The sequence below is a fragment of the Vigna umbellata genome, chromosome 9 (genome assembly GCF_029865625.1).
Source record: "Vigna umbellata cultivar VRB3 chromosome 9, Vumbellata_1.0, whole genome shotgun sequence".
Lineage (NCBI taxonomy): Eukaryota > Viridiplantae > Streptophyta > Magnoliopsida > Fabales > Fabaceae > Vigna > Vigna umbellata.
In genome coordinates, this window is record NC_142173.1 from 50,391,293 (window position 1) to 50,453,389 (window position 62,097).

General features: G+C 31.7%; 9 protein-coding genes across 14 annotated transcripts; 4 read left to right on the plus strand and 5 right to left on the minus strand.

Moving 5' to 3' along the window:
• Positions 1-3,823: 3,823 nt before the first annotated feature.
• LOC148193797 (uncharacterized) lies at positions 3,824-4,947 on the minus strand. The gene is made up of 4 exons (XM_088099706.1): positions 4,804-4,947; positions 4,609-4,727; positions 4,412-4,488; positions 3,824-4,164 (listed from the first exon to the last, which is right to left on the minus strand). Exons 1-4 carry the CDS (start codon positions 4,853-4,855, stop codon positions 4,029-4,031), a joined length of 384 nt encoding a protein of 127 aa, XP_087955832.1. The 5' UTR covers positions 4,856-4,947; the 3' UTR covers positions 3,824-4,028.
• Positions 4,948-9,192: 4,245 nt separating this feature from the next.
• Positions 9,193-9,948, minus strand: LOC124840868 (uncharacterized). Its single transcript, XM_047316999.2, has 4 exons — positions 9,897-9,948; positions 9,672-9,769; positions 9,419-9,546; positions 9,193-9,315 (listed from the first exon to the last, which is right to left on the minus strand). Exons 1-4 carry the CDS (start codon positions 9,946-9,948, stop codon positions 9,216-9,218), a joined length of 378 nt encoding a protein of 125 aa, XP_047172955.1. The 3' UTR covers positions 9,193-9,215.
• Positions 9,949-11,536: 1,588 nt separating this feature from the next.
• LOC148193798 (CBS domain-containing protein CBSX3, mitochondrial-like) lies at positions 11,537-13,576 on the plus strand. Its single transcript, XM_088099031.1, has 6 exons — positions 11,537-11,744; positions 12,402-12,676; positions 12,750-12,828; positions 12,946-13,019; positions 13,108-13,168; positions 13,240-13,576. Exons 1-6 carry the CDS (start codon positions 11,663-11,665, stop codon positions 13,380-13,382), a joined length of 714 nt encoding a protein of 237 aa, XP_087955157.1. The 5' UTR covers positions 11,537-11,662; the 3' UTR covers positions 13,383-13,576.
• A 5,975-nt stretch (positions 13,577-19,551) lies between these two features.
• On the plus strand, positions 19,552-21,344 carry LOC148193799 (protein RADIALIS-like 1). 2 transcript variants are annotated; one of them, XM_088098363.1, is made up of 3 exons: positions 19,552-19,678; positions 20,243-20,491; positions 21,125-21,344. In XM_088098363.1, exons 2-3 carry the CDS (start codon positions 20,253-20,255, stop codon positions 21,150-21,152), a joined length of 267 nt encoding a protein of 88 aa, XP_087954489.1. In that variant the 5' UTR covers positions 19,552-19,678; positions 20,243-20,252; the 3' UTR covers positions 21,153-21,344. The 2 variants fall into 2 exon arrangements, with proteins under 2 accessions (XP_087954489.1, XP_087954488.1); XM_088098362.1 differs by lacking the exon at positions 19,552-19,678 and having other exon boundaries at positions 20,162-20,491.
• A 1,466-nt stretch (positions 21,345-22,810) lies between these two features.
• LOC148193800 (uncharacterized) lies at positions 22,811-24,419 on the plus strand. Its single transcript, XM_088099598.1, has 2 exons — positions 22,811-23,568; positions 23,754-24,419. Exons 1-2 carry the CDS (start codon positions 23,276-23,278, stop codon positions 24,175-24,177), a joined length of 717 nt encoding a protein of 238 aa, XP_087955724.1. The 5' UTR covers positions 22,811-23,275; the 3' UTR covers positions 24,178-24,419.
• Positions 24,420-31,061: 6,642 nt separating this feature from the next.
• LOC124840860 (DNA-3-methyladenine glycosylase 1-like) lies at positions 31,062-35,553 on the minus strand. The gene is made up of 2 exons (XM_047316991.2): positions 34,280-35,553; positions 31,062-31,669 (listed from the first exon to the last, which is right to left on the minus strand). Exons 1-2 carry the CDS (start codon positions 35,359-35,361, stop codon positions 31,645-31,647), a joined length of 1,107 nt encoding a protein of 368 aa, XP_047172947.1. The 5' UTR covers positions 35,362-35,553; the 3' UTR covers positions 31,062-31,644.
• Positions 35,554-38,218: 2,665 nt separating this feature from the next.
• On the minus strand, positions 38,219-38,967 carry LOC124840864 (protein RADIALIS-like 3). Its single transcript, XM_047316997.2, has 2 exons — positions 38,626-38,967; positions 38,219-38,454 (listed from the first exon to the last, which is right to left on the minus strand). Exons 1-2 carry the CDS (start codon positions 38,892-38,894, stop codon positions 38,430-38,432), a joined length of 294 nt encoding a protein of 97 aa, XP_047172953.1. The 5' UTR covers positions 38,895-38,967; the 3' UTR covers positions 38,219-38,429.
• A 5,827-nt stretch (positions 38,968-44,794) lies between these two features.
• LOC124840862 (uncharacterized) lies at positions 44,795-51,563 on the minus strand. Of its 2 annotated transcripts, XM_047316995.2 has the most exons (18): positions 50,770-50,814; positions 50,286-50,381; positions 49,734-50,047; positions 49,428-49,505; positions 49,100-49,320; positions 48,358-48,450; positions 48,082-48,165; positions 47,635-47,745; positions 47,121-47,226; positions 46,984-47,046; positions 46,771-46,824; positions 46,533-46,590; positions 46,197-46,273; positions 45,915-45,985; positions 45,775-45,835; positions 45,635-45,694; positions 45,441-45,503; positions 44,795-45,337 (listed from the first exon to the last, which is right to left on the minus strand). In XM_047316995.2, the coding sequence occupies exons 3-18, from the start codon at positions 50,016-50,018 to the stop codon at positions 45,200-45,202; spliced, it is 1,623 nt and encodes a 540-aa protein (XP_047172951.1). In that variant the 5' UTR covers positions 50,019-50,047; positions 50,286-50,381; positions 50,770-50,814; the 3' UTR covers positions 44,795-45,199. The 2 variants fall into 2 exon arrangements, with proteins under 2 accessions (XP_047172951.1, XP_047172950.2); XM_047316994.2 differs by lacking the exon at positions 50,286-50,381 and having other exon boundaries at positions 50,770-51,563.
• Positions 51,564-54,269: 2,706 nt separating this feature from the next.
• LOC148193801 (uncharacterized) lies at positions 54,270-58,825 on the plus strand. Of its 4 annotated transcripts, XM_088098757.1 has the most exons (8): positions 54,273-54,535; positions 54,630-54,737; positions 54,811-54,941; positions 56,045-56,145; positions 56,649-56,708; positions 57,489-57,644; positions 57,918-58,036; positions 58,520-58,825. In XM_088098757.1, the coding sequence occupies exons 1-6, from the start codon at positions 54,346-54,348 to the stop codon at positions 57,571-57,573; spliced, it is 675 nt and encodes a 224-aa protein (XP_087954883.1). In that variant the 5' UTR covers positions 54,273-54,345; the 3' UTR covers positions 57,574-57,644; positions 57,918-58,036; positions 58,520-58,825. The 4 variants fall into 4 exon arrangements, with proteins under 4 accessions (XP_087954886.1, XP_087954884.1, XP_087954883.1 ...); XM_088098758.1 differs by lacking the exon at positions 57,918-58,036 and having other exon boundaries at positions 54,272-54,535; XM_088098756.1 differs by lacking the exon at positions 58,520-58,825 and having other exon boundaries at positions 57,918-58,113.
• The last annotated feature ends 3,272 nt before the right edge of the window (positions 58,826-62,097 follow it).

Genomic DNA, 62,097 nt, shown 5'->3' on the forward strand with positions numbered 1-62,097 from the left:
TACTCTAAACCACTTATTAACTATCTAAATTGGTTTATGGTCGGACAACCTATTTAGTGACTATTCAAACTTGTTGATTGTCTATGATATGGTTGACCAAAAATATCCTACGATACAAATTTGATTTTGAAATTTATTTAATTCAATATAATTTAAACTTATATATATATATATATATATATATATATATATATATATATATTTTCTTTTTTTTATTATTCATAAATTTATAACTAGACACTATTGTATTTTACTTATTTTTGCATTTTTGTGAATTTATCATACAACTGTTAAAAGAAAAAAGTTTGATTAAACAAATTTGTTACTAAATATTTCAATGAAGATGCATTAGTGAAAACACGTGCTTATGTAATGTCATACTTTTGTGATAATAAAAAAGAATAAAATCATTTATTATTATTATTATATTTATAAAATTAAAATAAATTTTGTAGTTTTACTGTAAATAATTTTTATTTAGTTTGTAGGTAATTTTATAATTAAAAAATGATTAAATTTAAAAAATAATTAAATAAAAAATGATTAAATTTTAGAAAAATAGTCATTAAAAAAATAAATTTAATATAATAATTATTTTGATTTATAAAAAAAATATTTAAAGGATAAAATTAAAAAATAACTGTGAATGTCAAAAAGAAAATTCTTTTATATAAAAGTGTAGATAAATAACTATAATTATAACTTTTTATTATATATATATATATATATATATATATATATATATATTTGATCTTGCATTATTATTAGTTATATAATAATACATAATTTAAATATGTTATTTTATATTTATTATGTACTTTATCATTTATTTATTATTTACTCAAAAACTAAAATTGTGACAAAAATTTAAAGAAAAAACATATCATCTTAAAACAGACACATCAAAATTTGGCAAAACCAATTAAATGATAAATTAAAAAATTAGATTAGATACAAATTTTCTTTTAAATGCATCTAATCCAAACACCATATTAACAACTTACTGTAATATAGTCAACCAGATCTAAGTGACTTCTTCCTGCACCTCTATGCACCCTCATAAATTTTTTATTCCACTATCTATCCCTCTACTGTATGCATTTCTACTTCTTCTCCCAGTCCTCGGAATATGATTTTTTCTCTTCCTTTAAGCGAAATTATATGATATAAGATTCAAGTCACTTCTAACTTTGAAACATTGAATTAATATTCTTTATATAATATTTAATCTTATTATTTATATTAATATGAAATTTAAATTCATATTAAAATTATTTTTAACAGGAAAAAAGAAAGAAAAAGAAATAAAAAAGAAAAGAAAAAAGTAGAAGCGAGGAAGGAAAAAAAGCTTCTCAAACACTTATTCTGAATGGTATTTTTAAATACATTCTAAAAAATGTAATTCAAAACACATTTTCAACTTAGAAAATACTTTTTCTAATTACAAAATCTGAAATGCAATTAAAAAAAATTATATCTTAGAGTGTATAATCGAAAAAAACATTTTTAAATAGAAAAATACATTCCAACTTACACTGTCTGAAATGCACCTGTATATAAAATCACCAAGTTATCGACCAGTTTGCCCTGTGCTTTCTAACAAGGACTCCACTACCTCTATCACTTCACCTACTATCACAAATTTTGACCTCAAGAACTTCATCAAATCAGAAAATGCCTCCACAAAATTTGGACCCTCTAATGAGAAAAAGAGAGACCCTACTTCGACTAACGGGTAGGTCCATTAATATATTTTATTCTCGCTAAATATTCACATCATTGTGTTCACATAATATAAGTTTTATCTCTGTTACGTACAAGAACTCGTTATTCAAACTATAATCACATTACCGTCAATGAAAATAGTATATAAGAGACCATTAAGTTTACTATTGTTTGTAATTTCTCACAGTAACAAAACTCAACGTAACTTTAGCTAAAGTCTAGAACATGAAAATTGTAATTGTGGAAATTATTGCACGTGTCCATGTATGGTTTAATAGATTTTTATTTATTTTGTATTTAGAAAAACAATATTTGACACCCTTTTACAACTAGTTGACATTCATTTTAATAATAATATATAATTATGTATATCAAAATTTAAAATTAAAAAATATATTGTTATAAATTTTGGACTATAATGTATCTATTTTGTTTTTTATGGTGTTAACATAATATCACTCTTTAGTATTGTTTTGTTCTCAAGTTCATTAAGATTATAGGGTGTGGTAAGAACATAAGCTTCCCAGTTAAAGTCTAAGAGGAATGATTGGGCATCTTTCCCAAATCTACTGAGTGACATCGTTAGGGTCAATCACTATACATTTGAGGTATTGTCTCTTTAGAGCCTTGTTTGTCATGTTTTTGTCTTTGAAAGATGTCTCGAAAGGTAGAATGAAGAAGGAATATTTAAATTGTTTTAGGCTCGACTCCCGAACGATGTGAGACTATTGGATATGATATGAACAAGTATCCTTCCACGTGGACCAATGAAAATTTGACATAGGTAATAATTTTAATTAAATGCTAATTAAATAGACCATACTATATCATGATATATTGGAGATGAAATTTCACGAGGATCACTTGGCCGCTATATATAGAAATTCTCGAACAATAGTTAGATTTGACACCATCAAATAGCAAAGGACAGTCGACATTTCGTATTCGGCATCAATTTAATAACATGTTTAACGAGGCAACACAATTCTTCCTTACTAACAGTCATATCTCTTACCCGACAATCATATTTTTGAATATGAGCTGAATCTTCATCACTAACGCATATCTCTTACCTGATAGTCATATTTTCTAAGATGAGCCAAATGCATATAACAATTAATGAGACATCAATGTGATTCATGAAGCAACACAATCTTTCATCGTCAACAATCGTATTAAAAAATTCTTTTCACATGTTAACTTAGTCGAAGCTCAAGACTTTAGGGGCCTATGTATTGTATATGTACTACATACCAATCAAACTACGTCAAATCGATCGTCTGAGCTGAAAGGAAATCGATCTGTATTAATCAGAATTAACTAATCATCTACCTATTTTAAACATGTCAATAATAGAATTAGATTGTGATTAGGACAACCTTGATAAAAAACTACAAGAAAAACTTATATATATATATATATATATATATATATATATATATATATATATATATATATATATATATATGATTGTTGAATTTTATGACGTATTTATTACATTATTAATTGTTTAATTGATTGAATATGAAGTAACTTGCATTGTAATATCTTTAACAACACACCTGATGGATTGGAGTATAAGAAAAAAAATTACTTCAAGTATACACTTAACCACATACATTTAAAATAATAGTTTTAGAATAATAATACTGTAAATACTTGCTTTAGTATCATAATTACTATAATTAATATATTATTAAATGTTTATTAATTTTGGTTATTATTTAGATATATATATATATATATATATATATATATATATATATATATGCAATAAAATATTAGTCACAATAATAATAAAATTAATATAACAATATTATAATTATTATGGTAGTATCTTATTATAAAAATACATTTGTTACTAATATAATAATATATTATTATTATTTATTATAAAAATAATCAATATCATCATTAGTAATAATTTATTATAGTACAAATAATAACATTATTAATATTATTTTATTATAATTATTATAGTGAGTCTATAATGATTTTTTAAATAATATATATTTGAAAAAAAGTAATATTTTAAATTAGAAAAATACTAAAAAATAAGTAAGTTAATAAAATGACAAAAAAAAAAAGAGTTCAGCAGATATTATAATAGCTCCTTGAGGTTTATATCCGATAAATCAGTATATATTATTCCTTATCCGGCACCAAAGAAACAAGCCAGCTTTTCCTTAACCAGAAAGTAAAACAATATTATATACAAACAAACCGTACATATACAGTTCTTACGACAAAACAGACGGCACTACTCATATACAGTACATAGGTAACATCGGCAAATATTCATGTCACGCCCTAATTCCATTTCTGCTATTAGTTTTCGATGATCCCAACTTAGCCACGTCAAACTGTGAAACATACTTGTTGGAAGAAGCTTCCATCAATGGTGGTTCATTCAGAAATGCCCACCTGCTCTTAGTCCACCTGCACTCACACAAATCACTTACTAACATTAATTTACTCACATAATCTAAATTAATGGGATCCATAATAGTAATTAATTAGGTTCTTATTATATATATATATATATTATCAAGATACTTTTTAATTTTATTAAACTTGCTAATGTAATTCTGTTTGCAAATTGAGAGTGTCGATACCATAGTGTAAGATGTATAATTTTCTGTTTATAAGAAGAAAAAAAGTCTACAAAAACCGGCATTTAATTTACCAGCAATTTTTGTTCATAAGCTGCTCCAAACTGTTTTCGTCAACATTGATGATGCCTAAAGACTTGTGAGAATGAGGCTGTCCATTATCCATCATAAACTTAAAATTAAACTAGGCTTTTAATATTTAAATCTCTGACAGTTATAAAGAAGGGGTAAATTTGAGAGGTGAAAATGAACGTTAATGTAGAAGTGAAACCTGAATAGTCTGAGATAATTTGGAAATAGCTCTGAGGTGTTCTAACTCTGTCTCTTTCTTTGCTGTCCAGAAAGCATTAATTTCTTCTTTGGTGAGCGATCGATTCCTCTCTATTGTAGCTGAAACAGTTAAAAATAAGAAGCCTAGTTAGAAATCACGTCACGTGCATAAGACAGTACTTTTTATTATGGGTACCTGATTCAGGATCTAAGGTTGGAGAGTCCCATCCTGCCATAAGAGAACCCATTGCTGTTGCTGAATTTCTTTCTTTATTTGAAACTCCAATGTATTTCCAAATGGATAACCTAGTTTTTTTATATGAAGAAAGTTGTATAAGGTATGTTATTTATATAAGTGGTGGTTTAGTGCAGTGACAAAGCTCCTAGTTGTTTATCTTATCTATTGGCAGCTTTTTTATTTGTGATGACTATTGCCAATATGTCATCCAAAAGTGTTGGTTAAGTGATAACGATTATGAAAAAACTACAAAAATCACACACGCTTATAAATAAAAAAACTGACAGTGGTTTCGGACAGCACACAGACTACAGAAAACACAGCGGCCATGAACATCGCCGCAGTTTTTTGTTTTTTGTTTTTAAATATTAGTTGCTTCTATTTCTTTAGTTTTAGTTCTACTCATATTTTTTTTCTAGTGTTAATAATTTTTTTTAAATAAGTTTTTGATAATAGAATATGTGTCAAGGTCAATTTATCTCAAACAGAACACTATCCATCTATCACGTTATAAAAAAGTTGTAAAAAGAAATTATTAAAAAAATGTTTACCTTTTTTTCTCTACCCGAACACGTGAAATCTTGCTTAAAAGAATATTAAGAAAATAAAAAAACAAAAAAATATTTATAAAAAAAACTTCTTTTTTATCTGAAAATAAAAACATATTATTTAATTCTAGCAATTCATATAGAAGACATTGGAATGATTTCTATTTTTAGCATGGAAGGGTACGAAAAGAAATTGAAAAAATGAAATTCCCACTTCTCATAAAATCCGTAAGTTTATATATATATATATATATATATATATATATATATAGGGGTTTGCTAACGCGCGTATGCCTGTTTTTCAGTTGGTACATTTTAGCAATGTGTACCGGGTTTTAGTAGACAAAAATATCCTTATATATTATGAATTCTAAGTTTTAAGGTTAAGGGTATTTTAATAATTTTTATTCTCAAAACTAAAAAAGAAAAAAAGAAACCTCCAAACCCTTACTCACCTCTGTCATTCCTCTCAACCCTTTCTCTTTTCTCTTTCTCACCCCAATCTTTTCTCTGTCATCCCTATAGCCCCAATTGAAAAAATCAGAAACACTTGCTGTTAAACAATCTTACAAAAAAATGATTTTATATTGAGTTTTCATCTTATAATTTTTGTCTTATATAATTTTATCCAATTTTCACAACCATAAAGGAATTGGTAATTGACCTGGAAAAAATAAAAAATACTCGCTGTTAAACAATTTCTTACCAAAAATGATTTTATAATGAGTTTTTATTTTATAATTTTTTGTCTTATCTAATTTTATCTAATTTTTACAAGCATAATGACATCAAAGGAATTGGTAATTGGCCTGGAAAAAAATCAGAAACACTCAGTTGTTAAACAATTTCTTACAAAAAATGACTTTATAATGAGTTTTCATTTTATAATTTTTGTCGTATATAATTTTATCTAATTTTCACAAGCATAATGACATCCGAAAGAATTGGTAATTGGCTTGGAGGGTTTTTTAGAGATGATGATTCAACAAATACAGATGATGAAATTAGAGAGGTTAGTGAAGATGGTGAAATTGAAGAGATCTTGAATGAACCTTTGCCTTAAAGGTGAATATGTCAATGACTCAACTCTAAGGAAAATTTTTTATGTGTTTCTGATTTTTTTCAATTGGGGCTACAGTATGAATGACAAAGAAAAGGTTGAAGTGAGAGAGATGGTTGGAGTGAGAGAGATGAAAGAGAAAGGATTGAGAAGAATGAGAGAGGTGAGTAAGAGTTTGGGGGTTTCTTTTTTTTTTTTTGAAATTTTGAGAATGAAAATTATTAAAATACCCTTAACCTTAAAACTTGGAATCCATAATATATAAGAGTATTTTTGTCTACTAAAATCCGGTACACATTGCTAAAATGTACCAATTGAAAAATAGGCGTAGGCGCGTTAGCAAACCCCATATATATATATATATATATATATATATATATATATATATATATATATATATATATATATATTGATATCTAATCTTTATATAAAATTATTAAAGTCTATTTTTATTGATATAGTGTAGATAAACTTCTCTTAATATACCACCTTTATCATACAGAACAAAAAAAAATAGTATTTCTAGAAACAATAGAATATGGAGTACTCTATCTTTTGTAACCCAACAAATATATTCTCATACATATATATACAATGAAAAACAAAAGTGTTTATCACAACATAATCTTTGTAAAAAAGAAAAAACATCAATTATCTTAAAAAAGATAGAGAACCCGAAAAATATGACAGTAATGATAGATTTGAGTCTCAGTGATCAAAATAAGATATAACTGTAGTTAGTATTATAACATATACAAAATGTCTAAACATAAACATAAATAATATATTTAACAATAATTTTTTTTAATTCAAATAATACAAAAACATTTAATAAGTTATATAACAATTATATAATGTTTTTCATAAAATGTATTTACATTTAACTTTATTATGTGTTAATCATATATATTAAGTGCAAGTGTATCTTTTTTTTATTATAAATAATTGATTTAATTAAAAAACTGAATTTAAGTGAATAATAACCTCTCAAAAATAAAATGATACATTTTTTTTAATTTATAAAATAGTTAAATTTAAACTAATTGTTACTTAGAAGATAAATTTGAAAAAAAGTAAAAAAAAATCCTCTAAAAAATAAAATAATAAAATATTTTTTAATTAAAAAAATTATTAAATTTAAATCAATAGTTACTTAAAGGATAAAATTGATATAAAAAATGTAAAGAATATCCTCTTTATATATAATTTATAATAGGTATGAATACGAGGATTATTCAGTTGAAGCTACCAATTAAACTTAAAACTGAAAAAAAATACACATATTATTATATTAATTTTATTTAATGAACTTTTGTTATTCTAAATTATTATTACTTTTTTTTGCCATAACTAATAACAAATGTTAAATAATTTATAACATTTTTCTTGCTCTGAGATAGGTGCATATTTCACTTCTCCTATGTTAAAAAAAAAACTGTAACAATATTGTTAAATATGTGGTGAAAGAATGTTATGTTACTGAAAATAGTTAATATTATTCAGAATAATTTTAACTAAAACGTTTTAAATAACAATATTTTAAAACAGGGGTTTGCTAAGTAACTTGGTTTTTCAATTGTTACATTTTAGGATGTGTATCAGGGTTTAGTAGACAAAAATACCAAAATATATCATGGATTATAAGTTATAAGGTTAAGGGTATTTTAATAATTTTCATTTTTAAAACTAAAAAAAGAAAAGAAACTTTCAAAGCCTTGCTCACCTTCCTCATTCCTCTCAACCCTTTCTCTTTCATCTCTCACTCCAACATTTCTATGTCATCCCTGTGCTAGTCTCTATTGAAAAAAAATCAGAAACATTCGTCTAACCCTAATCTAACTTCCTTACTTATCCAATTTGTTTATGTGATTTGTGAAGTTAAATGTTTTATTTACCATTACATTCTTCTGACTTAATTTTTAATTGGCTAAACTTGGTTTGATTTTGATCTTGGTTTATTGATAATGGTTGTAACACAACAAAATTCTAAAATTTAAAAAACGAAATTTAATAATAATCAGATGGGGAAATATATAACACAACTCTCCAATCAAAAATCAACATCAATATCATCAATTATTTTGTTATTAAATTGGAAAACAAATGAACGAAATCAATTGGGACTAGTGTAGAGATGACAGAGAAAATGTTGGAGTGGGAGAGATGAAAGAGAAATGGTTGAGAGGAACAAGAGAGGTGAGCAAGAGTTTGGGAGATTTCTTCTCTTTTTTTTTAGTTTTAGAAATGAAAATTATTAAAATACCCTTAACCTTATAACTTAAAATCGATGATATATTAGGGTATTTTTTCTACTAAAACCCGGTACACATTGCTAAAATGTAATTTTCTTTATATTTTAAATAAAGTGGCATTCAATCCCTTACTTTGTTTGACATGCTAACTAAAATTCAAACAAAATAAAAATAAATCTGCAAGGATTAAAACTAAAGTTTGATAAAAAAAATTGAGCACATTTTATAAGCAATAACATTAAAGAATTAATTGTTATATTTTAACAAATATAAAAGAGTATACTTTTATAAGTTATCATATAAAAATATAAATAATTTATGTTTTGTGTGAATATTATTTAATAAAAAATATGAAATATATTCATACATTTATCGATATGGTTATATTTATACATTTTAATATAAATGTAAATTTAAATAAAACAATAACTATAAGTGTTATTTTAATAAAAACATCCCTTTTAAGCAAGATCATCAAGCACTAATTTCATTTCCGGTTTTAAATTTTGTTTATCTCATGTTGGCTACGTGAAACTGTGAAGCATAGTTGTTGGAAGAAGCTTCAATCAGTGGTCTTTCATTCAGAAATGCCGAGCTGCTCATGGTCCACCTGCATGCACACCAGCCATTTGCAAAATATATTACTTTCCACACAATTAATCTAACTTATAATTCACCAATTGGGCAAAATTACCACATGTAACATAATGTACCAGTAACTTTTCTTCACAAACTTCTTCAAACTTTTCTCATCAACATCCCTTTCCAAGGGCTTCTCTATGCGGTTCTTGACCACTGTACAGGACATACCAGAATTCTCTGAATCCTCAAATTTTCGGGTCTGTTCAGGATCCATTAGTAGACAAAGAAATATATTGGTATGGTAGGCTTTTTTATATTCAAATTTCTGTCTGACACATAATTTGTACTAGTGAGACTTGTAGAGATGTTAATTTAAAGTCAAACCTGAATAGTTTCAGATAATTTACAATCAGTCTTCTCTTTTGTTCTCCAGTAAGCATCAATTTGTTGTTTTGTGAGTGATCGATTCCTCTTAATTGAAGCTGCAATGGTACAAAATACAAGCCTCTTTAAAAATCACAAGGGTTTTATTATTTCGACACAAAAAGGTAAAGGTAAAGCTAACGTAAGTGCATAACTTGGTATTCGTATAGTACTGATTATTGGTACCTGATTCAGGATCCAAGGTTGGAGAGTCCCATCCTGGCATAAGAGAACCCATTGTTGGTCAATTTCTTTCTTTATTGTAATAAACACGAAGCTATATATATATATATATATATATATATATATATATATATATATATAGGTGCGATAATGAGGAAGCTCCAGCTTGTTTCTCTGTTTTGTAGTTATCTCTTGTCAAGTTTTTCATTAGTGATAATGGTTACAAATGAGACCGCGTGAGTAATAATGATGAGAATGATCTTACTAACTAAGAACAAACATTACCGCTTGTAGTTTGGACATAAAAAATAAAAAATGAATATACTAGCTCTTAGTTTCGTGCAGCACATAGACTTTTGAAAGGCGGCGAGTGTTTTTTTCACTCCTAGATTCATCATCAATTTCTTTGGACATTTTTACTCTTTTTAATTTCCAGTGATTAAAAGTACACTTTCTGCATTTGGGAGGATAATCTATTGCCAATTTGAAAGATTTTTCAGTCAAAGATAGTCAAAATAGTCATATTCCTTGTGTTTTCTTATTGGAAAGCATTTCACATCAACCCACTGAATATTTTTTATTCCTTCGCTAAAACACTGCTTTGACAATTAACACAAAAACAGCTTGTTAACGGCTCTATAAATGGTCATTGCGAGTTACCCCAATAAAGGAATATACAATTAAAAATCACAACACAGATAATGCATGCTATATATAGCACGAAATTCCGACACAAAAATCCTGGAATGGTACCACGTCTCATGTAAACAAGACTCTGTTTTTGCTTATCCCATTGCAGTGTCCTTATCATTTGAATTGTCCCCACATCTAAACTTACAACCATGACGACGAGGTTTGTCAGGGTTATCAGGTTCAGAGTCACTCGGTTCAAGAAAAAGTCCCCTCAGACATCTTCTTCGAACCACGGGCCTGTAAGGGACCCTCTCTACCCGGTTTATGCTGACTTCAGCCTTTGGTTTCTCCAAGCACGGTTCTTTCACATCAGGGAGAATAACACGAACACCAGGATCTCTTCCATTGATGGTGCCATGGGACATGATCGAATTGTTGATGCTCTGAATGTTACTGTTGACGTATGTCTTACCCGCTTCGTCTTTCTCCGTGGATGTGCTCTTCTTCCCTTCGGAATTCGGCCTAGTTGAATGAGAACCCGCCACGTGCATTGTCACTCCTCTGTTATCGCCGGCCAGAGTTACCACACTCACTGTTTTGTCGTCCACGTTCAGTGTTGGGTTGAGAGCTGAAATGTCATCGTCGTCACCCTTAGTGGGATTTTGCTCGTCGGATAATGATATGGTTGAAACGTTCCTGTTCGTTGGATGTGCTGATGTTGAAGCTGATGGCATGACCTTTGTGTCTTTCGCGCTAGGAGTCGATGTGGAAAACATCATCTTTCTCTCTATGGGGTTGGCGTTGGATTTAGGCTGGTGGGGTTGGATTGGTATTTCCAAAGGGGCGTGGAAATTCTGAGTAGGAGTAGTATCCAACTCCAATTCCTTCGCATTTGGCTTCGAAGGTGTTGGAGTTGATGGTGTTGAAGAGGATTCTGAGATAGAAGACACTGGCGAATCAATGGTGACCGAAGGAGCTGGTGAGTGTGATGATGGAAGAGAATCTGAGACTTGTTGAGGTTTAGTTTTTGGGGTTACCTGAGGAGGGGGAGGCTGTGATTGGGTAGAGGCTATTCCAGGAGGACGAAACGGTGGTCGACGAGTGGAAAGAGATTTTGATTTTTGTTTTGGAGGAGAATGAGATTCGGTGGAAGGACCTGTGATCCAAGGGATCCTAAAACCACACTGCTGGTTTTTGCGTGGCATGGATGTTGGTATGGTTAGTATCTGAAGGAATAACAGAATGAGTTTTTTCGTTTCTTTTCACCGGAAATACACACAACTTGTTCTATTTTGGCTGATCTTAAAATCCCAAGATTGCGCTAGCTGTGTATATATACTGAACAAAGAACAAAGAATTTATACCTTGGATGTATTGGAGGACTTTTGTTAGAATTTTGGTTTGACTAACCACTTTTCATTCCCAAACTTTTTCATACTGATTTCCTTGGAAACTTCTTGGTTTGTGCTTTGCTTATACTTAGAGATTTACGTTTTAATCAAACGTATGCAAACCATTCTTATCTTGATCTGTGCTTTACGTATGCCTCTCACGAAAGAAATCCCAAGCATATTCTTGGCCTCTCAAGCTTCCTGAAATAATGGTTTTAGTCATTCATCACCGTGTTAATAAATTGATTTCATTGAGTTTGCTCTGGAATATATAGAACTAAGCTTAAAATAATCATCCGTGAGTCAGTAAAGTTGGACAAAAGAATGAGAAAAACGTGATCCAATGGGGTTGGCAATTCCATGTTTAAGCAACTACAAAGTTCCTTTCTTCATATTCTCCTTTAAGAAAAGAATGCAAAATGCAAGATACAAGCTACTGTTGTGGTTATATGAAAAAAATTTATGTTTTATTTTGATTGAACAGAAGCAGAACAACAAATGCTAGGATTGTGCGGGATACTACGACTTCGCCAAAACCCTCTGAGGGGCGCAATATTTCAACAATTCCAAGGAAATGCGATATCTAACCTCAACAAAATAAGTTCAAATTTTGGATGTGTCACGTCCTCTCCACGCAAAGAGCAGAAAGGATTGGAGAATGTAACAGTGTCAGAGGTACTAATGACAAAAGGTGAAGAAAACATCGGCTCCTGGCTTTGGTGTCGAACTGATGATGCTGTCATTAATGCAATGAAAAACGTAAGACGGTTCAATTTGCTCAAAAAAACAATCATTAAGAATGCTTCTTAACTAACATTGTATAAGGTTTCAGATGGCTGATAATAACATTGGATCATTGGTGGTACTAAAGCCAGAAGGGCAGCACATAGCAGGGATTGTCACAGAAAGAGGTACATGCGGTTCTTTCTAATAACACCCTTTTGTTCGGATAGAAAATTCATTACCATCTTTCTAATAACTACGAGCTAAACTGAACCCCTTTGTTGAATGCATGCATGAACTACAAGACTGCTTAAAAAAAATAGTTGCACAAGGAAGATCTCCCTTATACACACAAGTTGGTCAAATAATGACTGACGAGGTTATTTTATGCTCTTTCATTTCCTATATATTTGATATCCTATTCTTGCATATTTCTTGTGAATGATGATGAGGGTACTCGTGAACAGAACAACCTGATAACGGTGACCTCTGACACCAACATTCTTCAAGCAATGAAAATTATGACAGGTAAGGGTAATTCTCCTTCTTCTGATATTTTGCCACAGAGATTAAGGCTCAAAGGTAACTGTTTCTTGCAGAGAATCGCATTCGGCATGTTCCAGTTATAGATGGGAAAATAGTTGGTATGATTTCCATTGTAGATGTGGTGCGAGCAGTGATGGAGCAGCAAAGTGGAGAATTGAAGCGACTCAATGACTACATCAGAGGAGAATACTATTAGCAGAAGAATTCAACCATGTATACCGATTTGGTGCTAGCGAATTCATGCATCAAATTATAATACACCTTTATATTTCATAATAAATGGGATTTCATTTTTTTTACCACTTTGTAGAACATCGCTGTACCAAATCCAGATTAACGCCTGTTTGTACAAAATAGTTGTTTTTTTCTAATAAAGAAGGAAAAAGTAGTTTCAAGCAAGAAAAAGAAAAGAAATCGCTGACAATATGTTTTAGCGAGGAAATATATATAGATAATGATACTTTGACAACATTTTTGGACAACATTTTAACACCATCTTTGTGTCATTCTGTGATTAGTCCATGTTGGTGTTTATGTCTTGGTAGGTCTCTATTTTTGTCCAGAATATCAAATAGGTCATCTTTTTTTTTTTACGTCTGAATTGAGTTTTTATTTTGTGAAAATTGCAACGATTAGACTCCCATAGTTGAATTAGGCCCAATGGTGTTAGTGTATGGTTGACGTTGCATGCTAATCTTCATTTTAAATGACGTGGAGTAGCTTATTTGATGTATGAAATTCTGATGTGTCTTTTGATTTTTTTTTTTAAATAAAAAAAATTGTAAAAATAAATTAAACATTAAACTACATAATTTGTTCCAATTAGGGATTATGGATTGGGAAAAAGGAAGTTTGATTTTAGGATTCATCCAAATTAGAAATTAATTTCATAAATTGTTCTCGCGTCGTCACCGTCTTCGCCCATCATCTTTCTCGTTTTTCCAAACCCTCAGGTCGCATCTTCTTCGCACATATAACCACCACACAAGCCTCCATTAGCGCAACCTAAATCATGAGCACCATCACGACGCGTCAACCTCCATGAAACATTACCCGACCTAATTATAGAAAACTCAAATCAATTTCATCACCTGCAAATCAAATGCAGAGGAGCTCTAATCCAGAAAAATTCGCAATTCGAAAAACCCTAAATCGTGTTCGAGCTCTCCATGGCCACAAATCGCATTTGAATCGTGATGTCGTTCTGCAAGTGAAAACCATGACTATTAAAACATCATGGAGCAGTAGAACACTGAAGAAGATTCAGAAAGAATGCAGCTGCAGAATGTTGAAAAACATTTTGAAACCAGGGAGCATAAGAATGTTGAGGAACATTTGAAAACCATGGCTGCACAATGATATCATGCAAGAGGAGAATATACAAGAAGATTTTGTTATGATGGAAGTGCATAATATGCTCATAGAAGTGTTGTATGCCCAAGAACATTTTGTTAGCATGAAACTGCATAATATTGCCACAAAATTGGAGAACAGTATGATTGAAGGGCAGAGCGAATGTTGGTGCTGGAGAATATTATCCTGGAAAAGCAGAATGTTCGTGAAAAATTTGATAGCCATTGAACTAGTGAAAAGAATAATGGAGAAACATTATGGCCAAAGATATGATAGTCATTAAATCTCCAATTTTTTGATTGATTCCTAATTTTTTTTTGGATGAACCCTTAATAGGAACTAAATTCCTAATTCTTATATACAAATTTGTTTAACTATCTTTTTCCCTTTTCTTTAATTTTAAAAACACAAAAATCCACTTTTTCACGAAATAAATACTTAATTGAGACGTCGAAAAAGAAAAGAATGATTCTGGACGAAAATAGAAACTTACAAAAACATTAAACCTATTATTATTGATTGTAAAATAATTTTGGACCCAGAATGACACGTAAATGATCTTAAAATAAAGATATTAGATTTAAGAAAATTATAGAAAATGAATGAAAAAAAAGAAGAATAGAAATTAACAATGAATTTCACAGTTTTTTTATCTCTTTGTTCTTTCATTTCTCTTTCCGGGTTCTACCACAAAACAGTTCAGAATTAAATTATAATAACAGGAGGCGAAAGAAATAAAATCTCCTAAAAAAAAGCATATTTTACAGTGGTCTGAAGAAAGAATAGAAAGATAGATAAAGATTCTAAAACTAGAAGAGTCTAAAAGATGGCATCCCTCCCTTTGGGCATGGGGCAGTAACCCCAAACTGAAGGGCACATTCCCAAAAGGAATCACTTGGCATCCTACAGATTCTCTCACCCACTATTCATGTTTACGACCCAATTAACCTTCTTTTATATACTTTTTTTTTAAATAATTATTACTATTTTCAAATCAGCAATGCCTTGATTTAATTTCAGAATGATAACGAGGGTATGAAATGTGATTAGAATAACTTAATGGAAAATCGAATCATCAAGAAAAAGAAAGTGAGAGATAAAGACATTAAAAAAATGTTGTCAGTAATTTCATTTATTTGATAAAATAAAAAATGTAGGTTAAATTATAAAAATAAAAAGATATTTTGTAATAAAATAAAATGTCATATTTTTTCAATATAATTTGCTAAGATCGTGTTTGGATTTGAAGAAGAATTTATGAAAATAAATAAATATGAAACTGTTTAAATTAAGAAGAAAAGATGAAAATGAGAAGATTTGAAATTTTTTTATAAAAATTAGTAAATAATATGACAAAATTGTTAGATTAAAAAATTATTTTAATTAAAAAATAGAAAATTCTTATTATTTATATTTATTATTGTAATAATTATTTAAATAAAAATTGACTTTGTTTAAAAATAAAATTATTTAACTTTCGTCACAACTATATTCTGTGTTGAAGAGAAAATTAAAACAAAAAGAAAGTTTTGATTTCGTGAGCTTTAGTCTTCCATGGATTACTTTCTACATGAATAATAAATTTGTACATTTTCGTCTGTTAAATAAACTATTAAATAAATGTGTGCCGTTATAAGAAAACAGACTTAAAATTTCTTACCCGTTGTAAATTGATAGGATGACGGATTGGTTGCTAATTTTTTTTAATTATATATAAATATATATTAAAATTGCATTATAAATATTTTTTTAATTTTAATTGGTTAATTAATGTTTTTAATGAATAAATTATTAAATTATTGTTTTATAATTAAGATTAAAACTTAATTTCTAAGTCTTAAAAATTTAAATAATAATATCATTGTATATTAATCAATTTTTAAAAATATTTTTTTATTTCTATTTTAAAAAATGAATTTGTTGATTAATCAATCCTATTTTATCTTCCACATGCTAATTTGTTATGATAGAAATAAGTTGATTAATTGAAATTTTTAACCCAATCCATCAAATTATGATAGATTGGGAATCAATTTGTCTGACTAAACTCATTTTGTCATCTTTAATTTTTTTCATAAATTATTTATCAAATAATTTAAATTATGTAGGCTTCCATATATTTTTATTTTTTAAAATTCTAGACTGTAATCCAAATCTCAACAATTCACACAAATTCATTATCTCTATTTCCTTTTGTATAAGTGAGTGAAAAAAAATAGTTAAAAAGAAACAATAAAATCAACTGTAATATTATTTCTTTTACTTTTGAAAGACTTAATTTTCATGCTAGGTTTTTTTTACAATGTTAAATGGGAGACAACAGTTTAAATTATTATCTGATCAATTAATTAATTAATTAATATGAAAATTGTAAAGTTTATTAGTATTGAGATGACAAAAAAATTCGCGAGTTTGGATAATAATATGTAGCGGGTATTTTAATACTCGCTTTTAAACAGGTCTAGTATGAGTAATATACTACTTGACCCACGAATATCCATTACTCGAAAAAATAATAAAAAAATTAATTTATATATATTTTTAATTAAAAATAAAATAAAATCATATTTTATTATATTAAATTTAATTAAAATTAAATTTTAATTTATATTATATATATATATATATTTTATAATTTTATTTTAAAATGTATAAATTTTTTTATTTATCTTTTGTGAATATCTTCGGATACCCACAAATTTTAAAATAATCACAAATATTTTATAAATAAGTATCTTCACTAGCAATAGATAGAGTAGTAAGAATAATTTTATTCGAGGAATAAAATATGTTGTATTTGAATTCAATTAAAGCGAGGACATGTTTGTTTGAATAAATATTTTTTTATTTTAGTAATGTGAAATTGTAAATAACTCATTTTACTAAAAATGTTATTTAAAAAATTTAAAATTCGAATATCTTCTTACAACTAGCCTCATTGACTTGACGTTTATGGGCCTTCCATTACTCATGGCTCCAGCATCTGACAAACATGCAGCCGAACACTCATTTTCCAACAGCAGTAGTTTTTTTTTAAATAAAACTTTAAATAGTTTATTAAAAACAACAAATTGTAAGAGAAGAATTTCATCAGGTTTTAAATATTTTTCTCAAAAATCATTCTAAAGTTTTATTCTAAATTTAATTCGATTAATTGATCTATCATCTTTTTTCATCAAACTCTTAATTATTTTTCATCTATATATGACAAATAATATAACAACATAGGTTGAGCCACGTGATATTGACTGTAACAAAAAATCCATGTTAAAATAAAAAAATTAAATATGTTTTTTATTTATAAACAATAATATAAATTCAAATTTATTTATATTTAAAATTTTAATATATTTTAGTTTACAATTTTAAAATAATTTAATATGAATTTTAATCTAACAATGTGTTATTTTTTATGCGTGTTAAACGAAATTTTAAATTAATATTTGAATTATAATATGTTAAAGAGTATAAATAATTCCAATATTAATTCAAATCGTTTATTTACACATCAAAACAATTTAACATTAGATTAAAAAAATTATATGTATTTATTTTAAAAATTTGAAAATTAAGTTATATGATAATCTAAAATATAAATAAATTTTAGTTTTATATTAAAATATATAAATTAAAAACGTATTTAACTTTTAAAATACTAATTATTTTATTTTAGAATACTATTTTTATTTTTTTTATTGATTCAAGATCTATATTTTTTCCATAAATACACATATATACAAACACGTGAAACCCAGTTCAAATGAAAAAAAAAGTCAACGAAAATCACATAAAAACTGAATTTGATGGGGGAAAAACTAATGTTCAAACCTTAAGCATATTACAAGAATTTGTATAAACTACAGTCAGTAGTGTTAATTGCCAAATGATGTGTTTACGAACCCAAACACTCTTAAATTGCACAAATACAGTGTTAAGATTATGATTAGTATATGTTGAAAAAAATACTAATTTTTAGATTGATTTTCTTAATATTTTGTGCGTATACTTCTTCGTTCGCTTTGCAAAGAAAACCCACATCACTTACATATTTACGTAAAAATACTATTTGCATAATTACAAAGGAAAATGTGATATAATCAATTATATTATTAAATAAATAAATATCTTAAATTTAGCATTATAGTCTCTTAAAATATTCAATCTCTTTTATTATATTAATAAATAATTAAAATAACAATATAGAAGAAATAAAAAGGTTTTCAACTATGCTCAGGTAGTGTGATATATGTGTAACTTAAGTGGATAAGAGACTTTTCGAATTTATGATAATAGAATAATGAGTACAAAATATGATATTAGAATGATGGAGTATTCTCTAGGAAATATTAATGGTATTTATAAAATTAACATAGACACTAAAATTATATTATGGTATCAAATAATATCTTTATCTTAAGTAGATAATAATAACAAAATCATATCATAAATAACAAGTATAACATTAAATTTGAGAGATTAATTATGATTGCAGTTAATATTTGAATATTTTTTCAATAAATCAATTCTTTATTTTAAGATGAAAAACGTTTAATAAATCTCTCTACTCTTTAGTATATTTATTAGATTGTACAATTAGTAATTTAGACTAATAATAAATATGGACTTTGTACGATAAAAAAAATACAATTTTAGTAAAAAGTTAAATTTTGTTAATTTTACTTAAACTCTCATAATTAAATTTAGTCAAACTCAGCTAATAGTTAAAATAAATGAATATATACTTAATATTTAAAAGTAAAATGTATTAATATACTTTATATTGAACTAATTATTTATTTGATAAAAAATAAAAAGTAAAAGATAAAAACATTAATAATCAAACTATATTGAATCTTTTTGTTTTGTAGTCATTGTTAGAATTTGCATCGTGAAATTCTGGAACGAATGACTCCATACAACACAAGTAACAAGTAAGGGTGAGAACAGAAAGGAGCACGTGTTCTGGAACCTGAAAACAGAGCAATATAAATAAATCCGAGTTATGGCATTGACAGAGCCAAATGCAAAGCACTGTCCAAAACAGAGCAGTCTTTCACCTCTCAGGCACGCAAAGTTCATCGAACAAGTTATCACCGATTGCAGAAAAAGTAACCCTAGTTGAACCCACAGAACCAACAAGTAAGTTTCCACTCCGATTCTTTTATTTAACGCAAGTTATGTGAAGTAGTTGATGAGGGTTTGAAGCAATGCAAATGGAAAATATATTAATGGGGTGATGGAGAAAGTATATTACCCGTCACAAGTTGCAAAATAAGTGACAGGATTATTATTCTGTAACCATCTTAGAAAGGAGCAGAATATCTTAGCCTTACATATTGTAAGCGAATATATATCTGTATTGCAGTGGGAATTGGTATCTAATCCCCACCGCCACCACCACCAGCCTGTAAAAATCTGAACAAATGATATTACAATACTGAGTCCAACATCAAATGAAAAGGTCAGATGCATACATAGACTCCTATCATAGGTTTATAACCCTCAAGGGATCAAATCCAAATGACCCCGCTACACATACCAGCCTCAAGGGAATCATATCTTGTTGAATCCCTAAAAGGTATTCGCCAACTTGCACATCACTTCACTCTCCCTTATTTAACCACCCACCCAGACACTCACCTACACACACTCTTTTCCTGTTCTCTTCTTACTTCACTCTTCCTAACACATTCACATACACAGTACTCCATTGATGGGGTGGACACGAGAAGAGAATAGACGTTTTGAGGATGCTCTTGCGGTTCATGGCCCTGACGACCCAAATCGGTGGCAACATGTGGCCAACGCCGTGGGGGGAAAATCTGTAGAAGAGGTGAAAATGCACTATGAGATTCTCCAGGAAGATGTCATTCGAATTGAGCATGACCAAATTCCACTACCCAGGTACAGAGGTGCCGGCATCAATGGAAGACAAATTGACAATGAACAAAGGTAATAACAATCAACTTATTAGAATGTGCGTTATGTTATTTCTTTTTCATTTTGTGTGGTATTCTCTGTTATTCCCCCACTTGTATTAGAGGAGGAAATCACTATTGTTGCAAACACCAAAACTCGTGAAGAGTTTTGTGGAAGTTTCATTGGATCAGGGATAACCCTTTGCATCTGCATTGCCAATTTCGTTAGTCTTTCTGTTTCAAAATAGTTCTCACATCTCATGTTTTGGAGCTTTTGATTACAATGATCAGAATGTCTTGAGAAATTGCAACAGCAACCCAATAAACGGTGATTTTTTATATTATTATTGTAAGCAGAGAGCACGTGAAATTTGATCCATCAAGTTTCATGTCACATGCACCTGAGATCTATTGGTTTGGATAATGTCCTAGGTGATGCTAGTAATATTAATAATTATCAACATGTCGATAAGGTATTGGGTAATAATCATTGATTCATGCGTCGACGTTTATCTTCATTCTCGGGAATATTAGTCCCCTGCTTAAACCACCTGTAATCATTGGGTGTAGTTTTTTTGGCACATGCAGTTGTCTACTTATTTATGCACATCTTAAAAGGCTGAATTTGTTCTTACTCTGAATATAAGCTGATTGTTTTCTTCACCAGGCGAATGAGGAATCTGACTCTCCGATGAAGCAACCACTTTAGCACTGTGGAGTTGTAAGTTTCCACGAAGGCATGTGCAATTTATGTTGGTGTGCTCACTTGCTTTGTGTTTCTTTTCCTGTCATATTCACCCAATTGTAATTTGTAAGAAATATCATGTGATATGTAACTTTGCCGGATATTAACAAATTGTATGTAGTGACAAGTTTTAATGGTTAAACACCTGTTAATCATTTAATTTTATTCTTTTAGCTACAAGTCAAAAACTCAAACATAAACACAAAACTAACTGGATACGTCTAGATGACTAATTTTCTATCTAGGTTGGAATTTAATATGGTGGAAGGTAAGAAGACTGATTAGACAGATAGTTTTAGAAACAGCAAAATTGCACAGGAACATCTTATTTAAAACCAGAGACACTGTAATATTGAGAATATTTTGGTGTTATATACCCCCATTTTGTTGGATTGTTTTCAGGTAAGATGAATGATAATTGTATAGAAAGATAGATTAGGGACATTAAAATTTTAATGATTTTGATAGAAATGCATAACATGCTGTCTAGCTTCTGCCTTAATTTTCACTTTTGCCCATACATGTATCTTGATTTAACATCAACACTAATGGTAAAAAGAAACATTTTATACCTTGAATAGAAGGGAGTTGAGCAGAGACGTCATATATCAAGGTGAATGAGAACACAAAATAATAATAAGGTGACTTATATTTATATTTATTTGATATATATTACAAAAATAAAATAATTATAAAAAATGCATTTTTATATTAATTTAAAAAATAAGAAAAATACTGTCAAATGCGCAATAAAATGATTTTCAGAAAGAGTTATATCCTTCGGATCTTCCGTGAAGCATATTTCGTGTTCGAAATTAACTATACCAGTCAGGCTTATATTAACTATATATTATTCTTTTAAGGACATATTCACAAGAATTTCCCACTCTCAACCCCAACCTGTATATTTCATTCAACCTATGCACGACTATTCAGTACAATATTCCTTGATAGAATAAAATTTTCATAAATGCTAAAGAAAACCCCAAATATATTTAATTTCGAGAATAATGAAAACAGTGGTGGAGCTTCAACCTCTTGGAGAGCCCAAATAAAATTTAATATTTGAGAATTAAGGTGGAAAAGTAAATCATATACACAAACACTCAATGTGCATAGTTTTTCCACAACAATAAGGTTACCGTAGATAGCAAAAGCAATAATAACGTATAAAAAAACGGCGATAATGGATCAATAGAACAAAACAATACATTTATATATATATATATAAACTCTTCCAATGATTTTAAGTGAGAAAAAATTTATGAACAATGACACTTTGAAACATATTTTATTTATTTGAATAAAATAAAATAATCACACAAAAAAAAATTTGTATTTGTAAGAGAAAACAAAGTAAAAAATAATATAAATGAGTGTAAAAAAAACATTTGTGTCATAATATCACCATTTTACATTATGCATTGCATAGCAACACATTTAAAATTTATATAGGTAATATATATCTTATTAAACAAATGTTTAAATATGATTAGAGAGCCATACGTATAATGTAACTTTCTTTTTCTAAATAGAATCCACGTACATAAGAGCTAGCAACAATATAATTAAATATTAATTTAGTTTATTCATAACAATGTGGTCAAATTGAAGCAGTCACAAGTGAATTGGGAGAATAGTTTTGGCTAGAAATAAATCTGTCTTTCCATAATAGAACAGCTTCTAAGAAAAGACTTGTAACTCAGAATGATAGGTAAAACATATTTGACAAATTATGAATTCAAAATTACTATTAAGGATGTGGCTATTCTTAAAAAAAAAAAATGGAGTACGAGGAAAAAGCAGCAGCAAGGGTTGTGGCAACAGCAGCGTAGAGAAGCTAAAAAGAAAACGGAAAAGAAAATTTTCTAAAGATAAGAAATGAGAACGGGAGAATCGGGCATAAGAAAAAGACCGGGAGAAAGCCGTTATGTGTGGCTAAAATGGGTTGTGGCAGTGTATATAAAAGAACGGATTGTAATGAACAAAGTTGCATATCATTGCCACCCTTGGTTCACTAATTTTCAAGGCGTTTCTGCAATCCTTGATTCCAGGGTAAAGGAATAAGGGGAAATGGCGAAGATATCATTACTTTTGGTGTTTTCGGTGGTGTTGGCTCTGCCATTCCGTGCGGTTTTGGGCCAGGACGATTGGAAGGATCTCTTGGGTCAGGGAGGGCTCTCCCAAGACGCATTGGACCAGGCCCAGAGAGCTATAGGTGGGGCCGCGACCCAAGATGCTGTCAGTGATTACTTCGGTTCGGCCCTAAGTGGCGCCTCCTCCGACGACTCTTCTTCTCCTTCTTCCTACGAAGATACCGATGAAGGCCAAGGGTCATCCTTGGCCGACTTTTTAGACACTGAAGCGTAAGCAACCATAATCCTTTTCCTCTCTCTCTCACTTCAACTTTTTTAATTCTCCAAAATTTCTACTTAATTTCTTTAGCATTATAAAAAAAAATAATCAGCGAATATATTTTGGAAATCGTGGATAATTAGGTTTAATTTGAAACTAATTTCGTGCGGTTAACTACTGTTTTGGGGACCGGTAGTGCAAGCCACGACACAGAAATTCCACCCACGGAATCAATGGCAGATTCACCGGTTGGAGCACCAGATGCTTTACCTGAATATGAAGATGATGACGAGGAGGAGGATGAAGACGAGGACGATGATTCTTCTCCCGCAGGTGCACCAGAGGGCTCTTTCTCACCTGCAGAGGCACCAGTAGACTCAGACGACGAAACATCTACCGAAGCACCAAGCAATGCGCCAGTGGAAGCACCTGAATCTGCACCCGCAAATTCACCAACAAGAACACCAGAGTCGGATGATGATTTTGAGGAAGGTGAAGGGGCACCAGCAAGTGCACCTACCGGGGAACCAGACAGTGATGATGATGAAGAGTTTGATGATTCCCACTCTTCTTCTTCACCCAGCAATGCTCCCGCGCAGGCACCTGAAGGGGACCATTAGACGAGTGATCCTTTTTTATTGACATTAACAATTACATACATTTTCTTGCCAACTTAACTGTGTATAGTGTAAGGGTGATATCTATGTTGAAAATAGGGTTGGAGTGTAAAGTAACACCTCCCACTTCATCCTCATTTAACATGACTTTTCTTGTTGAACAGATATACCTAATTTCTATCAGGTGGAGAACAATACATACTGATGAAGTGAATCAAAGTTATTAAATAAATAAATTTGCTATATTCTATTTCTTAAATTATAAATTTTATTATTTTATTTTAAACTGTAATAATATCATACAAAAATTACACTTTCTTATTCATTCCTTAATATCCTTAGAACACTAGTAATTCATTCGGTAAGCAACCTCCTTTGTTTTACTTTTTAATATTTGTGTGTATCTCATACAATTATTTCAACTTACTCATCTTCAATTTAAATTGAAATTTCAATGCATCATATGCTAAATTACGATCTATTGTGTTATCGTGTTATCATTTTTTTTTTCTCATGCATATGTCCATTTAATTTATAATATATCATTGTCAAATTTAGTAGAAAAATTAATTATTTTACCAACAAATTTACGAATTTTAAAAAATTCCAATGAATACTTTGTACATTTACTTTACAAAGAGAAGACACACCTTGTATTTCTTCATCCTTACTAGAGGTGTCATTTGAGCCCTGGTCTATGGATTGACCCTGACCCTTCTAAAATCAAGCCGCAATTTTCTAACCCACTTAATAGGGGGCTTTTTAAAAGTCTCAACCCCTAAAGCCCCACATAAAGTGGGTTGGGTAGGGTTAGGATGAGGCTAGCTCCCAAACTAAATTAATTGATTTTTAATGTTTTTTTAGTTATTTCTTTTATTTACTTTACAAGTTTAATAATTTCTAAAATTTAAATGATATTTAATATCTTTTTAATTAAATATAAATGTATAAATATTGATTTTATAAAAAATTATTAAAAATAATTTTTTAATTATAAGTATATTTTAAATATATAATTTTATTATTTTGGAAAGTTAAAAAAGAAAAATATTATTATTATTTTTATTTAAAAGAAAATGAAAAAAATTTCAAAAAATAAATTATAAAAGTAACACAGTTGAAAATTCCATTTTTCAATCGAATTCTGATATCTATATAAATATTTGAAATATTAATTATGGATATTAAATTTAAATCTACTGATTGGATGAATTTTTAATATCGGTGTAAAATTTTTATTTTTTATAGTTTGAGTTTGTCATATAAAATTCTTTTGTTGAATGTTTTGTATAGATATATATACATAAAAAAATTAAACCACAAACTTTACAAAGTTTAAAATTAATTTCACGTAATAAAATAACTAACTTTTTAGTGAAAATCCTTATTAGGCAAAATTGTTATAAATATCATATATGTTAGATCTAGATGTAGTCCTAGTGGTTATAAAATCATATTTTTTTTTCTAACCTTTTAAATTAAATTAATATTTTAAAATCAGACTTATCTTTATCCAACAAAGATCGATTTTATTGAATTATTTATCATGAGCCAATTGTAATAAAAAATAATTAAATAATAGATACAATATTTTTAAATAAATATAATGTTATAATTTATAATACTAAAATTAAAATTATTATTGTATTTAATTATTATCATATAAAATAAATAAAAATTATAATAATTATAATAATAAATAAATTACATCAATGTCTCTTAATAAGAAACTAATAAAAAAGACAAATGAATATAATATAAAATATATGAAAAAGACATAAAAATATATAAATTGATGTAAATGACTAAATTATAAGTTTGATAAATTTTTTTTAAAAGTTATATAACTTTATAAATAATAAATATTAATTTTATTAAATTTGGAAAATTAAAAAAGTTAAAAAGTCAAAATTTTAACATGTTCACACCAATTAAAAATAATGTAATTTTGATCACAAATCTTAATCGAATGATATTGATTTAAACCAGTGACAAAATAGATTACCATCTATAAATAAATTCGTTAGTCCATCAAAATTTTACAAATTAAATTAAATTTTTTAACTTTTAAACCTATTTTATGTGGATATCTCTAAACCGTCAAATTTACAAACCAAAATTAAGAAACCAAAATTAAGATGAAAAAAATTATCAAAACAAAATTTGGAAATTAAGGAATAATTGTATAAAAGCATTATTATTAAACTAATTAATATAGAAACAGCTATGAAGTAGAAAATTAATTTTATTGGTAAAAAAATATAATTACGCATGAATCAATTATGGTTATAAGTTATTACTAACAAAAATAAAATGAAAGCTAGATAAAAAATACAAATGATTTGTGATTACTTGTATGATGATATTATGTTTCTGGACGTTAAATTTTATAAAAAGGAAAGCCCATGGACTGGCCCTGGCCTATAAGGCTTTAGGAGTTTTTAGTCCTATGTTTTAATAAAGAGTTTTTTTGACCCTGTGGGCTTGTTTGGCCCCAATCCACATGGGTTAGGGTCAAATCTTATTAAAAGAACTCATTTCACAGCTCTAATCCTTACCGAGAAAAGTTGCTAAATGTATTCCTCTTTTTCATCCTTACAAAGAGAACACATACCTTGTACATCTTTATCAATTGAAGCCTACTGAGAAGAAATTTTATTAAAACAAGCATTTTTGTAGAGAGTAATAGAAACATATATTTTATCAATAATTTCCAACGACATAGACAAAAATTCTATTTATTTGAAAATCGTCAAAAATTCAATTAGAAATATCTTTAAAGGGAGTCATTTGAAGATTGTGTGTATGGATTGCAACTCATAAATTTCATTTAAAAAAAAAGATAAAATTTAAACAGAATTAGCCTAAGAAAAACAAAGACACAAAAATACATTATTATCAACACTCCAATAAGTATTTGGAAAGTGATATCATAAAAATCTCTTATTCAATAGAACAATCCTGAAAAATAAGATAGCTTATGTAAAAAGTTTAATTTTTCTAATTATGATAGCTTATGTACTGTTTTTAAAACCATGTTTTTAAGCGGTTATTTGAATGTAGAAAACAATAACTTTCCATTTATTTTTATAAGTGTATAAGTCTGGAAGAATATTTTTATTCTTATATTTATTTATTTACCGATATACAGAAATGAAAATATGCTGATAGAGAATCAGCAGTTTTCATATCACAGAAGAGATATTAGAGAGGCAGGAGTGTCCATACATGAAAGGGATCTGTTCACGTGACCCTTCTCTTCCGAAGCTTCTTCTCTTACGTTCTGTGCTCTCGTAAAACCAGTAACATCTTTTTCAAACCGAGTTTCCATCAGAATCACCATTTCCCCTGCGAGAAGCTTCTCCTTACACCTCCCTCTTTGCAATTTTCCAGAAGTGGTTTTGGGAACACACTCACTCTTAACCAAAACCACCCATCCAATCTCTACCTTCTCCTTCTTCCAGACACCTGCCTTAATTTTCTCACACACCCACTTCAACACAACCACATCCACATCCTTTTCGAACCTCTGCATCTCTGCCACAACCACCACCATTGCTGAAACTTTAAACGCTGCAACGCAGCCTCCTCTGAGTAACTTGGAGCAAATATTATACGCCGCAGTCTCTATATAATGTGGATGAACCTTTTCACCGTTTTCGAGTTCCATCACATCTTGACAGCGACCAGTAACAAAGAGGTATCTCTTTTCTCCTTTCACGATGCCTTTGTCCCCGGTTCGAAGAAAGCACTTACTAACCATGTTTCTCAGTCTTCCATGAAACACCTCTCTTGTTAAGCTAGGGTGGCCAAGGTACCCAGAAGCATTGCTTGGTGAAGCAACCCAAATTTCTCCTTCGACACCATCCTCACTCGGCTCCAAGGTTTCTTCGTTTACGACCATAATCTCCACGTCTTCCTGCTCCATGTTTCCGAGCCTTGCAACCGGTAACAGTTTGTTGTGAGTTGGGAAATCTGGGAAGCTGGAACCATAAGCACCAATATTGTCACTGTGGCAGTTCCTCCACGCAGTGGACACAAAGGTACAGTTCTCTGCTAACCCGTAGGAAGGAGAGATAGAAGAAGGGCTTAACCCGAATGGTGAAAAAGTATGAACGAATTCTTCCACAGAGTCTCTATAGATAGGTTCATTGATGATTATAAGGTTCTTCAAGGTTGACAGGTTGATGGGTAAAGCGCTTTGGTCAATCCCTCCACGCTTGATGACTAGTGGCAATGTGAACGAGGGAACGGGAGTGCAAGTGGCCTTGAATTCGGACAAGAGTTCAAGCCAGAGTCTGGGGCGTTTGATGAACGCGTTTGGGGACGTGAGAACACACGTGGCACCGGAGACAACGGTCAGCAACAGAAACATGAGGCCACAATCATGATACTGTGGCAGCCACGAAACGATGGTGCTGTTTGGATGAAGATCGTAAGATTTTCTGGCAGTTCTAACGTTGTGAGCAGCTGAGCCAGCAGTGACAAGCACGGGTTTTGGGACACCAGTGGCTCCAGAAGTGTACTGAACCAAATAAACTTCATCTGCTGCACAACCACTGTATGTTAGGGAATCACGGTTGTTTACAGTAACGACGGCTTTGCCGTGTTTGACATGGTCAATGGAAATCCAGTGGATGGTTTGCAGCATGTGAGCTAGCTTGGTGTTGTTGTGGGGAGAAGAGAGGTAGCGTCGAATGCTTGAAATGTAGTGAGAGTGAGCTATGGCAGCTTTGGGTTTGGTCTGAGAAATGGCTCTTACGAGGTGGTGGTAGTTTTGATTGGAGAAAGAAGGGTGAGGAGGGACTATAGGTACGCTCAAGAGACCAGCTCTTTGGCAGCCGAAAATGAGCTCAACTAGGTCAAGTCCTGGAGAGCAGAGAAGAAGTACAGTGTCTCCTCTTTGCAATGAACCCTGCAGCTGTGATGAGATGAGATGAACAGTGTCGTTGAGTTGTTGGTAGGTGAGGGTAGTGGTGGTGTGAAAGTCTTGAGCCCAAATGAAAGCTGGTTTCGAGTGGAAAGCTGGTAACCTTGCCCAAACAGGAAGGTATAAGTCAACCACAGGTTGGTCGGGGAAGGAGGGGTCATAATTCTCGTATTCGTATGACATTTTTAGTTTGTCTGTTGTGCTGCTTGCCAAAACTAGTGGCATGATCGCTTGCATATTTATAGTTATAGTAATAGTGTTAATCTAGATACGTGTTGAAGCTCATGATCCAGTCTCTGATATTCCAATGGGATGATTACGATAACGAGAGGGAATAAGGGGATATGCGGTTAGAATATCTCACTGTCCCCTCAGCTGTAATAGCAAAAATCGTCGCCATGTAGTTGTTGGGTATGTGTATTCCGAATTGCAACGCCGTCCTGTAAAAAAAACGTTTATATATTGTAGGCGATTGTCTCTGCAGCTGTCTGATAGTACATGTTCATGTCTTGTCCTACGTGTTCTCTCCTTACCTTCGTAAATAATTAAAAGTTATTAACGCGGACTTTTTTTCAATGTTTCAATACAGAAAAGGTTAATTTGATTAACTCTTAAATTTGGACTACGCTATCCTGACAGTACCTACCTAGAAAAAACTAAACGATGTTTTGAAAACTTAACAATATTGTTTTTACGCTTGTTTCAACTTTTTTTCTGTAGGTTTAAATTTATAAAAAAAAATTGCCAATTTTGATAATTCTCATTTTTAATTTAATATTTTTTTCTCTTAATTTAAAGTGCAATCTAATGAAAGTTATAATTTAAAATTAATTTTAACTAATAATAAAAAAATGTCAATAAAGTCCCTGTTTAACAAATGATGTTATAATAAATAAACGAGAGCGACTCAATATTATTTAGGTTTAATAGTCAATTTTGTTCTAATTTCGTTGACAAATCTCAATTTAGTCTCTCGTTTTAAAAGTATTTGAAATATATTCTCATTTTTAAAATTGGTTTAATAGCCAATTTAGTCCCCACTTTGGTTGAAAAATATCAATTTAGTCCCTCGTTATAAAAGTGTTTTAAATTAGTCCTAACTTTTAAAATAGTGGGTCAGATTGGTCCCTTTCGTTAAATATAAGTTAACGAAATTAATGGATGATGATGTGACACAGCTTAAAGCTGATGTGTTAGATTGGTCCCTCGTTAGCTTTAAGTTGTGTCACATCATCATCCATTAATTTTGTTAACTTATATTTAACAGAAAGGACCAATCTGACCCACTATTTTAAAAGTTAGGACTAATTCAAAACACTTTTATAACGAGAGACTAAATTGAGATTTTTCAACCAAAGTGAGGACTAAATTGGCTATTAAACCTTTAAAATTTTGAATCAAATTAGTCCCTTCCATTAAATATAACCAAACGACATTAATGCTGTCAGATCATCATCCATTAACACTGTTTGATTTGATTATATTTATCGGAAGTTGAAATTTATCAACATGGATAAAAATGACTATTAAACCTATTATTTATTATCCCACTGCGAGACGTGGAGAACGTCTTTTATTTAGGTGCATAAAAGATTTAGTATACTGCCATTAACCACCAATACCAGTATATTAATAAAAATTTCTGTTTTCAAATTTTAAAAAAATCCGGTGATAAAAAAATTAATGCTCAGGACTATCTTTTATCCTATATATAAGATGTAAATAAAATAAAATGTGTTCTAACTATAAAAATCATTAGATCAAATTCAAATGCATCAAAAGTTAACCTCTTTACATACTCTTAATTTATTGTAAAACTCATTTTCTGAGAAAGTAAGAACATTTATTGAATTATACAACTAAAACTTATTCTAGAATTATAAATGCCATCTTTAAATATAACCAAACCGATTAAACCAATAAGTTTCAAAGATATTTTTCAAATACAAATTAAATATAGGAAATTAAATAAGCTAGTTTCTTTTATTAATCTTAGGGTTACTGATCACCACATGACTTAGCAATAAAAACATAGGATGTAAACTGCACTACTACTACTGACATCTATTACATTCAAAACCTATTACCAGATAATTAGTCCCCCACTTTTCTTTGCATTAGAAGAACGACACATAAAGCATAGGGCTCATCCAGTAGCAGCAGGATGCAAGATAATGACTCCATGCACACATTAATTACATCACATGGTCTGACACTCCAAAAAAACACACTACCATGCAGCAAAGGCAATGAAACACAGCCCTCTAATCAGTCTAGTCCTACTAACTGACGCCTTAACAACATGACATAGCCCTCCAACAACTACAATTACTTAAATAAAAACAAAAGTAAGGAGTGGCCTTTATTAATCTTGCACTGGCTTTTATTGAACACAAGGCAAATCATACATTGATGCTTCAATGCTCCCAATGTCCAAGTCTCAGTACTAAGATCTATCATTAAATACACTTCACGTCGTGTCTTTGCAACTTCCCGTGTGAGCGACTGCTAACGAAGCCTGATACAAATTCCGTTGGGGATCATTGTCCCCAAGCACAGGCGGCCCTGTAGCACATTTGACAGAACATAGAGATGACAAACGTGTTAAAATTACATCAATAGTAGATTAGACAACATAAACAATTACATATTTGAAGTTGGAGAGAACAGAAACAAATGAAGCTAAATGACAGACGCGTACTGTACCTTGAAATTTTCACTCCTCTCCTTCACAGTAACTGAATTTTGTATATTGTTATAAACTCTATATCAATCAGATTTTAGGGAAATACTTGACAGTTGACACCCCGAAGCACAAGCAAGTACATGACAACACGATCACAACATACCATAACAAACTGATAAAACATAGCATTATTAAGTTTACACCTAAAATTATTATAAATAAAATACACGCCTTCGTAGGAGATATATCAAAAATAACCAACGGAAGAAATAACTTGACACCATTTTTTTGTCTTCATTACGTTATGGAAATGATTCCAACGTCAACTTTTACAAAAAAAAAAAATCTAGTAACCGAAGTATAAGTTGAGCTTCAGAAGACGGATCACATAAGGAAACCACTAAATAGACACGTGAATAATAATATAATTACCAGGCTACCAAACTAAACACTAGCTATTAACAGGCAGAGAAGCAATTTTCCAAAATATGATGAGAAAAGACGAAATTCCAAAAATATAACCACCTTGAAGGTCCAATGATCACATCAGATCAATGAATGAAAAGTGAGATCCATACACTGCTACTACATCAAGCCCATCGACGACTAAAAGGCCACACTGACCTAACAAAGCAAAGTTCTCCTGCCGCTCACTAATCACCCGAGGCGTCTTAAGGGGGGATTTGGATAAATCAAAAATAGTTTCCAATTCAAGTCACCATCTAGCAACTCGCAATAAATAAACAACACAACAATAGACCTTGAGCATCTCTTATGCATCAACTCCTCACATGTTGTAACCACAAGTTATTTTCACTACCTTATCTATTTTAAAAGAAAAAATCAATTTAATGAACATAGGAACCAGTCCTGCCTTCAAATGAACTCGTAGCCTAAGTATAAAATAATATACATAAAAAAATTTAAGTTTCAATGATAAATCAAGATCCTCGCATCTCTTCTTCCAATGCAAACCATGCAATGGTAGTATATAGTTCATCCTAGAAGCTTCCAAGCATTGACTTATTAAACTGTACATACCCACTGTCTATTATGTTTAATGGGGAGTGTTGGCTTATTCCCTTCAAGATAAACAAGGCAACAATGATCTCCTCTCAACACTTCTTTTGGGGGGAAGATAGCTTAATTGACGCAGCAATTCTTTCAATCCCAGCAGCACAAATCATATAGTGACCATTCCATGTTTAGGTAATCAGTTTTACTTAATAGCATCACCACTTGAAGTTTCGGTGATACTAGTTCAATTCTTAAATATCATTCCATACTTTTCTATATAATTATTGGTTTCATCCTTTTTCACACCCACGTACTAGTAATGCAAGAAAATGCCAGCAAGTGTTTCTTCCCTCGTACAACCTATATATACTATATACAATTTGAGAGACGTCAAATTTTCCCCTCAATTCATACACTGCATAACAAGAGAACCAAAAAGAGTGCATCAGTTAATCACATGCAACATATCTTGTCACCATAGATGACCAAGACACAAAAGGCACTGGTTTTCTTCCTCATTAGACAGAGAAAGCTAGGTTTCACATGACATCTTAGCCATCAGGAATTCTACATCGCATTATTTTAAGTATCATCTGCCAAAAACACTGACACAAAAAAGTTTTAACTTAATTGTCCTTTTTGTCCCCTTTGTATAACAATCATGTGATTTTAACCCCTCAAGTTTTAATTGTGCCAAGCGGATCCTTCTGAAATTACAATTGTTTAATTTTAGTTCCCTGTGTTCTAATTGTGCATATTGTGTGGTTTTAGTTGTCATAAGTCAATGTTTCATCAACTAATTCCAATTAATGAGAGGATTAAAACCACACAATTACAATATCCAGAGGATTCAATTGACACAAATGAAGCCTACGAGACTAAAGTCGCACATTTACCATGCTTGAAAACCCAATTACCACAGTTGGAACTCGAGGGAGTAAAATCATACAATTCTGATATTGGAAGACCAAAAGTGTCTTACGTTATTCCTTTTCTTTTTCAAATTAGCTTGCAGAAAAAGAGAAAGGAGCAGCAAAAAAAATGTCTCAAAGAGTTATAAGTTCAACGACCAGTCAACTTAATGGAAATTGAACAAAGATTAAAAGAAAGTGCATATCTCTCCCCGAGGTACGAAGGCTTTCCTAATCTGGGAAAAAGAAAGAATACAGCACCACGTCTTCACGAGACGAAAGTGCATATCTCTCCCCGAATAATCACCAAGCGACGGTATACAATTGCTCATCAGCAGCATTTTCCATATTCAAAAAGTAAACCTTTGATTATACATTTTCGTATACAAAATTCATTTAATTTTAAATAAAACAATGAAAGTAAAAGACGAAATTAATCATCACATACATATTCTAAATGTGAAGAATTTCATTTAATACTACCACTTTACAAGGGATCAAATCACCACATAAACCATTAAATCAAGCATATGAAAAGCTTCGGAGCCAGTAATGTCTTACCCGAGATTAAACATACTATTTATGGGGTCCAGAAGCTGCGGCTGTGGAGGATGTTGCTGTTGCTGCTGTTGCTCATGTTGTTGGTGCTGGTGGTGATGCTGCTGCTGCTGCAAGCCGGCACCAGTGGCTACTGCCACAGCACTAGAAGGAGTTCCTTTGGCTTCAACAAATCTCCACATATACCACGACGCAACAGAACGATAAGGCCTCCACTTCTCACACAATTGGTCCATCTGCGACGGCCGCGGCAAGTCCTCGAGGTTATAAAGAAGCTGAACCCCTTTCCTCACACCCAAATCATTGATGGGGAGAACATCGGGTCTGTGGAGGGAAAAAATCATGAACATGTGAACAGACCAAGAGCCAATTCCATTGACCATGGTTAGCATAGTGAAGAGTGACTTATCATCCATGTTCACAATGGCCGAATCGGACAGTATCCCGTTCTGGTACTTCCTCGCCAAATCGTGAAGGTAACTCGCCTTCCGCCCCGAAACCCCAATTTGGCGAAGCTGTTGGGGAGTCAAAGCGAGAACGGTTTCGGGAACGACGCCGTTTTCGCCACCGCAGAGCGCGATGAAGCGCGTGTAGATGGAGGTGCCTGCTTTGTACGCGAGTTGCTGGTACAAGATGCTACGCGTTAGGGCGAGGAAGGGAGTGTGGAAATTGTCGAAGGTTGGGGGTTGGTGAATGTCGATAAGAGGAGAGAGAAGAGGGTCCGCGTTCCTGAGAAATCGGAGCGCGATCTCCACCTCGCCTTCACACGAGAGTGAACGCGCCACTAAGCGCGGCACCACCGCCATGGCTCGCGAAGGCGGAACATGCTTGGTGCTCCGACCGCCGCTCTTGCCCGGTTTAGAGGGTTCGGTTAGGGATTCGGATGTGGAAGGGTCCGGTGAGACCTTCCGGATCTTACGGGGACGGAGGGGGATTTTGGAGGCAGGGGAGTTTACGTGCGGAAGGACATTGTTTAGTTCTGAGTCCGCCTGAGCGCCGTCGGGGCCAGCGGCGGAGGAGGAGGGAGCTGGGTGGGGTTGAGGTTCGATTAGGGATTGTGCTTGACCTAGCGTGTGTTCGCCCATAAGTGTGAGGTTGAATTGGAGATTGAGGAAAGTGAACGAGTTGAAGTGAAATGAATGTAATGTGATGATGTTGACGATGACAATGGTTGAAACTCACTCTCCTTTAATCCAACTGCTTCTAATCATTTATTTCTTCATTCTCTCTTCAGTTTCGCTGCTTTTCTTCTTCCTCTTGTTGGTCTTCGTCTTGGATCCTACTTTGGTGTGGGTTTTCTTATTTCTTTCTCACACGCCATCTCGCAATGCGTGCTGCACGTGAACCTTTACATTCCTGTTGGCCCAAACGATAAGCCCAACATCTCTCTGTTTTTTCTAAACGCGCCTCTATTATTTTGAAAAGTGTTCTTTTTACAAAATTAACCTTGGCGTCACTTGTATATTCCCTACAAGTTACTTTCTTTTTAAAAAAAAAATTAATTGAAATTTAATTAATTAATAATTAAGTTTTCTTTCCACAGTAATTGAATTAACATGATACAAATTATAAAAAATTACTATACTTACCCTATCTTATATCTCAGTTATTATCTTATATACAGTAGAGATTATTATCTTCTATAATTAAAAATTAATTACTTTGCCGTAGTAGATAACAGAAACAACTCAGTCAAACATCTTTAATATTTTTATTAATTATTAGCTACTATTTGTCTATTCTCCGTAACTTCATATGATAAAAATAATAAGAATTACTGATATGAAATAAAAACATATAAAAATTAGACTACAAAAACATTCACAAGATGTGAACAAATTCTTGAACATGTCCAACAATGTGCTTTCAGAAAGATGGAAAGAAGCTGGGCAATTGTTTCTTGCACTGTATCACTGTAGTTTCTGAAATACCAATTATATTCATAATAAAAGAAATAAAATTTTTGTTTTTTATTTTTCAATTTAAGTTTTGAATTATGTAATTTATCCATCTTCTAAATTATATAATTAAAAAAATGTTATAATTTTATATTTTAAATTAGGATTTTAGGTTATTTTCTAATAAGGAGTAATTAAATCACGAAGACTACGGGGTGCAAGAAGAAAACATGGGATACAAGAAAAAGAAAAAGAAATAAGGGATGAGCATGTTGTGAAAGCGACTTAAAGAATCAAAACAACAGCTCCCTAGAAATGAAACAATATGAATGGCCTTATTTTAGAATGTAAATTTTATAAAATGCAATTAGCTAAGTCATTTTCTATAAAGGTTGTTCTGTTTTGCAGCTTTTAGGAGATATTTTTGGAGCTGAGAACTTTTTCTTTTGGGTTCAGTCATTAACTTTGGGCAATGATATTTTTCCTAATGATGGGCCATTATCAATTGTCATAGCTATTTAACCAAAAATTAAAATATTTCATTCCAGGCATAAAAATTATTTCGACTAATTTACAGTCTTTCAAAAAGAAGTTAAAAAGAAAAAATAAACCATCACTATAATCAAATATAGTTATATATATTATACTTAATAAGTATTATGTTTCTTTTGTACTCTATATTTTTTCAGCTTTTTGATAAATTGCCGTCGTATATAGTTTTTTTGGAGTTCATTATTTATTGATAATATTGTAATTTATTCATTATTGTTGAATTTTACTTAGTTATTTTCCCTCTTAATAATTTTGTTCTAATAGTAATTTCCCAAATAAATACTTTTGTATTTTCCCCGTATAGTATTTCATATTAAATATTGCTTGCTCGCAAAAAGACCAATATCTTCAACGGGAAACCAAACACTGTATCATGTCAGATTGATCCTTACTTCAAGGCTTAGTTACATATTAAAACGTTATTGAATGTTTTCAAGTGTATGTGTTATGCATGAATTGAATTAGGTAATTCTCTATTTAATCACAAAGGTTTACTAATTTCTTTCTTTGTATTTAACTAATTATTGAAAGATTGGTATAAATTAATTTTAAATTTTCATCCAAGTAAACGTGGTATATATGGATTTGACATAAGTGTGTTGACTTTTTATAATAATACTTTAAAAGCTACAGTACTATAATGATTTCTACTCAGTTGATTTCCTAACAAATTTAAATTTAAAACAAAAGCCCATAAAAATTGTTTTATGTTCAAGCATAAATAGAGCATTTAATCACAGCACTTTTTTTTTTTACATATACATGATGTATAAACTATTCAATAACAAATAAATAAATTATGGTTGTTTGATGTAGCTTTTGCGGAATATTTTTTTAAAATTGTCAGAATAGATTTTTAAAATATAATGTCAAACTCTTTATCTTAAGCCAAACTTATATATGTGAATAAACACATATAAAATAAAATGATATTATACTAACCTTAAGGCCATATTTAAAGAAAAATATTTACATTTTATGAAATAAGAGTTTCCTAAATTGTATATGAACTAAAATGACTAACCTTAGTTAATTGAATCTTGATGATGTCACTTTGAATATGAATAAGTTATATTTAAAGAAAATATTCATATTGTATGCCTTAAAATTTTCCTATATATATATATATACACGAAATATAACTATATTAAAATTTAGTATTTATGGGCTATTTCATTTTAAAATTATTTTAAATTTAAGAAATTGTATATCAAACTAAGCCCAAGTGTAAGAAGTTTATGAATTCAAAATCTGTGGTCCAAGTTTTAGCATTCTTAATGTTATTTTCGTTGATTTCATTGTATAAGACTTCATATTTGTTTATTAATCATCCTTTTATTTTCCGTTAGTAAAATTCTCTGTTATTCAAAATATATATGAAAAAGACAAGATAAAATTAGTAAATACAAATTTTAATATATATAAATTTGTTTTGTGAGCTTCTGAAGTAATATTAAAGCTTAAAAAACTGTATGGAGAGAGAAAACAAAAGTTGATATTGAAAGGCTTTATATATGTTTTACTATTGAGCGGTTGGCCCCTCTTTGGACACTTTGATCTTTACATTTATGGAAACAGAAACAGAAACAGAAACAGAAACACAAAGCACTGATGCTTCGCATATATATGGAAAGAAATAAAAAGCAAATAAAATATTTCATAGTACCAATCCAAGCATCCACCATATTACTGCTAAATCAACCTCACTGCAGACTCAGACCCTTCATCCTGCATTATCATAAACACAATCACACTCAACCAAGAAAAACAACAATCAAACACCACAATAATCTTCATATACATAGCTACTTCTTCTGTTTGTATAAAACCAATTTTGATTTTCAATCTTATCTTTTAAGGTTATTTAAGAAGAAGAACGAGTTAGCAAATAATAATAACCTGTTTTCTTCGTTGATGTAACCGTAACCTCTGATGCTGCTTGCCATGGTTGAAACAGTTCGGTAATTGGGAAGGGGCACGTGGCCTTCCTCGATCTGCTTGACATCTTCGACGAGCTTCTGATAATGTCTTTTGACGTCTTCGACAGTTTTTCCTCCGACGGCTCTGGCCAGGTTGTGCCACCTATCTGGGGTGTCCTCGTCGAAGATGGCAAGGGCATTCTCAAATCTTTTGTTCTGCTTCGGTGTCCAACCCTGGCTTGAGGCCATTGTTAGTGTACCTACCAAGCAACACTTATGAGAATAAAGCGTTGTTACAATAGAGCTTTGATGAGGGAAGTAACATCGGTGCCCTTTATATACTAGTGGGGTAGTTGAGGCTGTGTTGTGTTATATACTTGATGCTCATGCTAGCCGTTGCTTTCCGGACAAAACAGTGGGACACATTCTGAAATTCCTAGATACGGACGTGGTTTTCTTTAACTTTTAATTGTGCATGTCTTTTTTTAAATTGACTTAAAGTTTAATCAACCTCCATGAAATATGTAAGCAAATCTAACGCGGATATATTGCCTTAATCAAGGAAGGTGTGGTGAATTTCACTAATTCTTGTGAATTCCTTGTCACATCACACGCATGCCTCCAGTTACTGAATTTTAGTGCCATTGTTTTGGACAGAATTTAGCACATAACAACGTTTTTATCTGTTGATGTGATGATCCTCGTGGAGTTTCTTGTTCACGCTATCAGTTCCCACACCCCACCCCTGTACCGCCATCAATATAACGCCTTGAACTACGGATCTAAACTGAACTAAACTATTGGTTGAGATAGACGCAAACTGGCACCATCTCACATTGTGCAAAACAATTATGCAAAGAAAAACTATGTCTAGCACGTTTGGAAACGGATAAGGTCACCAGGAACATGATTTTTCACATCCAATTAAACGCTTACTTCTTATAACTTTTTATAACTTTTTACGTTTTTTTTTTATTTGTTGTTTGTGGAACGTTTGATGTCTTCACCCCACGAAAGAAATGTCTGTAGATGATTAAACGAGTTTCTTCAACCCAAAATCCGGGAACTCATGACAGCCAAGATTTTGACGGCCGTTAAAAATGCTTCAATACGGTGGAAAGATCTTTGGAAGGAACGTGGAAGAGACAACCTTAATAAGTTGTTTGACAGTGAGGTGGATAGGAAATAGGAAAAGTTCAAAAACACTATATTTTGGTTGGATAGGTGATTTGGGAAAAAACTTTGGTAAAGGAGTTCAAAAGATTGTATCTTTTCTCAGAACAAAAACAAGATAAGTGGAGAACAAAGGAGGGTGGGTAGGAGAGATGAAAATGGAGGCATTCTGATGATATTCTGCAACATATCAAATGCTGTTGGTGGTCATCCAATCATAGGATTAATCCGCTGTGTTACCACTCTTGTTATACAATGGGGTTTTCATCAGGGTCGTGTCTATGTCAATGGTGTTAGAAGATTTTACACAAAAGTTTGATTCAAGGTTAAGTATACATTTGTGTATTTAGTTATTTTTATGACATTTTTAAGCACTGTTATATATATAATTAATGTCAACAAACAGAGGCACAAATTCTTAAATTTTTGGTAGGCTATCAAATTCTTAAATAGAGGCACAAATAGGATAATGGCGCATCATACATAAAATTATATAAAAACTCATAACGCATAACAAATATCAAATTGATTCCTGTAAATTCAGATTAAAATTGTGCTTCTTGAACATATTACATAAGCAAAACAAAAATTATAGAGCATTGCATTACAAATCACTCTACATTATCAGCAACTAGAACTGATATCAGTTTTGTTTACTCCTACCATTCAAAAAGAGAAGAGTTTCTATCTTTGTACGTTTCTGTAACGGATTATATTAGATTTTGGTAACTTTTTAGAGGCTTTAGATGAAGCAAGAGAAAAAAATCTGTGCGAACTGCATTTGATCTGTGATTTTGGAGATCTAAGAGAACAGGTGGGGCCACCGAATCACTCCATAATCAGCAGCTGTTTCCTCACTCTATTGACTTCATTTTCATCTTGCACATCACTGAATTGTGTTCATGTTAAGTGTATATTCAAGCTAACAATAACATCATAAAACAAACAATCTTAACAGTCAAGTTGCCAGAGAAATCCACCTTCTGTGAAAAGTTTCTGCTCTTCTTAATATATCTAGTGGTCAAAGCACCAAAGTAGCTAAATTGCTTTTCCCCTTCAAATTGTGTAGCTGTATATAAAAGGTAATGTCACACTACTTACATTTGTTGCTCCTCATCAAATGTTAGGTTCATGCAATTCCAACTATATCAGCATAATGCACTTACAGTATTAACACATCACTTACATGCTGTCAATGATTTTCTTCAGTTATTTTGTGGTTTATCAATTGAAGAAGCGAAAAAAAAAAAGAAAGATGTTCATGTTGGCGTTATCTTAAAGTTAATCTTATTGCAGGGAAAAAGGGTAAATAAATGTTAGAAATCAGAAGGGTAGGGAAAGTGAACCTCAGAGATTAGACATAGGACACTTTCCATCTGTTTTACATTAACAAATATAATGTAAACTCAAATCTAATCTTACAAGGTGAACAACCGAAAGTTGCTCCGTAATAAATGGTTTGTTTTACACTGAATGAAAGCGACATGACAGAAAACAAAAGGAGGATGGATATGCTTTTTGCAGATCTCTTGGAACAAAATATAGTGTGGCTGAATTTCAACCCAATGTTCGTCATTGAAGATTAATGTAAAGATATATGATTAGTTGTTTATTGAAATAGTATATATGATGATTGACATAGGTTGTTCAAAAGAAGGAAAAATAGAAGAGAGCTCCACCAAGAAACATTTATACTTTATTTGATCCATAGCAAAGGGCGAGGTGATGCTGATACATTCAGAATCCTTATCATCCACGCATATCCCTCACCCGAATTTATCTCTCAAGAGCTTCCCTTTCTGTTTCAGAAGCTTTATGATCACTCCACTACCAATTCAAGTTGCCATTGGGCTCCACTACATTCATTTCTAACCAACCACAGATTGGTATCCATGCTCAGATTCCATAAACTAGATGCTTTGAAAGGTTTGGTCAAAGAGACTCACCCCTTGAATTCTCAGCTTGGGTAGTTCTTCTGCATAGACAATGGATCTAATTCTCAGACAGCAAAAAACAAGTATATTATTGTTTTGTCAAACTACACTAATTAAACTACCTTAATTTTGTCCTATCATCTGCTGCTAAAAGCATTTTCCAGACATAGTTAGCGCCAAGATCAGCAAAATTATTAACTAGAATCTAAAAGTTTCCTCGTGACATATTACCTTCTATCCCTTGTACTAGTTCAAAGTTTTACATCGACTAGCATCGACTAAAAATAAAGTTAATTTACTGTTACAAACTTTATCTTGTGAAACTCATTTGATAAGATTGACTTAAACTTAAATTTTACTGTTTAATATAATATAAGAGATATAAATTAATCCTAACAGTTATTGATTGAGTCTTTGTTCATTTACTGTTTAATATAACATAAGAGATATAGATTAATCATAACAGTTGATTGAGTCTTTGTTCATGTTGAAAACTCTGTATTAACTAGAAATAAAGTCAATTGCACGAATCCATATATAAAGTTAGTAAAAAAAAGTATTTTGACATGACCCTTTTATTGTATTTTAATTGTAAAATATTAAATTAGAATTGGTTATGGCGAATTTGATAGACAGTTATTGAGAAAATAATGTAGCAATGGAAGAAATGTTGTCTGCTATCTTGAATTCATAGGCTTCAGATTTCAATATGGCTTTTTGCAGTAGTGATGATTAGTTGAAACAGACCCTTGAAATTAGAGTGATAGGAAGAGGAGGAAGAAGAGGATATATCCTTAGAGACATCGGTTGAATAAACTGGGAATCCTTATCAAACATGCATGTTTGTTTCCACTATAAGCAAATCAATGGGGGCATTCAATTGTTCTTTCTTTACAACTAGTGCTGTATTTTCTTCGTGAGGTCCCTTCTTCACAAGTTGAACGTTTATATATATTCTTGATATATACTCTTGGTCGTCTTATTGTAGATGTTACACCATTATTGCTACTCCAAACAAGTTTCAATCAATTCCTTTCGCAGTCACCAAGTTTTTGGAGGAATAAATTATCGATCGACAAGAGAAGCCATAAAGTGAAAAACACAAGAAAAATTCCACACTCACCCATTAGCTCTCTCATATATGCTGTGTTTCATAACGTTAACGTTTGCACCAAGCTCGATTTAATTTCATTTGCTTAAAATAAGCATTAGAGACCTCCGATCAACTCACGTAAATAGTGCATATGTTACATATTACGGAGTTGACTTGAGAGCTAAGATAATGGATAAGATGTTACACCCATGATCTATGTAGCATACACGACACACTTTAACATGTGTAATATCAAAAATAAAATGAAAGATATAAGATTTATTCTTTATTTCTTTAATTATAATAGAAGTTTATGTAATAAATTTATAGGTTTATGAATTTTTAGAAAATTATCTTTATTAACACTATATTGGAGTTATGTGGAATAATCATTTACTCGTGCAGAATTAAAATAAGAAACGGCCCAGATAAAAGAAATTCCAATTCTGTGAGTTGTGGAATAATCATTTGCAAAGAAATCAAATCATTGATAAAATTGGTTTTATTCGAGATGTAAATCAACTGAAAACGTGAGGAACAATCAAATTGAATAATCTCCGACAAAAGAAAAATAAGCAGAAAAGCGTATAAATGTTCGGCAGCAAGGCTTTCAGATATCTTTATACCCATAGATAATTGTCATGGTAGTGGGAACGTTATTGGTTAATTGCGATAGAATGTCTTCATGATAGAATATGCCTTGGAGCTATCGGTGAACTTTGGTTTGTTGCTTAAATAATTTTTTTAACTCTGTTTTTTTTTCCTTTTCTGCAAAGACGGATCTAAGCACCTTTTGTAAGTCCAAATCACATAAGGTATTAGCATAGACACATGCATGGGTCCAATTCTGCCAGCCTGTTGTATTCTGGTCTGAGATGATAGTTTGACATCAGAGATATGTTGATAAAAGATTCAGTTATAAGAGATGAGATAAGTTCTATTATTCCAGCACCTATTTTATTGTTGGATGTCTCTTTTCTTATATATTCCCATCAAATGACAAGTCATGCAATGTTTTTGTTTTTCTTCCATCTGATTATGTAATCCAACCCTCTGCATTTGACATGAATGATATTTTTATTAACTTCCTTTATTGTAACATGTCACCAGTACGTGTGCAGGAATTTAATAAAAGGAAATCAAACTGATAAGATATAGATGAAAAAAGCTTTACATTATTTTTTTTATATTCTTTTACTAAAATATTCTAAAGCAACGATACATAGATATTGTTTTCTTTGGCCAATGGGAATGGATCCACTGCAGCATATGTTCATAGAGCTATTAATCTTCCCTTCGCATCGCACTGGTAGGCAAATAATTCTAATTAAAAAGGATTTTGATAAATTTATTTATTTAAAATCAAGTGAATGTGATTTCGTGAACATGAGTGTTTGGAAAACAAAATGTAAGAAAATAACTTTATATATTTATGATTTAAAATCTTTTATAAAATATGGTAAGAATATTAACGAAAGAGTCTTCATTCTCACTTTTGTTTTCCCATTGTTCAACATAATGCAAATATGCTTTCAAAGTTTTGATATCAACCTTCTTATACTTAAATCTTCGACGTATACAGAAATAGCCTTTTTTTCTCCCTCAGCATGAGCTCACATTCTCAATTACTCAAGAGACTCTCCATAGTTTACTTTGAGTAAAAACCAAAAATTCAATACTAAAATTGGATCATAAACATATGATTTATTATAAACATCTTCCCTTTCAGCCACTAGGTAACATAACAATTTTGATGGATGGAGAGTGTATTGAGTTATTTTAAAATAAGTAGAACCAAATTGAATCCTCTAAAAAGAGTGAGGGAAAATTGAAAAAACTTAAATAATAAAACAATAAATTATTATGTCAACATTTAATTACTCACTTAATCTCTATACTTATAGAAAAGATAGATTTTATGTATAAAGACTAAAATGAAATATGCCCAGTCATAAAATTTAATAACATTTTTATGTATATTAAAGGATGAAACTCCGTTCATAACAAACTGAGATCGATGAAACATTTTTCAAGGCCCCCGAAAGAAGGCCCAAATAAAAAATTTGGCATATGCCAAAAAAATGATGAAATTAAATTAGTGTAAATGTGTAAATTCCAACTGCGTAGTAGTACCAACTACTTTTTGTAGAGAGCCTGACAAAACAAATATACAATGCTAAAATGTGGTATTTTTCTTTATCCCGTGTAATAGAAGTTTAAAATATTATGTAGCACTTTGAATTGCTAACCAGAGCTATGACCAATGAAAAAGAAGGGAGATGAGAACCGGAATATTGAACACGGGGCACAGCAGAATTCGCTTTCCAAACTCAAACTACCCCAAATTACTCGACTTAAGTGTCTGGTGACTCATAAGCCACAATGCCAAATTCATGCTGCATGAAATCTTCACTAGGTCTGTAATACTTGTCTGGAGAGTACAAGCCCAGGTTAGATACTTGGCTAGTATACAGGCAAGCAAATCTCTCAACCTGCACCACACAAGTTCATTAGAAGAATCCTCATTCAGTGAGATCATACGACTATCGTGATTTACGAAGAAAAAACAAACCACCAAAGAAAGTCACATTTTACCTGATGAGCAAAGCGAGAATTCTGATAACCAGTTTTCATAAGCTGACCCCATGGCTCGTGAAACTACAATGTTTTATGGCCAATTACCAACATTGTATAACGCGTAAATTGGATATATTGCAATTGTTCCAGACAGACTAATAAAAAGAAAGGGGACTAAAGATAATGAAAAACACTACAGGAGAACTTCCTACCCTTTGATGTAATTTTCTTTGAGCTTCTTGATGCCTTAATCTCACTCTCTCTCTCTCAAGCTGCCAATGAAAAAAGCCTCTTATCAAATATGTAAAATTGGGTTCCATTCATGGAATGGGAATGGTTGTAAGGCTCAAACCTCCAACGTATCAAGTTCTGAAGATAACTTCTGTTTGGAATCAGCATCTGGATTCTTGAATCTGAAATAGTGCACCACTCATAAGAAAATAAACCGACAATAAGGAGAGACCTATATGAGATACCTAGAGTTATACTTACTTGAGAGACCACTTCAAATGATGTATTTCATCCTCGATGCGGTCACGCTCACTCCTCAAGAATTGAAGTTCCTGCAAAAAACTACTCATGAAAAAATCTTCCTAGATGCAAATTGACATGTGAGAAGTACGCAAATGCAATCTTTGTTTAAAATGCCAGAAGTCCACACAAATTCTTGTATACATGACTTAAACCAATAATTTTCTCTAATTTAATTTTTATGCAGTAAAGCATTGACATAAAAGTAAAACTAATCCCATAGACAAAAATAATAATAAGCACCTTGCGGGTATCCCTAGATTCCCAGAGAAGTTTAACTTCCTTCTCAAGTTCTGGGACTACAAGCATTGTTCTCCATCCTGCTCATTAAACAAATCGCATCAAAATCAAATTTAAGTAACTTAAATTGAATAAAAGTGAATATCATAAGGACGACTAAACATTGGGTATCTACACATAAACAAACAAACATCAATGTCCCCTTTCTCAATTACATTACCAGTTATTATTATTTCCCCTCCTACAATCATAACCACATTTCTCTCCAAAATTTTAGGTAGATCGATTAAAAATGGAAATTTTTTAAAACAAAATAGTTAAGAGGATTGATGGATATACCAAGAACCTTTTTGCTGCGTAATATATCTCCATAAATATGATCCCCAACGTAGAGAACCTGCATATAAAGCATTTAATTTTTTACAGGAAGCTTCAGTTTAGTGACAATCATCAATTACCTGAATCAAAATCAGCAGCTGTTTTAAAATAAACAGCTACTTAAACCAGAAAACCGTGATGCAACTTACCACCGTTTGTGTGTGTTAAAAATGGAAAACCAGAACCAAAAAAATATTACCTGAGAACTAGATTCAATGGAAAGCAGTTTATGAAGATGAGCAACATTGCCTCCCTACAACAGATATTTACAATCAGTACATGATACTGAAATTCTGATCGCCAAAACATTTATTAGATAAAGACCCGACTATTAGAAACAACTTTAACATAAATTGTTTACATAAACATATAGACAAATGATCTTTTATTTTAGGTACGATAATGATTATACCTGGAAAACTGGACAGGCATGATTCTTTGCTTCTGTGAACAACCTTGCTGAGGTATTACCCACCTTTGAATAAAAAGATATAAAGGTGTTTATACATGATCTGACAAAAGAATAAAATGCTATTCAATTGTGCTAACCTGGGGCATGGGAGAGCCATTATCTGTATTGAGAAGCATTCCCGTCTCAGGCACAACCTCAAATAGGTTGGCACGATTTTCCTCATGAAAAAAACCCGGCTTTGCACTGTAGGATTATAGACTTGAACAGGTTAGCACGGAAATCTATAAATTTCAATATATTTGATTGCTGTAAGACGCAAAAAGTTAACTTTTCATATTGAAAACATTGTAAAAGTGAAACACTGTCTAAAAATGTATATTTAGCCAGTTCATAAAATGAGTAATGCATATAGTTCAGCAAAAGAGAGGAAGACATGTAGTGTAGTCCGGTGAAAACAAATTCCAAATGCTATTCAATTAACAGCACCAGGACAAAAGTAAAATCAGCAAGGTCCCTGGTTCACCCAAACATTATTTGTGCAGCAGTACGCAAATAAAAGGACTATAATATAGGAGGAAATTCACGTCAGTGCAAAATAATAAAGGCAAACATATATATAACAAATTACGTGTGATAGGAGAAGAACATGACCTGCCAGTGATTACAACATCAAAGTATTGAAGCCAGAAAAAATTGTTACTGACATCTTCCATGCTGGATCCACAGAGGAAATTCATGACAATGTTTGTATAGTCCCATAAACTGCGAATCACATTTGAAAGTGAAAAAACTTAGTTAAAATTTTCATATAGAAGGAAACCAACTAGTGTTTTTTTCCAAAAAACCATTTTAAAGCATTTTCTATCACATTCCTTCACCATATTTTAGAACACTTTCAATCCTTATAGTATAATCTTGCAACAAATATCAATTAGTATCACTGCACATGACTTTCCCACACGGCACCATGGATTAGTTTACAGAAAAACAATGCTATAATGTCTTCAGACATAAATTAATTGTTGTATTAATCATTAATAAACACAGAATAGAATTTCCTCATAGCTGTTAACAATGTCTAGGTGAAATCGTAACTACCTATTTGTCACTAAAAATGTTGCACGACCAGAGTCTCTGAGCATTTCAAGCATGGGCACTATTGAGGAGTCTTCATTAATATACCTGATGGATGAAATTTAACAGAAAAATGAAAAAGGAAAGAAATTTATTAACAATTCAATCATAGTATATGAATTTAAGAACACAACTTCAGAAAGAAACAGGTAGTGCAGCAAAAGTGTAGTATGTTATTGCTAGCATAATAATTGTTTGTCTATTTCTCACTTTGACAGGTTAGCAACTTTATATCCATACCTTTTTGGTTCTTTAGCAACCATTTGCTTCAATGTTCCATCACGGTGACACAAATCAACTGCAGCTCGAACATCTTTGTACATGCGAGCATAGCTGGAAGAACAACAAATAAATTATATATGTATCATGATGTACTCACAAGTAGCTATTTACTGGCTGGTTGATGGTTTCTAAACAAATAGATAGAATGCTCATCCATTACTCCATTAATAAACCCAATTATATATTTCCAACAAAAAGAAGTACTCAAATTTAAGAAAGCTCCTCACTTTGCAAAAATATGGGAGAGACTTACTCTGGCACACATAGAGAGATTGCTTTTGAGTTTGACACTATCACCACTCGGTCAAATATGAATTTTCAATATTTGAAGTGAAAAATAGACGATAATGGCCTTATACCGATTATAGCACTACTCTTTTACTTCACCTGCCTACTAGGTAATGGTAAGGTTAGATTATTGTTCAAATGGAAGTTGGCTACTTTAAGCTTTTACGCCTCTGTGGGACTCAACTGACGTCAAACGTTACGGTGTGGTTTTCTAAGTATGTCCACACACATAAAGAACCCTAGTAGTGTATCAATCATAAATGATAAAATACAAAGCTCCTTTTAAATAACTATAAAAAATTGCATCGTGTTTGAATGAAAAAAAAGCCTTAAGTCCTTATATTTAGTTGGTATAAGAAAGCATTTAAAAATCTCAAAAATAAAATTTTATGCAAGCAATGATAAGACTCACTCAACACCCTCTTGAATCTTGCCGGGATTACAATCCTTGAAATCAACCAATTGAGCAAACAAGTAGGCCTCCGCAAGTGAAAAGAGAGTATCAATTAGAGCATAATCCGGTTCATCAAAGGAATCACGTATTAAAGTATTTCCATAGGTTCCAACTTTATCCTCTTTTGACAACTCTCTAAATCCGTGATAGGCTACTTTCACATACTTGTGGCGATCCATCTGAATACATTCATCCATCAATCAAAAAGAAAGAAGTCAAGGCAATCTGTTAATATACTATTTCAACGGGGGAATTGGTGACGAGAAAACATTTATCTAGTCTATACCTTCAATATGTTTCCTCTTTTTTTGTCAAGAACCAAGCCTCTGACCATGTACTTCCAGTTAAAACACCAATTTAGTAACTGCAAAATATAAAAAATATTTTTAGCCAAATATAACAGAATGTAAGTGTCATCATACCAGCAAAGATTGTGAAAACAATAAAACTCTTGAACAAAATTAAGTTGGACGAAGTTAGTAAACTACATAAAAATACACCTATCACACCAACCCTTACGTCATGATTTTTTTTCTTATCAGCAAAGACCCTTACATCATGATTGGTGCATGAAAAAAAACAAACAGATTACCTCACGAGGGTATCCCAAATCATAAACCAGCTTTTTAATTGTGCCTTGATAAGCAAGAGATTCAAAAGTTTCAGGCTTGTACTGTGCCAGAGTATAATCCATGTCAAATCCCACAGCAACGATGTTCTTCATATTCAGTGATCGATTACAGAATATCTGCTTGCTTATTTCAGTTTTAAATCCATGTTCGGGAGATGACCATACACGTGGCTGTTTTCTGCCATCACTGCCAGGCGAACCCACCAATCCTGAATCATGTACACCAATTTCATGGTTGCCGTCCATTGAATATTGAGCATGCAACGGATTAACTCCTGATAGATTTAAGCCAGCACAGAGAATAATAGAATGAAAATGATCAGGAAACACTTTTCGTAAACTTAAAATCCTAAGCAATTAATAATGAAACTATAGCGTTGCCTATTTTCAGAAGAATTAGCTCGGTAGAATGAGTTCCAATATTTTCTAAATACATTTTGTTTAAAAACTAATTGAACGAAGCGTGGAAAAGAATTATAATCCCTTCCCTGAAAAATAACTCAAACATCTTACCTTGAATGTGATTTCTGAAAGAATTATAGCGTAGGTACAATGCACGAGGCTATGTTCCAACTCTAGGAATTCCCCAAGCTAGGCTCCGAGAAACACCTATAAATTTAACTTCCGAATTAAGAAGAGTAATCCTCTAAGATGCTAGTAGTATCGAATATTCCCCTCCAATCCATATTTCACACCTAATGCTGTAGTTACTACCTCTATGATTCACAACAAAAGATCTGCTTAACCATGTATGCAAGTCAACAGCACAGCAGAATTGAAAAGGAGAATAAAACCATAGTTTCATGTCGTTAATGAAGTTTTACAATAAATGTCAACAAATTGCATGTCCATTTCAATGAATCAGGGGACAATTCGCAACGAGTTCTATCTAAGTTTTAGTTGGATTAAAAAAGCTTAGAGCACAAGAAATCCTATTGAGGAGAAAGAAAAACAAAACAGAGGATAAGAGAAGGGAGAAAGGAAGGAAGCAACGAACCTGGTGACGTGGCGTTGGCGACGGAGTGAGGGCGTTTGGCGCAGATTCCAGAAAAGAAGCGAAGGCGAGGAGACAAAAGAGGTGCGAGTCGAGGAGAGAGATTGGAGAGAGAAAAGGTGAGGCGCCCCTCGGGAATTCGCATCGTGCAGGGATTAAATAGGCGTGGACATGGTGGAGAGAGCGAATGGGAGGGAATCAGATGCCGCGGGCACTGAAGAGTTAGCGTTTGAGGCGCAAACGCGAATGCAACAACAAGTTCGAAATTGGAATGGAAATGCAGTTCCACCAGCATTTACCGCTTTTGCCAAATTAGCATGCCTCCGAAACCTATTATTCCCACCCTGAAATTTGGATTAGAAAACAGTAATAATCAATTGGCCTTGGTGAAGGAACCGATTCCCACCTATTTTATTACAATCTATCTATCTATCTTTGAGGAATAATGAGGAATAATAGCAACAGAAGCCATAAACTAAAGGAAATTTGGGTGGGGAAATGCGAGATGTGTAATGGTACGTTGGTGGAAGTAAAATAAACGAGGGAGAGAGAGAATTGAGACGATGGATGGTGGCATGCCACGTGGAAGAAAAGGGAGGGAGCGTGCTGGTGCTGGGAGTTTTTTGGTTTTGTAAATTTCTGCTGATTTCTGGCTCTGGCGTGGATAAGTAGCGCCCGGCCACAATTTTTTTTGGGTTGGTTTTCATTTCCCATACTCAATAGTTAGTCAATACGCAGAAAGGATCAGAATCAGATGATGATGATGATGGTGCCATCCTTTTTTTTCTCAACCTTTCTTTCTTTTTCTCACATTTCCACCTTCCATCCGTTAACTTAACACCACAAACTTTATCCCCACGTGAATGTCACGGAATCTATCTATTTCATTACTGCCTACATGCTAACCAGTGATTCAAAATTCCTTATTGCTTTTCATGTATTCTCCAGTAATCACTGATCAAAAAATTAATTCTTTAACTAACTAAAGCTGCTAATTAGTATTCTTTATTGGTTGGATATATTTTAAGCCAGGATTATTAGATTACTTTTAATTATTTTATTTGATAGGTTTTTATATTTATTTTTGAAGATGAAACTGTTGTTTGAAAAATAAATTATATTTCAACGGTTTAAACTTATAAAAATGTTGTATGAAAATAAATTACAATAAATTGTAACTTTTGTTTATAAAAGTATAATATTTATTTTAGATACGGGTTCAAGTCTATTATTCAAAGCACTTCAAGTTATTTTATCATATGGACTCGCTAATGAGATCCAAATTATATTGCTGGCTCTTTCTTCTTCTTGTCGAAACGAAACTGTGTTACTGATTACCTCTCAAAGACACTCAAGTCAATGATATAACTATTAACACAACAAATGATGCATATAATGTATATCATTTCTCTTAAGTTATACTTTAGACATTTATTTATAATAATTGTGATGATCTTACCTTTTGTTGTTTTAATGAGAACTCAATTACATCTTAATTTCTATTAGAGTTTAATGAATTATTATCATAGATAATTTGATTATACTTTTAGGTCACAGTGAATACGACCTAGAGTAATTTGGCGTAAAACAACTAATCCTTAAGGCCTTGTTCACTTGAGTGGATTTGAGGGAGAGTAATTGAGGGGATTTGAGAGAATTTGAAAATAAATTTTTTTGTTGTTTATTTGAGTCAATTTGGAGGTAAGTGAGAATGAATTTGGAAGTAAAGTTTGTGAGAATTAGTGTAGGATTTGATTGACGTGACAGATTAAAAAAATTTACTTCCAAATCAAATCTCATTTACCTCCAAATTCACTCAAATAATCAACAAAAAAATTTATTTTCAAATCCTCTCAAATCCCCTCAATTACTCTCCCTCAAATCCAATCAAGTGAACAAGGCGTAAAGGATGAAAGTTTGGGTGGTCAACCTAAATAAATAACTTGAACGGTCAGCGTAGGTGATCATCCTGAAAAGTGTTCGGTTAAAAAATCTATATAACATAATATTTATAATAAATTATATGGATGGTTGATTTGCCTTCGGTTAAGTAAAAGAATAATGAAAATTTTAACTCTTTTTAATCGGTTTAAATTTGTCATGCATTATTCAGGGTTTTATCATGTCCGTGACATGATACAATTAGTTAGTTTATATAACCGGTAATAAAAAAATACATTATATTTTAATCACTGAGTCACATAATTTTCTTTTGTTTTATTTGTCTTTTTATTTCTTCGATTCATTTTAACTCTTATTAATCCGTTTAAGTTTATCTTACATCATTCACGGGTCATTTATGTCACTAACATAATAGAACGGGTTAGTTTATGTAAACCGTAATAAAAAAAATCTATTATATCCCAATCAATAAGTCACACAATTTTCTTTTATTTTAGTTGTTTTGTTATTTCTTCGCCTCATTATTCCCAAATGTAATCATTTATTGGTTAAAAGTGTAAAAGATGGTATGATATTTTTAGAATAATAAAATCTTTAAAATTAATCATATCTTTATTATATCATTTTTATTTAAATTTTGTCATTGTCGATCTTCAAATTAATAAAATAGAAATGGGAAAGATTATAACTATATGAAAAATGAAAATTTTTTCAAGCATCAAAGAAATGGATGAAAAATAATTCTTTTAAAGTTAATGAAATTGATAATTAATTACTATAATTTTTTTATGCTTACGAACGATTTAATTTTAATATACTTATTTAATTTATTTGATATAATTGTTAATTTTTTTATTTTATTATCAATGATAGACTTAATAAATGGAATACATATGTAAAACATCATAATAAAATTATTATTACAATATTTATATGTATTTTTATTTTCATTTGTTTATACTAGGTAGTTCGTATACTAGGCAACAAAACTTTGTAGTCATTCTTTTACATCTTAATTCATTTGTGTGGACCAGAGTTATCGACATTCCTATAAATTATTAAATAAAAAGTTTAAATTAATTTATTTTCTTAATTTAATATTTTTTATTATTTTAATCATTTTAGTTAAATTTTTTATTATTAAACTAGTAAAAACACGTGTTGATGTTTTATTTATGATAAAAAATAATAAAATTATAATTATAATAGTAAATATAAATATTTTTTTTATATTTATTATATGTAAATTATATTTATTTTGTAGGTAATAGTTTATTATAGATAGTTATTTTAGTTTGAAAATAATTAAATTTAAAACTGATTATTTAATAAAAATAAATTTTAAAAAATGTATAATTGACTATTTTTATTTATATAATGGTATAGAAGTATAAATTACCTCTAAAAAAAGTCTTTTGGCAAATATCAAATATTTAAATATAACAAATTATCTTAAAAAAAATTAAATCAAACAGAGAAAAGAGAGTAAAATATACTAAATTAAAAAAAATCATTAAAATGGGTTAGAATATGACAAGTAACACTTTCCCTAGATATATATGTTTATTATATCGCAAAGAAAAAAAAAATATTAATTTCCCCTTATAGGTTGGTATGAAAATTGTGCAGAGTAAGAAAGAAGAAACAATTCGACCTGGAAACAAGTGAGCAAAAACAATGCCATTGCCAACTGTCGTTTCCCCTATTTCTTCTTTTTCTGGCGTACTTTTATCCACTGTCACGGCGCGCGCTACACTCCCTCCAAAATGCACCGTTTCCCCTTCCTCTGTTCTCTCTCGCAGAGACATCGCTCTGCTGTCCTTCCTCGCTCTCTCTCCACCTGCCTCCGCCATTGAATTTGGCATCTGTAGGCACCACTCTTCTTCTACTTACTTCCCCAGCTACATTCGCTGCTTCTCGTCGCATTCGCGAAAACCCTAATTCTTGAAATTGTTGTGCAGCAGGACCGAAGAATTGGCTGAAAGAGCAAAAACGGAAGGCCTCCAAGTTCCTGTTGGCCCCCGTGGATGCTTCCCGCCAAATCCTTCGCTCTGCCTATCTCACGCTCAGTACGTTTTTTTCCCTCTTCTCGCTTGCAATGCTTCTTAGCTTGACCAGGTTTCGATTTGGTTCCATTTGCAGCGAAAACCGACGCTGCTTATACGGATGAGGATTTGGAGCAGATTCAGCAGCTGTTTATATCTGCTGCTAGGGACTGCGTACCACAGGACCGGAATTCTTTCGTCACTTTCCAAGCCAAGAGCGGAGTAGAGGTTTGTGTTCGCCTTCTAATGGCTTGCATAATTCAAATGCCTCGCATGTTTCACTGATTATTAGGGTTTCGATGGCATAATAGAAAAATAGTAATCAACGACGGTAATTGAGTGTCAATTATCAAAATGTTTTCAAATTCAAATTACCGATCACTCGATTTTTGTAAATAAAATAATTTACTGGAAAAATGTGATTTTGTTTTTTTTTTCTTTTTTTGTAAAACGTGGTTTTAATCCTTAACTTTTAAATTGAGAAATTATATCTCATAGTTTTCACTTATTTTAAGATGTTGGTGGTGGACCGATCTATCAATTTGAAAGCATAGAGAACAAAGTAATGCTTGAGATTGAAAAAACACAGAGACTAAAACCACATATTCCCCATATTATATTTATCCAATCACGAATGGCTAATATGAAGTTTGGTATTCCCTTCTCATTTAAAAAGTTTCATAGGCATGCATTATTATCCACCAGTAAAATATCCTATTTAATATTATTTTTAGAGCAATTATCTAAAAGTAAATGCTTATCATGCATGTTAATCAGTTATAATTTAAAAAAATTTATGCTATCAGTAAATATACTGTTTTTTTTTTCTATTTTAAAATCATATCTAGAATATTATTTCATTGATTGCCGGTGTTAATATATTTATATTGTAAAATCAAATTATCAGTGATAGGTTTCTTGTGCAATACAGGACATTTCTTTTAGCATTATTTTATACTGTTGAAAGGGGACTTTAATATTGTTTGGTGAAGGATAGAAATGGATAGGATGAAAATAGTTGGTGGAGTAGAAAGAGATGACAACTAACGTATAAATTAAAGGCGTTTGGTTGAAGAAAAATAGAGAGTAGATAAGGAGAGGGTTGAAGAGAAATAGAGAGTAGATAAGGAAAGAGATGAACAGCAATAGGTTAAAATTATTTCTTCTTTCTTCTCCCACCAAAGCCTCACTATTATTTCCATCCCTGTTCTTCTCCTCTGGGAATTTTATTTTGTTTGTGGTCCCTATCCCCAAACAAGCATGCTAGCTCAAGTACAAGAATCATTTGGACAGAGACATAATTAGCCTACACTGTCCCTTTTTTTGCGCAGGTGTGCACATTTCGGTTAATTGTGAAGAACGCTGCTTCGTTGCTTGGAAATAAGGATCCTGTAAAGTTGAAAGCTGAAGCTTTGCTAGATAATCTTATAAGGTATCCAATTTCCAGCATTGGTGTGCTGTAGTTTACTGCACCAACTTGTGGCTCGTAAAATTCTCTTATAATATTTATTAATTATTTAATTTCTAGGGGATTATTTACTGGGCATTCTAGCATTCTAGCTTTATCGTGCTTGTAAAAGAGACTGTTTTTGTGTAAATGGTCATAGATTCATACTTTCAGTTATGAATATTATTAAGAGGCTTTGTTGTGTCATGATAACTGATAGAAATGTAACAGACATTCACGAACCTTCACCTATTAGCTCAAGGTTTTAGGAGAATAAGTTTTGTATGATATCAGAACCTTTGAGTCCCAAGTGTCTCAATGGTCCTTGTCTCTCCAATTTGTTATGTCTTCTTCCAGAAGCATTGTTTTACACACTTCTTTTGTCCTCCATGTTAATATTCCTTTGAGATCAAAATCCATGATGTTTACCTAATTTGATTACATCTAAAGGGGAATATTTTTTACCACATTGCTTCTTAAAAATGCAGATCTTTCGCCACTATCAGTGGGATGGCAAGTGAAACCAACATTCAACTTGCATCAGATAGGTATATTTGCTGTAGTAGTTGCTTGCAGGAATATCTTTTAGGGAGATTTTTTATTTCAAGAAATTCTCTATGCTATTTGTGAAGAATTGAACCTAGTTCATTGCAAGCCCACCCCCAGAATCTTAGTATTGATTACTAATGAATAATCTTCACTTTACTTTTTGTTACAATTTATTTCATGTTAAGCCTAATTTATATTTTTTTATTGGCTTTGTGTACAAAAAATGAGAACTAGGAATTGTTTGAGAAGTGCTTGGTTTCTGAAAAGCAGTAGTTAAGCTGCTGCAATGTTCCGAACCATAGGTTTGATTTATTTGTGGATCTTTCTTAAGATTTATTCTTCTGTTTTGAACAACTCAGATAATATATTATTGCAATTGATTGAAAGGGGCTTCATCCAAAGTTTTCACTGGACTTTTATTGCCTCTCTTTAACTGTTTGTTTATTAATGTTTGGAAGGATCTATCTATTTGTTTGTATAAAATTATAAAATCTCTTTAACTGGTTCTTTATTAATGCTTGCAAGGATCTATCTATTTTGGATTAAATTATAATAGTGTTGCTATATATATATATATATATATATATATATATATATATTTTCTTCATGATTTGCTGTCAGTTTTGGTTTCTTTTTTTTTTCTAGCCTCTTCAAGTATTAAAGAGACGGAGGTTTATCTTTCAAAGTTATTGTTGCTTGTTTTAATTTTATTATTCGGGTGCTTATCACCTGATTATTGTATCAATGGATTGTGCCTAAAATCCTTCTTTTTCCCCCAGAGAAAAGATAGCGGATGCTGTATCAGATACCATATCTGATCTCGACAAATTTGAGCAGGGAATTACGGATTGCCTTGAAAGTTGAAACCTAACTGTAAAGAATAGCCTATCCTACTTTTTTTGATGTGGAAAGTTGATCCTTAAAAAATCACGCAAGTATGTGCTTCTGTCTTTTTCTAAGTGCTTACTTTCCTTTGATTTTTTTTTAAAATTTTTTTAGTTACTATCTACCATAACGAAAAAGGTTGGCCGTATCTATAGTTTTAAGCTTCTTTAACAGATTGCACTTTCAAAACGAAAAATGGTAGTGTATAATTTCATCAACAAATAGACCTGAATCTTGTTTTGACTCTAAACTGTTTCACCACCGTACTGTCTGAACTAGGCTTTGGGTTTATGCCTTTGCTAAAACGTTCACTTGTTTTTCAGGGAGCTTATTGGTGTAATAACCAATTTTCTGGTATCACCGGTTTGCTGACTACCGAGAATACCAAAATATGATTTTGCCGTACTTTAAAATACTTATTTGTTTTCTCAATCTGAAATCTGTAAGCACTCTGTCAATAATCATATGATATTCTTTTTCAATGCATTCAATCCTCTGAATCGTTTTATAGAGGAAATACGCATGCTCTTAATAGCTTTATCGTTTTGATATTACGGGATGTGTTCATAATTTGACATACTGAATATGCATTTGCTAGGATGTTCTGAAATTATTTCTTAAAATCAGCCAAAAAAATATGAGCGATTTACATCTTAAACTATGGCTGTTTCCCTTTTTGTTTGGAACTGTGAAGGGAATGTCCTGCTCTAAACAAAGGATCAAATAAATTCATACGATACGGGAACGGTTATCACTCCAATTAGGATTCTAAATGTTACAATATTTTAAATGATATATTGTGATTTTAGCTGGAAGTATTGTTTGCTGATCGATGCTATCTTTCTGTAATGGTACGTTATTTAGAGAAAATGTGCTATATTCTCTGTTGAGTCATTTCTTTTTCTTTTTGATGTTTTCTGTCCAGTTGTCATCAGTTTATAGATACTCTCCTCCAATCCAAGATACAAAATACAAGATGCGTATCTGCCTTCTTGAAAGAGACTGCTATTTTAATGAGGGAGAGGTTGTGGTTGCTGAAGATTTTTGTGTACCTTCAAACTGAATGGAGAAAAGTAATAAATGCTTTTTTCTAAATGGGACAACCCGCCTCCCCCATATCTTGGAAACTGCCAAATCAAGACAATAGTAGACATCTACTTCACATAACTCATTTGGTGATAATTTCTTTCAGAGTTTACTTTTATTTATTTATAATCAGGTAATATCACAACATATGTAGTAGGCATTGTTTTTTTATGATACTAAAAAACAGTTAGAAATGTGATGAATAAAATATAACAATTGAATTTTAGAATTAAAATGATTGTCAGTTTTTTATTTAAAAAAAAAAATTGCTCTGAACATTATTTATTTGTTGTTTCAATTTTGTTGAGTGAAAAATCGGATTTTGATTTGGGGCTGGAGTAATTGACTGGGTGTATTTGCTAAATAGTAATACCAAATATGGATATTAATAACTGCATTATTTATTTACCAGCAATATTTTCATCATTTTACGCCTAGAAGAGAGTTGAATTCTTCCAACAAGAACTGGAAAGAGAAAAAAAAGGCAGAATTAATTTACCTGGGTCGCCGACTGCGTAGAACATAAATTATAGGAGCGACGTCATATATGGGCCAACAATTGTTGGGCGAATTTGCAAATAAAAATGTGATACCTACTTCCCATGTGCTAATTGTACAATACAATTAATGAGGATACATCTCCACAAGATTATTGGACGTGAATCTGGGACAGGGTTATACATATCAAGACTGAGTGTTTGGTCCATTATGTGAAACATTTTGATCAGGTGAACCAGAAGCTTCCACCAAGTACAATCGGCAGCATGGCTTTCCATCGTCTGGATTGGTTTGTAGCGATCTGGGCAAACTGAGGAGCCTGTTGAAGAGATTTAATGGATCATTTAAGAGACCAAAATGGGCATCTGGGTCTCCAATTTGTGAAAGTTTTACATTAGTGAACCCTAGGGATGGCAATAGATGGTCTGGCCAATCGCTGTAAAATTGGAAGACTGAATTGGATAGAGTGGTTGATGGCTTATTCATGAAGTCTGCTAAAAGGACTGTGTGTGCTAACGCGCATTTGTTAGCCAAAATTCTCAGCACTTGCATGGCTTGGGATTGGGTGAGGTAGTAGATGATACCTTCTAGAATCCAAACAGTGCTCTTTTGAGGTATGTATCCCGCAGTCTCAAGCTTTTCCATCCAGTCATTTTCTCTTATGTCGGCTGCTACTCTGGTTAAGGATTTGGCTTTGGACATAATATGTTGCGAGTCGTACGCTGAGTCCGCAGCCGCTTGTAAAATAGTGGTCTTTACATCCAACACTCCTGAAAAGTCCACCTCATACACATCACTGTCCTTCAAGCAACTCAAACGATATGCTCTCGTGTCCATTCCTACATTAAAACTTCCAACTTTATCAATATATAGTTTTTGTACCAAAAAGTTACGAGTATATATAACTGCTAGGGTAAATATAATGCTATAGGCATGGACAGTTACATCTAATTTCTGAAGAATATGGACAGATGCACTGGATTGTGATGTCATTGATTATGTTTAGCTGATGGCTAGATAGACTGTGGTCCAAAAAAATGTTAGTAATGATATAAGAATTGGTTTGCCAAAATCAAGGAGGTGTCCTTTATATATCTTGTAACGTGATCTTGAGGGCGTTGGTAGTTTCACTCAAACGTTCTTTTAGCCTAATGCTATTATTTTCTGAGAGGCAATAAACTCGCACAGTCACATTTGACCAACATAATTAATTACTTATTCTGAGTTAACCTGCTAGTTAACTGATCAGTTACGGCTACCAATATTAATAAAAAAAAAAAAAAAGCGATGAAAGCTGTTAAGAAGACAAAATTAAATGAATGGCTGATGTGGACAAACCTGCGCCAAGGAGAACAACCTGAGCTGCTCTGGCAGTTGGGGAATTGAGGGCATCTTCTAGCCTAGAATCAAACCAGAGGGTTCGTACTGCAAGAATGACTCCAGAAATTTCACGAGCATTGTTGAGGCGGTCGTTCTTGATCTTTTCATGGAGGTTTCTCAAGTAAGTCTCCCCTGCCAGTAAATCAGCGAGTGGATCATGGATGGCATGTTTCCACAGAGCCCTTCCCGCAGCAGTTTGGCAAGCTGACCTCTTAAGGAAATCCCATTCTTTTTCAATCGTTGCATGGATTTCTCTTACAGCATCACTGTTGAGCAAGTCTGGAAGCTTCAGCTCTTGCCACGCTTGGTCCTCGGGCAACCCATTCACTTTATCTGACATGGTTCTTGCGTGTTACACAAAAACAAGGGATTAAGAGGAGCTTGTGAAGAAGATAATGCATTTTATTTATATATAGCGAAGTTTAAAGATTTTGGGGGTAGAGATAAGGAAAAGAGAACCACACACAATAAGGGATGCCTCAGCTTCTTGGTTTAGTGAAAGGCAAGGTAAGAATGCAGTCCACGACTACCACAACTGCATAACCCGACCCTTTCTCTCCCTCGCCTGTCATTTTTCAAACGCAAAAGTGACATTCTGTGGTTCCCACTAATTACGACCACTGCCACATGTGCCTGCCTCAACTTGGATAACAACAAAATAACTATTCAACCTATCCATTCATTTATGCTTTAATTATCACCACTTTCATCTTCCATTTATAATTCCTTTTTAAGTAAGACTCCCGGACTAATTTCTTCGTATACTGAAATTTATTTAAGATAATATTTTTATACTCACTTTATATTTACTATTTCACTTTTCAATCACTCTCTTTCTTTTAATAGTGTAAAAACTTCACTTTTTCTAATGACTAAAACATCCTTCAGAATAAATTGTCAACTGATGTAATCAAAAAATATATTTTTTTTCAAACTTAACCGCATGCAAGATACCTATACTACCTAAGACAATGCAAGAGCTGTATTTGTTGAGCCAGAAGGTCACGTCTTCGTGCGTTAATAGGCATTGTCGGCACGACATTTATTTTGTTTGTGACATTTTTTATGTGAGTTTTATTTTTAAAATGTTTAAATATTTATTTCTTTTTTATAAATAATTAAAACTTAAGCCATACTTATATACAAATATACTGAAAAAATTCGAATCAAAATATATAACTTTATTTATTTTAAATTTATATATTAGGGATCAATTTCTATACCGGCTAAAGCCCAAGGTAGGTGTCATCAAATTCAAGTTTTAGGCATCACGCTAATATTATAATCACATATTAAAAGGTAAAACTTCACGGCATCATAGCAAATTAAGATTTATTGGTGTTCAACTGTCTTATATTCATTTAATCTAGGATTTACCTGTTACATTGGTATCACTTATTTTCGATATGAGAAATCCTCGTATTTTTTTTCATTCATAGATTAGTCGTCTGAAATGGTACTCAAGAAGAACTATAGGTTCTAATACCACTTTTGTGAGTCATCCAATAAAAAAATAATATGTTGTATATGAGACAGCAA

Excerpts from the sequence above, each read along its gene's own strand:
- LOC124840860 (XM_047316991.2), bottom strand. The coding sequence starts at position 35,361 with ATGGGCGAACACACGCTAGGTCAAGCACAATCCCTAATCGAACCTCAA. Across the intron at positions 31,670-34,279 it reads AATAGTATGTTTAATCTCGG|GGCCGCCTGTGCTTGGGGAC; the intron begins GTAAGACATTAC and ends AATGTGCTACAG.
- LOC148193797 (XM_088099706.1), bottom strand. The coding sequence starts at position 4,855 with ATGGGTTCTCTTATGGCAGGATGGGACTCTCCAACCTTAGATCCTGAA. Across the intron at positions 4,489-4,608 it reads AATTATCTCAGACTATTCAG|CCTCATTCTCACAAGTCTTT; the intron begins GTTTCACTTCTA and ends GATAATGGACAG. Across the intron at positions 4,165-4,411 it reads CTTATGAACAAAAATTGCTG|GTGGACTAAGAGCAGGTGGG; the intron begins GTAAATTAAATG and ends GTGTGAGTGCAG.
- LOC148193798 (XM_088099031.1), top strand. The coding sequence starts at position 11,663 with ATGAGATTCGGTGGAAGGACCTGTGATCCAAGGGATCCTAAAACCACA. Across the intron at positions 11,745-12,401 it reads GTGGCATGGATGTTGGTATG|AAGCAGAACAACAAATGCTA; the intron begins GTTAGTATCTGA and ends TTGATTGAACAG. Across the intron at positions 12,829-12,945 it reads AGGGATTGTCACAGAAAGAG|ACTGCTTAAAAAAAATAGTT; the intron begins GTACATGCGGTT and ends ATGAACTACAAG.
- LOC148193800 (XM_088099598.1), top strand. The coding sequence starts at position 23,276 with ATGGCGAAGATATCATTACTTTTGGTGTTTTCGGTGGTGTTGGCTCTG. Across the intron at positions 23,569-23,753 it reads GACTTTTTAGACACTGAAGC|TGCAAGCCACGACACAGAAA; the intron begins GTAAGCAACCAT and ends GGGGACCGGTAG.
- LOC124840864 (XM_047316997.2), bottom strand. The coding sequence starts at position 38,894 with ATGGCCTCAAGCCAGGGTTGGACACCGAAGCAGAACAAAAGATTTGAG. Across the intron at positions 38,455-38,625 it reads TACATCAACGAAGAAAACAG|GATGAAGGGTCTGAGTCTGC; the intron begins GTTATTATTATT and ends ATGATAATGCAG.
- LOC124840868 (XM_047316999.2), bottom strand. The coding sequence starts at position 9,948 with ATGGGTTCTCTTATGCCAGGATGGGACTCTCCAACCTTGGATCCTGAA. Across the intron at positions 9,770-9,896 it reads AACCTTGGATCCTGAATCAG|CTTCAATTAAGAGGAATCGA; the intron begins GTACCAATAATC and ends GTACCATTGCAG. Across the intron at positions 9,316-9,418 it reads TTTGTGAAGAAAAGTTACTG|GTGGACCATGAGCAGCTCGG; the intron begins GTACATTATGTT and ends GTGTGCATGCAG.
- LOC148193801 (XM_088098758.1), top strand. The coding sequence starts at position 54,346 with ATGCCATTGCCAACTGTCGTTTCCCCTATTTCTTCTTTTTCTGGCGTA. Across the intron at positions 54,942-56,044 it reads AAGCCAAGAGCGGAGTAGAG|GTGTGCACATTTCGGTTAAT; the intron begins GTTTGTGTTCGC and ends TTTTTTGCGCAG. Across the intron at positions 56,146-56,648 it reads TTGCTAGATAATCTTATAAG|ATCTTTCGCCACTATCAGTG; the intron begins GTATCCAATTTC and ends TTAAAAATGCAG.
- LOC124840862 (XM_047316994.2), bottom strand. The coding sequence starts at position 51,061 with ATGCTGGTGGAACTGCATTTCCATTCCAATTTCGAACTTGTTGTTGCA. Across the intron at positions 47,047-47,120 it reads ATGGCTCTCCCATGCCCCAG|GTGGGTAATACCTCAGCAAG; the intron begins GTTAGCACAATT and ends TTTTATTCAAAG. Across the intron at positions 45,504-45,634 it reads AAAGAAAATTACATCAAAGG|TTTCACGAGCCATGGGGTCA; the intron begins GTAGGAAGTTCT and ends AAAACATTGTAG.
- LOC148193799 (XM_088098363.1), top strand. The coding sequence starts at position 20,253 with ATGGGGTGGACACGAGAAGAGAATAGACGTTTTGAGGATGCTCTTGCG. Across the intron at positions 20,492-21,124 it reads CAAATTGACAATGAACAAAG|GCGAATGAGGAATCTGACTC; the intron begins GTAATAACAATC and ends TTTCTTCACCAG.